The 60,948-nt window shown below is 42.7% G+C and overlaps 3 protein-coding genes across 6 annotated transcripts in view; all 3 read right to left on the bottom strand.

Moving 5' to 3' along the window:
* Nucleotides 1–713: 713 nt before the first annotated feature.
* On the bottom strand, nucleotides 714–17,952 carry LOC118770427 (cleavage and polyadenylation specificity factor subunit 6-like). Of its 4 annotated transcripts, none has more exons than XM_036518079.1 (11): nucleotides 17,859–17,952; nucleotides 13,990–14,196; nucleotides 13,526–13,629; nucleotides 13,017–13,162; nucleotides 12,236–12,397; nucleotides 11,555–11,668; nucleotides 9,594–10,080; nucleotides 8,577–8,692; nucleotides 7,875–8,028; nucleotides 7,040–7,234; nucleotides 714–888 (listed from the first exon to the last, which is right to left on the bottom strand). In XM_036518079.1, the coding sequence occupies exons 1-10, from the start codon at nucleotides 17,916–17,918 to the stop codon at nucleotides 7,045–7,047; spliced, it is 1,740 nt and encodes a 579-aa protein (XP_036373972.1). In that variant the 5' UTR covers nucleotides 17,919–17,952; the 3' UTR covers nucleotides 714–888; nucleotides 7,040–7,044. The 4 variants fall into 4 exon arrangements, with proteins under 4 accessions (XP_036373972.1, XP_036373973.1, XP_036373974.1 ...); XM_036518080.1 differs by having other exon boundaries at nucleotides 7,040–7,231; XM_036518081.1 differs by lacking the exon at nucleotides 11,555–11,668.
* Nucleotides 17,953–19,358: 1,406 nt separating this feature from the next.
* LOC118770679 (protein FAM111A-like) lies at nucleotides 19,359–22,200 on the bottom strand. Its single transcript, XM_036518438.1, has one exon. It carries the CDS (start codon nucleotides 22,198–22,200, stop codon nucleotides 20,422–20,424), a length of 1,779 nt encoding a protein of 592 aa, XP_036374331.1. The 3' UTR covers nucleotides 19,359–20,421.
* Nucleotides 22,201–29,941: 7,741 nt separating this feature from the next.
* The window catches only part of LOC118770405 (glutamate receptor-interacting protein 1-like), a 200,235-nt gene continuing 169,228 nt past the window's right edge, over nucleotides 29,942–60,948 (bottom strand). The window contains exons 7-24 of the mRNA XM_036518051.1: nucleotides 60,894–60,948; nucleotides 58,480–58,627; nucleotides 57,804–57,973; nucleotides 56,134–56,289; nucleotides 53,655–53,804; nucleotides 50,154–50,340; nucleotides 49,723–49,868; nucleotides 48,847–48,927; nucleotides 45,744–45,813; nucleotides 44,957–45,102; nucleotides 42,804–42,948; nucleotides 41,952–42,091; nucleotides 40,304–40,489; nucleotides 36,460–36,622; nucleotides 34,568–34,679; nucleotides 34,092–34,325; nucleotides 32,788–32,934; nucleotides 29,942–31,688 (exon numbers count right to left, since the gene is read on the bottom strand). The exon at nucleotides 60,894–60,948 is cut by the window's right edge and continues 91 nt beyond it. Of these exons, the coding sequence (XP_036373944.1) occupies nucleotides 31,452–31,688; nucleotides 32,788–32,934; nucleotides 34,092–34,325; nucleotides 34,568–34,679; nucleotides 36,460–36,622; nucleotides 40,304–40,489; nucleotides 41,952–42,091; nucleotides 42,804–42,948; nucleotides 44,957–45,102; nucleotides 45,744–45,813; nucleotides 48,847–48,927; nucleotides 49,723–49,868; nucleotides 50,154–50,340; nucleotides 53,655–53,804; nucleotides 56,134–56,289; nucleotides 57,804–57,973; nucleotides 58,480–58,627; nucleotides 60,894–60,948 (2,673 nt within the window). The 3' untranslated portion in view covers nucleotides 29,942–31,451. The remainder of the gene's footprint in view (nucleotides 31,689–32,787; nucleotides 32,935–34,091; nucleotides 34,326–34,567; nucleotides 34,680–36,459; nucleotides 36,623–40,303; nucleotides 40,490–41,951; nucleotides 42,092–42,803; nucleotides 42,949–44,956; nucleotides 45,103–45,743; nucleotides 45,814–48,846; nucleotides 48,928–49,722; nucleotides 49,869–50,153; nucleotides 50,341–53,654; nucleotides 53,805–56,133; nucleotides 56,290–57,803; nucleotides 57,974–58,479; nucleotides 58,628–60,893) is intronic.

Below are 60,948 nucleotides of genomic sequence, written 5' to 3'. Positions count from 1 at the left end.
CATGTCCACAACAGAAATTGCGTCCACACAAGGTAACATTTAGGTGACAGGACAGAACACATCCACCGTCCCCACTGCCCTGCATTATTTTCTTATTATATCCTTGTTATTTCCAGTGACCAATAGCTTACAACTGGTAAAAATGCACTTACTAGCTGAGTCAGTAAGTGTGCTGCTGTGCAAGCACTTTGTTCATAGGTACAACATCAATGTCACCCCTCAGAAGCAGTTCCTTGACCCCTACTACAAACTCAGCTCTGGACACAGACACCCCCCCTCCCCTCCCCCTACCACCAAGACTGGATCAGTTTGTAATTCAATATGAAAAAGCCTCATAAAACAGATACACATTTAATATAAATGAAAACAGGACAGGCAAGTGGAGGAATGCAAAGAAACATCGAATAGAGTACAACCGAGCCTCAGCCCGCGTAAACGTTTTATTACAACGTTGAAACTATTTTTTTAATAATCAAAGCTATGACATTTACAGACATCATCCAAATGAGAACACCACTACATTGAAGAAAAGAACCCCTATAAAAACAGCATTTCTAATGACAAATTACACATTATAGACATAAAAAGTTTGTTTTATGCAAGGTCAGAACTGACTTTTTTTTTATTATTTTGCAAAGCTGTAAATTTTAATCAGTTTTTTGAACAAATAAAACTTTGTGAGCAATGTAAAAAAATAAAAATAAAGAGGTGTGGGATTTTTACCATGAGTGTAGGACCTGATATAGTCTACTGTAGCTCAGCCTGAAACAGCCGTGCTGAGAGCTGAGAGCCGCTCCTTCCAGACGGACGTCGGATGAAGGCAGTCCATTCCCTGATTGGGCTCTTGACCGTGGAGGCCTCCTTGTCCCGATCCTCCTCTTCCCTCAGCTGTAACGTGTCAAAACGGAGGATGCAGTTGTTTGGGCAGCCCAGTAATGCACTCTACACACTTCTCTCTCGAACAGCAACAACAGAGGAAGGAGACACAAAACATGCAAGCAAGTCTGCTGAAGGACCGTGTCTGTTTCTTTTTCTTCTCCTCCCACCCTTCTCCCAGTGTGAAAAGACAGGACAAATGCAGTCAAAAATTTGGATGATGGTCAGCCGCAAATGGAAACTCAGACTCACAGAGCGCCAACCCCTTTGTCCAGCAACAGTGATGTACCTTGTACCTTGTCTGGCCAACTGACTTGGTCATGCTGCACTTCTAATGTTGTTGACTCCTTATGTGTTTTTTTTTTTGCTTGTGCTCTCCCTCACTTATAAGTCGCTTTGGATAAAAGCATCTGTCAAATGAATAAATGTAAATGTAATAATGTGGACTAGATGGCAAATGTTTTGCTGAATTAACAGAGAGAAGATTCAATGTCACATAGACTGGGTCTTAACACTGTTTACAGGGCGGCAGTGTAGCATAGTGGTTAAGGAGCAGGACTCGTAACTGAAAGGTTGCCGGTTCGATCCCCGCTGGGACACTGCTGCTGTACCCTTGGGCAAGGTACTTAACCCAGAATTGCCTCAGTAAATATCCAGCTGTATAAATGGATAACATTGTAAAGAACTGTAACCTATGTAAGTCGCTTTGGATAAAAGCGTCTGCTAAATGAATAAATGTAAATGTTTATTGATGGCATTTCAGTTCAATAAAAAGTGATCCTAAGTATTTCTCTCTCAATCCAACATTAAAAGTCGAGCTGCAGAACCTAAGTTTAAGTCAGGAATGTCTAAGAACCCCAAATTTGGAAATCTGCACAGAAATGTATTGATTTCTTCAAACACTTGTAACATTGATCTTGCTATCGATCAGAATCCTGACAGTTTCAAATTAGGGAGCAGTTCAGCCTGTAACAGAATGCCTTAAATGTAAACTTCAGAGTTGAAAGAGGAACTCAGATAAAGCAATTTTGGGTCCCATATGGGACCCTGTCATTACAGTTGGAGTGTAGGCAACACACCAATTTTAATGTCACAAAATCAACTTTGTGTGGACAAATGGAGATATATACCGCTCCTTGAAACACAATACTGAGATTTACTTACAAAAATGAAAATATTGGTTACCGAGCCTACAAACAAGAATGTGGAAACATGCAGTACAGCACAGAGCCTGCAGTCTGAGACACAAAGGCTACATGAGTCAGTCCTTCCTACTGAGCTCAGGTAATACTGGAGACTACAGACAATGTGAGTTCAACACAAGTGTTAGCACACTGAAAATACAAAGTTATCCTTATTCAGCAACATAATGGGGCTATTCAAAGACTATCTGGACAAAATGCCAAGGTCTGCAAATACAGAAGAAAGGTAATGATGCAACCAACTCAGAAATGGTTTTCAACAACCAAATATAGACCATTAGGCAAAATGTGCCTACATTTAACACTACATTTACCTTTAAACTATATGTAAAGGATATTAAAACATACATTTCAAATGCTGTAATTACTGCAACATGTATGCTTTATATACATACATATATAAAATTAAAATACAAAACATATTTTTACTCTAAATCCTTAGTTCTTGAAACTCAAGGTTCATATGTACTGTCATCTGTATCTAAAAGAACTTAATTCCCCAATAAATGACGAACTTGGGTAAAGAGGAGATCAGAATGCATCTACAGTATAGGGCCGGGTCTTAGACATAAGGGTGCAGTGGAGAAGAGAGATGACAGCAGGGATACAGAGGGGGGCAGCAGCGAGGAGAAGAGGGCCTGCCTTAAAGCAATGTATCATGGAGATATTTGCAATCAAAAACCGAGCAGACATTCAAGAAGAACTGCAGGCATGCACATTTAGTGAACAAAATCAAATAGCAAAGTCACATTGCAAAACTTCACATCAAGAACAGCACTGAGAAGAGAGGCAACGTGAATCAAACACAAGATTCTGTAATATATTTCAGTTGGTGAGAAATTTTAAAACGGCGGAATCTGACGTTACCATTCGCTGTAATTTCTGTAAACTCATGCACCAGGTAAAAGCCTCATATGAAATGCCATTCAAAATAAAATGCCATTTTACTTGGCTGATAGACTTAAGAGTAAAACTGACCAAAAAAATACATTAGCCAACAGTCAGGTTTGAATGCGCATTACATTAAAGTCAATTTGTCGCTTTGACATCAGTGTGCCACGCAGCTGACTTTAGTATGGAGTGACTGTACAGTGCATTCTTCAAGGCCAACTGACTAAACGCACACACTGTCCTAAACGTCCTACACTGTGTTTTACATGGTGCGAAGTTCAAAAAAAGAAAAAAATGTAGGAATTTCTATCTGCTAAAGGGAACAATATCAAGTCTTTTGTCACATTTCAATTGACAGAAATTACCCCCACCCTATTCTTCTGCCAACACAAAGGAAGGTCACTGCACCCGCTCATTCAGTGCTTCATTCAAGGTCACGTGATTACACCTGGCCATCTACTGAACAGCACCAATCCCCACTGAAATGGACTTCAATAACCTAGCGTGGGTCTCTGAAAATTACCAGTTTTTTTCCATCTCAGCTTTCTACTTTCATGTGACATGTACAAACTGGAGCTTGAATTCAAAATGTGCAGTCATTTCAAAATTCACCTGAGAATTGTTCAGTGGAACGTACATATTTTACAATACTGTGGTTTCATGGAAGCAAGCAATGGTAAGTGCTGTGGAGTTCATGGCCAGACTGCAGGCATAAGCCTGAGATGTGTAGATACAGCTAGCTAAACCAAGGGTGTTTGTCAGATAAAAGGAAAATCAAAAACAGGATGTCAGCACTGCTGTCTTGCTGCCTGCAAACATCGGTTACCAACAGACAGAAAAACAGAACAAGTTCTTCAACCTACACATATACTGGGACCCCTGAATGAACAGGAAAAAACGTTTAATGTTAGGATCTGTGAACATTTAAATGAAGTGGAAATACAGGCATACAGGTCAGGTTAAGAGACTGGGAAAAGCACATGTACAAGAGAAGAAACCACTCAAAGGTTTGTCTCCACCTCAAGAATGGTAATTAAACTCTGTGGATAGGTGTCGTCTTAAAGATTCAAACAAAATTAATTTTCCCCCTCACTAATCTCATACTGGCACCAGTTTGACTGTAAATTTCTCTACCTATGTTGGCTATGAGTGAAGTTCCTCCAACCACCAGGGGGTGCCAACACCAGCAGACACTACAATGAAGCTGTGTGCAGACACTTCTCTCTATGAGATGTGGCCATTGCAAGGTGACCATGCTAAGCGTATAGAAGCTCCACCCAGCTCCACTAACCCATCCAGTGAAAGGTGAGACTCCACTCATCCATTGAACTATGAGACCACTGCTACAGCGCTGCTGTACCACTGCTAACTTACACAGTAAAACGGTTAACATTACACTTTCATCCATTTAAGTGTTTTACAATGACTAGTTATCCACTCCATCTCCAACCCATTCAACAGACATGCTACCATTAAAATGTCCTGTATATTGTTAGAATGTTGATACTAAGACTCCTCTTGTACCCATGAAGTAGGAAAGTTGTAACAATTATACAGCAACAGACTGCTGCCATTCGCCAAATGAGTGAAAAGCTAGGGTAGAGCTTCTTTACTCTCTAGCATGGTCATCTAATGACAACCAGGAGACGCATGAGGGTGGCAAGGAAAACCTGAGTAGTTTCTTTAAAAACCTGTACATTCCAGAAAGGCTACAATGAAATCACAAAAAGAGGAAAAAAAAAATCAAGCATCACTAATGGGACACCTGATCTGCTTATGATATAATGTATAATGCATCACATTAGAAATAATTTAACACTTAATGGGTGAACACAAATCACTGGATTATTCTTATTCTGTGAAAAATGCCACTTTTACCCCAAACCAGTTTAAACACTTTAATACAGGAAACGGACACACCAAATTTACTTGCCATGGTTCACGATTTAAATGCAAAAAATTCAATAAATCTTCCATAACTTTTGGCCTTATCACTATAGTGAAATGCCAACTTTGACACTACAACATTTGGAGGCATGTAAAAAAAAACAAAAAAAAACTTTTAAGTTAAAAATCTATTGATTATCAATTAAAATCTCCCAGAAAGTATAATCTTTCTGTACTCACAAAATCAACTTTTAGATATGGCTCAAGCTTCTTACTATGGGGAGAAAAACAAAGCTTCAACATGCCAATTCTGAAATGCAAAAAACTACTAAAGTGTACAAAGTTGTCCTGAAGTACTGTATGATTCCACTACAATGACAAACATAGCTTTGTGTGTACAGCACATTTTCTGTAAAATCAAAGGCTGTTTTGTGGTGACCCAGTCCTTACGTGTTAGCCAACTGTAGATCTTTGATGGCAGGTTATTTGTAAAACAGCACTCATGGCCTTTGCATTAGGCAGTGGGACCACAGTAAATTCATTAACTTGGGGGTTACAAGCTCTGCTGAAATTAAGGTGGCAGGGTCATCACAAACCGACCCCAAGAAAACACCCCTAATAATTTGACAGATATTAAAGGCATGGAATTTCTATACAAATTTACCTTACTCCTCGTAAGATTTTGAACAATACAGGTACAGGAACAATTAAGGTTTATGCTTTCCTGCATCTGAAATCCCACTCTTTAGCAACAAATGCTAAACTCAAAGAATGTTAACAAATCACAACATACACAAATAAGGGGAAAAAAATGAGGGTGAAAGTACTCTTCTCTAAAAGCCATCCACTTTAAAGGTATTTAATGGATAAAAGGAGGGGAGACCATATGTGCAGCAGAGCAAAGCTGCACTGGACAGTTCTGTTAAAACATGAGCTACCTTCATGCCTTAAAAGGGAACCATTTGAGAACCCCAAGTTTCATTCAAAACACATGAATAAAAACTGAATCAACCACGAAAAGGGCAGGAAAGAAAACCTGACAGGCTAAAGCAGTATTAGAAAGATGAGGGAAATATTAGACCTGCTTGCTTAGAATGCCATTTTGGGTCCACATCACAATGGACCTTGTGCTTGTCACTTACACAAAAATTAACATTTCAGTCTTAAAAATTGCCATTCACAGAACAACTTTATTGTGGTGAAAAATGACAAAAGTTTATTAACGTGAATGAGATTCAAAAAAAATATATGGCTAAGCCATTTGGTTTTGCCAAATTTTGTGTGGTGTCTGGGGCACTGGGACTCCCTTGGAAATGTCCTTCTCCCATAACAAGAATGAAGAAATCAGTGTATTTTATAATACAATCAATGAAATTCCAAGGGTGTGTAATTCTAATTGAAAGTTTTGCATTGCATGTAGAAAGTCTAGGCCATGAGGTTGTAAATTCCTCCATCTCACCATACAACATGCTACAATTCAGTGAACCCTCACACAAATGAGGCCTTTTAATGCAGCCAATCGTACTGTATACCCCTCAAACTGATTAACCAATCCATTCAGTTTAAAAGCTGTCTACATGTTGTAGATACACAGCACAGTATAGAAGATGTTAACTAGTCATAATTCCCTACAATTATTTATTAGTTAGAACTGGTTAGCAGACCATACAGAGAAATGTACTTTACATTTTGGCACGAACAAGGACAAATGCGTCTGCATACACAGCACAACAGAACATATTAGATCATGAGTTTTAAAGTAATATTCCCTTCCAGAATAATTACATGTATATGGATATACATTACCTACGTGATTGGAAATTGTTTCCCAATGGCAAAAAGCCAGATGGAACATAAAAAAATTTGAAATAAATAAAAATGTTCCATGGTCAAGATACATTTACACATAAACCAAATAGGCAGTGCCATGTATTGTGCACACACGCGCAACAGACACACACCTAGAACACAATGTTAACCGCTGACAGTGAAATCATTAGTTAACCCACAGGGGCAAGATGCAAGAGAGCTAAAGAAATACAGGATAGGCCTACTCACCCTGCTGCTGCCACCTACCTGAGGACCCGGCCGGGCTGTCCGGCAGTGTGCCGGTGGGGGCCACGTGCCCTCCTGTGGGACCAAAAAAAGGGGGAAGGGGGGGCAGAGCGGCCGGGCTTACGCACCTTCTCTAGCGGTGGCGGTACTCCCTCTCGCGGTCGCGGTCCCTCTCGCGGTCGCGGTCTCTCTCGCGGTGTCGTTCGCGCTCCCGGCTGCGCTCGCGGTAGTAGTCCTCGTGGCGGTCGCGGCTGCGGGACTTGTGGCGGCGGCTCTTCTCTCGGGAGCGGCTGTGGTCCCTCTCCCTGGACCTCTCACGCCTTCTGAGGGGGAGGGCACATCCTCATCCACCGCACGCGCACCCACGTCAACACCTCATGCTACAGCAGCACTACATTACATTATTGCCACTTAGCAGACACTCTTATCCAGAGCGAATTACATAGGTTAAAGTTTTTTACATGTTACCCATTAATACACCTGTATATTTACTAAGCCAAGTCTGGGTTAAGTACCTTGCCCAAGGGTACAGCAGTAGTGCCCCAGTGGGGAATCAAACCGGCAACCTTGCGGTTACGAGTCCTGCTCCTTACCACTATGCTACACTGCCACCCAAAACACTACCACATTGCGGGCTCTGTCTGGTGACTGACTGCATCCGTTCATAAAGCTAGCCAAGATTTACTTGTGCAGTTACAAATATTTAAGAGGATGTAATATAGCCTGACAAGAATAAAGGAATTTCCCGATTAATCATAGGCTAGTAATAGTCAGCATTTGCAATGAGCATCATGGTTCCTGCAATCCCAGCCCTGAGCCTCCCCCTCTATTGAGTTATGAAGATGAGCGGTACAAATAGCTTCTGTGCATGGGACACAACGGCTGCCTTTAGAGATGCTAGCGAGCAACTAAGAAGCATGGGCGGAGCTTTGGAGCATAGAGAGGAGACTGGACGGGTTTTACCTGGAGGCGGAGCCGTAGGATTTGGACTCGATGCCATGCAAGCAGTCCTGCAGGGAGCTGATCAGCACTTTACATCGGTCGTCTGCCGACACCTTGGACTGTTTGATCAGCGAGATCGCCGTCACCAGCGTCTCAATCGCACTCCCGTAATCACCTACCGAGACAGGCAAGGCATTCACAACACATACTCACACGCAAAGTAATGGATTAGCCGGAGATATCAATACACATCTGCTAACACTTTTACAATCAGTGACAGAGATGTGTCTGAGAAGCTGACACAGCAATTACAACATCAGTTTATGAAACCTTCATACATGTCCAGGCCACTGTATTATTTTTGTATACTAGGTAGCCACAGAGTTAATGTTTGTGGGCAGCAGTGTAGCATTATGGTGAAGAAGCAGGACTTGTAACCGAAAGGTTGCTGGTACAATTCCCTGCTGGTGCACTACCGCTGTACCCTTGGGCAAGATACTTAACCCACAGTAAATGTCCAGCTGTATAATAATATAATCAATGCAAGTCGCTCTGGATAAAAGCATCTGCTAAATGCCAATAATACCAAAGTTAAGGTTAATGTAAATGTAGTAAACCTGGTCATGTAAATATATGCAGTACCAGTGTGAAGAGACTTAGGGACTCCATGCGTATGTGTGCGAGGTGCACTGTGGGCGTACAGATTGTGTTAGAGGGACCTACCGGCGCTGGCATCCGAAACCGCCCTGGAGATGGCGCTGCTGGAGATGGCCCGGTTACGGTTCATGATCTCCTCAAACTCCGCCTCGCTGAGAGGGGTTCGCGCCGCATCCATTTCCCTGAGAGGAAGAGCGAGATGGGCTGTCAAAGCTAATACTGACCCCTGGCTACAGGGAGCAGACACACTGGGAGAAGCAGAGAAAGGGAGAACGTAGAGGGTGTGAGAATGCACTACTGAGCAATCAACTGATCCAGGATCAGTAAACCCAGCACTAACCCCGACACCTTCCATTCTGTGAAAGCTTACCATCACCACGCCACACATAGAGCATATTCCACGTTTGCAGTAGAGTATTTTATAACTGCACCTTATTGCGAAGTTAACACTTTACAAAAAATACAATACATGAAAAATGCAATACATGGTAATTATGCATAAATACAACAATGACGTTTAGACTGGGATTGATAAATGTTAGTCAACATATGAAGGACAAAGCCAGGTTGCCCGCTCGAAGAAAGATATCCAGCGGTGGACACAGTGTTCAGTTGACAGTGCTGCTGTATTGCTGCTTTGAAGGCCACTTCAAGCGAAAGCTGAAATGGTCCACGAGTCTCTCTCTGCTGCTATCTGCCTCAGCCGCTTGCCAACAGCTGATCAAGAAGTGTGGGAGACTGCTCCAGACTCCGTCTGTTCAAAACCATCTGGTATGGCAGACCGGGCGGATTTTCTGCGCCAACCGTCTGGTTGCCAAACTGAAGTGACCTCACACCTCCACCCTGATCAGCCAACCATTCATCTGCCCAAACGAACAACCTGGAGCCTTTTACTGAACCATGGGTCAAAAACCGCTACGATACAGGTGTAGCATGCTCCTAATCATAGGCCTTACTGTAACTATTCCGAGAACTGATAACCTCATTTTGCACTGGGAGGGACATTAAGCACAATATCATTTGCTGCACCTGCCGCCCATGAAACCCGGGCATTCAATAGAAAGTGAGGAGCTAGAGGTTTACCTGCCGGCAGGACCGTAGTCCGATCTGTCATACGGAGGTGGCCGGCTGTAGGGATCGCTTGAAGGGGGTCCACGGCCGTCTGCGGAGGGCATGCTGTTGTTGCCAGGGGGTGGGAAGAAGGCAGGGTTGACATGGGGGGCTGGGGGTGGGCCACCAGGAGGGGGGCCGGGCATGTGCGGCGGGGGGGCCAAGGCTAGAGGGGGACCAATGGGGCCTGGCGGGCGGGGAGGGAAGGGTCCCGGAGGAGGGGGGCCTTGTTGTGGGGGAGGGGGGCCGTAGCCCGGCACAGGGGGTGGCGGGCCAGGGGGGATGGGGCCAATCGGGGGCTGGCCGAACTGCCCTGAAAACATGACCGGGGGTGGGGGGCGGTCACCCCGGTTGGGGGGCCCGGAAAGAGGTGGGGGGAGACCCTGCCCAGGGGGAGGACCAGGCGGACCCGGGGGACCAGGGGGCCCAGACGGGGGACGTGGTGGCCCTTGAAGACCCCCTGAAAAAGAACAAAAGCACAAACCATAGCCCAGTGATTACAAATCCACAACGAATCACACGTCAAAATCTTCCACCACATCTTCTCATTCACATCTGAAAAGGGCTGCAAACTGGACTTGTTAGCAGATGAGTACAAAGGTGTTTGTACACATTTAAAGGATTATATTCAAATACATAACACAGGAGAACATGGAAAAATGGAAGTTGTGCGTAGTTCACTAAAACGCATGTCAAAGGTCGTAATTATAACGTTGCAAAACCAACAAGCATGTATTTTACTTGGTGTATTGTAAATGCTCTGGTAATGAGTTCAAAATGGCAAAAATTACCAGCAGCCAACCTTCACCTCTGACCTGAAAGTAAACAAGCAATCTGAAGACAGCAAAGACAACATTTGCATTGAGCTTCATCAAAGTCCATGCACAACCAGTTGAGTAAGATGACAGAAAAAATGGAGGGATATTATGTATAATTGTATATTTTAGTGAAACTGAAAGAATGAACACTGAAGAAAAAAGGATACAAAATAATGGACACCAACCACATTTGATATTCCCTTCAGATTTTTTAAGACTCAAGCGTGAATCCCTTGGGAACACTAGTGTGCTTAATCCATTCTTTTATATACTTCATTTCTTGTTAGTAGATCATTGTAGTTTTTACTGTACAGTGAAAGTGGAAAAAAGGTAGTTTTGACTGTACATGCTCTTTAACAGCCAAGGACTCCACACAAGCGCAGTCAAGCGGAGAGGACCCAGACATACCCCCAGGGGTTGGGAAAGGACAGAACAGCAAGGCGAGGAACAGAACAGCAGCAGTTCGAAGGACACTCTATGGTCCCAGCCGTAGCAGCAAAGCAAGGAACTCTGGGTAGGACTCAGCCACCCGCAAAACACCTCTGTCACTCTGCTATTCTGATTCAGGGATGGGGCCGTTTCTATCTCGGGAGCGCCCAGTGCAACATTTGCAGGGCAGGGATCTGGCGCGTTTTCAGCTCCAATGTTCTGAGGCACATAGCTAGAAAGTCTGGCAAAGTTCTTTCCTTTTCTTGCGAGGGGAATTTGGCTGACCAGGGCCTGGAACCAAAAGCGACGCAGGCTTAATGTGAAATGATGCAATTCAGTGTAGACTCTCCCGAGCTGGGAGGGGTGGGGTGCATTTTAAAGGGCATCGAGATGTTCTCTGAAAAATTAAAACTCGTTCAACAAAACGGCAATTCAGCATGTATATGCAATACCTTACAATGAACGTTTTGCATAAGCAGTTTGCAAGTATTTGAAACTCAATCGACAGGGAAAGAATTTAGTTGGAGGTACTACAAACACGTGGCAAGTGGAAAACTCCTCCACTGCCCATAGCTAAATGCTTGGTGCGCCCAACCAACTCTCTTCCCCCAAGTTTTATGTTCTCACAGAACCACCCATGATGCCTTTTAACAAAAGTCCTCTCACTAGGAGACGAGGCTGTTTCACCTCTGGGTCGCCAACTGCCATCCTGCCCTGGCTGGAAGCAATTGAAATTCATTTCCATCAGATGGCTGTCCTGGTGCCTATGGGAAATGAGCTCGGGGGGCCTCATCCCAGACCCTGATGGAAGGAGAAACCACAATCACGACTGGCGCCTTCTGACACAGAGGCGCCAAGGCAGGGGGAAAAGAATTCTTCAAAAAGGAGGGGAAAAGGACTGGGTGAGGAACTCTCACAGCACATTTAAAAAACATGGAAGGGTCCCGAAGAAAGCAAGATGGCAATGCGGCAGTGTAGCATAGTGGTTAAGGAGCAGGACTTGTAACCGCAAGGTTGATGGTTTGATTCCCTGCTGGGGCACTGCTGCTGTACCTTTGGGCACGGTGCTTAACCCACAACTGCCTCAGTAAATATTCCAGCAGTATAAATGGATAACATTGTAACAGATGTAAGTCGCTCTGGGTAAGAGCGTCTGCTAAATGCCAACAATGTAATACAATGCAATGCAAGCCTGGAGTTCTGAGGGGTCATTTACAGCTAGTGAATGCAGAGGGGGAGGAAAGTGGGTGGGGCCGAGGAAAGGGCAGGGCGGGGCAGGTCACCTTCTCTCGCCACAGCACCTGGGCTCTTGAAGCAACAACCTGTCATCTGACACTGAAGCGGTGGGGGGTAGGAGGTAAGGCTTACCGGGGAAATGTGGAGGGGGTCCGCCAGGACCGACAGGCCCCGGGAAACGGTCGCTGCTGGGTCCAGGGAACCGGCCCCTCCCCCTGCCCAGAGGAAAGCCCCGGGGGCCGAGGCCAGGGGGCCCAGCCTTGCCCTCCCCAGACATCTGCCCTGATTGTGTGCCTGGACATACAGATGGGACAGACAGATTCTCTGCTAAATCTGAACACTCAACATTTCCAGACTGCAATATACAGCCAAACATTTCATACAGTCAAACATTACTCCTGGCTCTGAATTTCCCCTGTACACAAATGTCACACAGTTCACTTAAACAAGTGTGTACCGCCTCACTTTCACTGGCCACTTTCAAGTAGAGCTAGACCTTATTGTGCTGGCTCAAGACTGTTCAAAATGGTGGCTCGCATTTCCCTGTGAATTTCAGCAGGTATACCAGATGCTGAACCCAAAGGATCCAGCATTGTCAGCAGTACTGCTCTTACTGTACATGCCTGCTGTTAACACAGCAGAACTGTTTTTTTTTGGTACAAACTGGCTTGAGAACATACCACCCATCAATCTTAGTGGAGTACTGCAAAGAGAATTCAATGATAACTCCAGCCATGAACTGATTTGTGAAATAACGCTTGGCATACTCAGTATCAAAACCACTTGTGTCCACTGGTTCAAGAGCAGTAAAGGATGACACGATGGCAACAGTTCTACAGGTAAGTAGCAAATCTAGCTCAGCGTCACAGCATATCTCTGGCAGTACTTCAGTTACTGTTTAAAAACTGCCTACTTTTTCTGGACTGCATCTCGAACTGACTGAGGGACTGTTTGTTGCAGGGGGTCACGATGGGGTTCTGGCCATGAAGCTCCCGTTTGGACAGCAGTTCCAGCAGCTTCCTGGAGGAGGACTCGGACCCCACACAGACCAGGGCGAACCTGGCGGGGGGGGGACAGGGACAGACGCATTAAAGAAGCACCAAGTAACATCACTGCGCTTCTTCTGAGTGATGTTTTTACATCGGAGACACTTTTACGGCACATCATCAGCGTATACGGCAGTGCCCAGCTTGTCTGGGTTAAATGTTCACTTCCTCAAACACCGCACCATGATGGAGCCAGAGGTTACCTGCATTAATTGAACCAGGACCATCTAATTCTGACCTCATACTATTCCACGCCATTACGTGGAACACAATTCAGCTGACTCAGGGTAAAAATCTGGCGACACCGTCCCACTGGAGACACCTTCAGAATGACAGCGGCCCCCTTTTTGTGCGGAGAAGAGGCGGATGATCTCACCCTTTAGACTGTCCGTTGGCCCGGTTTTCGAAGAACTTGATCTCCAGCACGTCGTTGATGCCGACCGAGCGAATGGCGTCCGTCAAATCCTCATCTGTCGTCCACTGCAACAATCGGGCCAGAAGAATTTCAAATTATTTTAGCAGTTGCAAAATTAATTACTAAACTTGTGTAGGGGCGGCAGTGTAGCAGAGTGGTTAAGAAGCAGGACCTGTAACCAAATTGTTGCCAGTTTGATTTCCTGCTGGAGCACTACTGTACCCTTGGGCAAGGTGCTTAACCCACTATTGCCTCAGTAAACATCCAGCTGTATAAATGGGTAAGATAAAAAAAAAAAAAAACTGTAACCAATGCAAGTCGCTCTCGATAAGAGCGTCTGCTAAATGCCAATAACATAATGTAATGTGATGTGTGGCGACCTGCAGTTAGCGTGAAAAATGTGGCATCCCCACCAGGAGGCCTACCCATGTGAGATTGCCGATGTACAGAGCGATCCTCTTCCCGGGGAAGGGGTAGACGCTGGGCGGGGCCCCTTTGGGCCCCTCGCTGCCAACGGCGGCGGGGAGGTTGTCCAGGTAGTCCCGGTCCTCTGGGGCGTCCCCGTTGTTGGCGGAGGGTGAGACGACGTCATCATAGAGGTCTATCTGCTCATGCACGTTGTATTCGGCTTCCTGTGTGTATGTAAAATGACACCATTCTCACTGTGCTATCCCACTGGATTCCACCGCTTTAGAACATTTCACATACCAAAATTAACCATCTCCAACACTCAAGACTAATTCACAATAATGCATGGAAACAGAGGCAACAGGATCTAAGAATGAGAAAATCGGATGAAGATTTTAGGGCCCAATAGCACCAGCTCACACTTCAGCGGATACCAATAATTCAAATCCATAAATAAGAACTCCCAAGTTTTGATGTTTATTTTACAATCTATAGTACTGTGACATATTTTGGATTATGTGATCTAGTGACTGATCTATCGTAGTATACTTGGCTTCTGTTGCCTACTCATTTTGCACTAGTTAACTTGTGGTAGGGCTTGAATGGTGTTATACTCACACTCACTGGTCTGGGAGAGTTTTTAGCCTGGCCTGACACTGTTGCTCATTTAACTTGAATGGATACACTTATGTTCTATCATGCTGGAAGTTGCTCTGCATAACCGCATCTGTTACATGCATGTAATGTAATGTAACTATAGCGAAAATCTTAAGTCTGATGATCTGAGAGATTGGGAAAAAAAAATGTAGACGAAACCATTTTCTCCACCAGGATTTCGTCCTTCTCTGTTTCCTGTAAGGAAACGCTGTGTCTGGAAGCAACGCCAGCCTGTGTAATGCCTGGGAGGAGGGTCCGGTTCTAGTCGTGCATGACCGGATTAAGACGGTTCAGATGAAGGCTAAGCCCTTCATACCCTTCAAAACATATCCATTTTTCCCTCCACGCAAGTTCTCTTTTAAACCTGTGGTACATGGTACAAAAAAAAAAAAAAAAACCCTGTACCGAGTCAGGCTGTTAGCAGAATGGATATGTACTCCTTAGAGCCAAGTGAGCTGTGCATACCCTACAGACAAGACTCAGTACCCATAATGCAATACAAGATACATGGTAAGTGATTTGTGTTATGTACTAAAGAAAACAATACAAAAGATATATTAAATGACAATTTTGCGTTGGTGTAACACATAAATGACTGACTTTGCTGTTAAAGACAATACAAAGGAGCCAATGCTCACAACAAGTGACTTGGAGCACTGTCAGCACCTCATCAGCAGATTTCACTGCAGCACCTCAATATTGCTGAACAACAGTGTGACTATACAGCTACTCTCCTACAAACACTTTTGAACAGCATGAGTGAAAATTGCCTCAAGGAAACAAGGAGCTCACAGATTTGAACTGAGCTGAATGTCTTTCCAGGTACTGCAGACTTTCTGGTTCCATTTTTACTGGTTCCGTTGGTCTGCGATAGCTGTTCTGCAATGCCTCATGACGAACGCTCATTCAGTAACACCGATGTACTGCACATTGACAATTTTGCAGTCACTGAAAACAGGGTTGTTTGCAAACCACCTAGTTGAAACGATGCAAAACTGTGCTTCACAAGGTTCACGTTTGAGTTTCGGGAGCGACATTTCCTGGTTCGGCAAACACTGTGACCACAACTTGCTATAGGCCTAAGAAACGTTACGAAACGAAACACAAGCTCAGACACATACAGGATGCAGGATACAAACAGGGCTCAGGTTAATGAAACCAAAGGTATGTACCAGATGCAGATATGAAAGATTACAACTTATTTTGCAGCAGCAGTTAAGTCTTCTAAAGCTGTCAAGGAGCAAGTATCAAATAGGTAAATTAATACTACTACTACTGCTCTATCAGCATAAAAGTTTACTCTGCACTTCAATAACTAAATGACTGCCAAAAGAGTAGGGGGGTGGGGGTACTTCTGAAGAGAGGCCAACTATTAATGTATTTGAGAACCTGAAGTTTGTGCCTCCAAACTTGTACACCTGTCCCTAAATTTAAGCCTCAGCTTGTAAGGTAACACCTTTCAAACGTCACACAATGTACATTAAACACCGCAGAACCTGGTGCAAAACAATGGCCAGTTTGTAAGGTGGAATAAGGCATGTCAGTAATCTTCCACATGGGATTTTCACCTCTGCAAGCTCAGATTCATCTGTCTAGTTACACTGTAAAGGCATGGCAAGACCATTTAAGCTGACCCAGGATCAGTGATCAGTTGCTCACTGTTAACACACTCATCGTTTGATGGCATAGTAACAGTATTTAGCCAGCCAACACCTCTAGATGAAAATTTTCATGCAGGTCTGTGACAGTGCTCAGAAGCATGCACAATATGTATTACTCTTCATCACAGCAGACCCAATAAACTCATTACATTATGTTACATGTATTTAGCATGTATCCAGAGCAACTTCCAGCACAACAGAACATAAATGTATCCATCCAAGTTAAATGAGCAACAGTGTAAGACCAGGCTAACCAGCACTCCCAGACCAGTGAGTGTTAGCTTCACAGAGTCAAGGCCCATTCACCAGGACTGCAATAGGACTAGTCAGTGTTGCAGTGGGGCTCTTTAGGCTCCATACCCACGGTTCCACAACATGAACGTACTCAGTCAACTGCATTCCAAGTTACAGTATTTTTACACCCAAAACACGAGAAATAAGATTCGAATCGATTCCGGACGATAACACAAATAGACATGAAACAGAGTACGCGGACACAACGTCTGAACGGGAGCAGGGAATCTGGATTGGAACGGGTCCTCGAATTCTTAATACATACTTAACTATAGCTGATTAAGGACAAATGGCTGAATTGCAGCAGAAAGAATGCGTTTCTCAGTACAGTGATGGATATTTGAACGCCAGCACACTAATCTTACTGACACGTTATTTGAATAGTTCGAGCTACCAGACAATACGAAAATCAACACGTCTTGCTACCCAGTCCATTGAATCCGTTAGATACCTCCAAATACTGTGTTGAATCGCAGTAACTTATTTTTGCGTCTCCGAGACGGTGAAATCTGCGGCAGTTTTCCGGGTTGCTTCACTGAGTGCATTTTCCCATTGGCGCCAGAAATCACGACCTGCGTTAATTCCTTAGACGTATGGTCGAATTTTGTTCGGATTTTTGCCTCCACTTGTGTTTCTTTAGTGTTTCTGAGCCGGCCACCGGGTGGGCGCATCCAAACTCTTGGGTTACACAACCCTTTTACTGTGATCACAAAGTAACTCTAGCTCAAGGATTTGACCATCAGACGCTTGCTGGCGGATTAGGCAGCGAAACAATGCGCTGCAGCTAGATAGCTGAGCAGGCCGACTGCACTGAAGATCAGCTAGCTAAACTAGCTAACTAACTGAAGATGGGGGCGATATGAGAAAACCGAAGGACCCTCGTTTGAGCAAGGCCTTGGGTAACGACTTCACTTTGTAGCACCTGCCTGCGACAACACAAACAATGCACCAGCTAGCTACACCTTGGTTGGCCAGCTAGGTGTAGTATTTAGCTAGCTACGGCTACTTGAGTAGAAAAATACAACGGCCGTCATCGTAAAACCATGAGCTATACGTTTGTTGGGAAAAAAACTCCACTTCACTCGAATCACCCCTCAATACTTAAAGTAATGTGACCATAAACTCCCACGGAGTCTCTCCACCGATCCAGACCACGACCAGTCTTCTTTTAAGTTTGCAAATGTAAAACATTTGGTTTGAAACGTACAAAGTACAAGGCGAGCCAGTTAAGTACTTGATCTGTATCAGTTGCGAAAATACCCTAACACAAGTACCTGACTAAACTCCTCTTCGACATCCGCGTAAATGTCGATGTGATCCACACCGTCAGCCATGGTCGACACGGCCTCCTCCAGCTACTGAATTCGAAAAAAATCACAATCAGGGAAATGCAATGCGTCACTTCCCAAAGCTTTTTATCTTCTTCCTCTGAGTGTTTTCCAGCCAGGGTCGCCATAGCGTTACAGCGCCTAGCGCCGCCTACTGTGGATCAAAATACAGTGCCAAATACGGTGAGTTACAACTGTTTCCGTAAACGCAGAGTACAGGAATTTCAATGACACCCTCTACGTGTCTCAAAAAGTCAAATCCTTGTCAGAAACCTCAGTTCCAATGCCTTAAGTATTGATTTGCGCAAGGATTTCTCGCTCAGAAGTCAAACAACACAAGCCAAACAACCTACCGAGAGAAGGTTGTGGGTGCCATCTGAAGTTAATGTAACGGTAGCCTACTTTATATGTACCAATGATGATGATGATGATTTTTCTTCTTATTATTATTATTATTATCATTATCAATGTTGACAATTTACAACTGGATATTCAAATAAGTAACGATGGTCAAGGGTTAAGCAGCATTGACTTAACTGGGTATCGAACTAGCAATCTTCGAGCGAGGGGCATTGTTACCACTGCCAAACCAGTAACTGTCAACCAAAAATATTGGTTTTCTTTCACGTTTTCAGCTCTAAATTGCCCTGGAAATAGTAAACATGGCTAGTAACAGACTGTGCACAGGGAATATGCATGTGTAAGTATGTGTAAAAATTTAAATGATAAATTATTTTATTTTGTGTACCAACATGCAAGATTCATTTGTTTCAATGCATGCATATAACATAAATAAAAATCTATAATATAACTGTTGGCCTATGTTGTGTTCATATAGAGTTTAAACCTGCAAACAACATTTCCTTCAAAGTAGCACCCAGGCATTATTCTCACCTTGAGATAATTATTTTACAAAGCACAATCAAATCAAAGTTTATCTTGAATTTAATTGTGACCAGTGTTTGTGATGAATCTTCTTTATTTGTATGCCATTCATGCTGTGTAGATAGTCCATGACCTCCAAGTGGACCCAGAATCTTGAAGGTAAACAGGAAGAGCATGTCTGGAAGAGCTAGAACAACTGACCCTCTATTTGTTTAATGGGTGATATTGGGTTTATAGTGGTTGACATGCTTTCGCAGTAGGCCTATGCCATGCTGCATCCTAATAAAAATGCATTAAGTGCTGAGGGTGTCAACATTGTAAGTAATGTGTAAGAAGGTATACATACATAGCATGTTATCACAGAGGTAAAAGGCAACTTTTGATAAGCAGTTGTATTAAAACTTTATTTTTCCAGCAAGAAAACATATTGTGCTGTGATAGGTGCATAAAACACAACACACAGAAAGTACATGAGATGTAAAGTAATTTCCAGTGCAAACTTACAACAATATAAGGTGTGAAACAGTACAAAAACAGCTGAGAGTGAAGTTTGAGGGAGAATAAGAAATAGCATATGATAATTCATGTAAAATAAAAAATAGTAATCAATAAAACAGAGGTGCTGCAACCTTGCAGATCTTGTGATTAAAAAATACAATCAAAATCAAAATGAAATAAGTAAAATAAAATGCAATCATGTAAAATAAAATAGCAAATGATTATGAATAGATTACACTGAAACACTGCATTGAAAAGCTTTCTCTGGGACTTAAAAGAGACATTTTAGTCTATGTAAGTCCTTTACCCAAGGATCATAATCTGCCAGAGGCTGCCAACCATTTACTGAATTACTTGAATGGAGGGCAATTTACATTCCATATTCCAGGATGAGGCTTTATTAGAAACTTCTTTGTCAAAACAATGAAAGCAAAACAAAAAAAAAAAAAGAAGAAGAAGAAGGCCCAACATGGGGAAGTAGTCTGAGAAATATCTGTTGCAAACTAAGTGGCCAACTCCCACAAGAGTCCAAAAGGAAAATTACCACAATTTAATATATGAATTACAGTATGACTGATGTCAAGAGCCATGAAGGTGGCTGTTTTACTGAATAAACTTAAACGGTAAGTGGATTGCAGTTTCAGGCACATGGATTCATGATTATAAATCATTATTTTAACATCTTCCATCTTTCATTCAAATAAGTGTAGTAGGCCAACAGTATCAACTGAATCAATACACATATTAATAAATAACAATCATTATATCATTAAACATCATATTAATGTATATTACAAATTACCTCCCACATATACACATCTTGTTGTATGAAATAAAGAGTACACATTTGCTATTCTCTCTCATTTGGATATGACCTCGCTCTAACCCTGCCCACAGGTATTTATAGTTGTTGCACAAATACACACACACATGCACACACACTTAGCTTAACTAGATATGCAAAGTTATAGTATCATACCTACAACACTAAAAGAAATAAAAGGCTGAAAATCCTGTTGAGGTCAAAAAGGGGAGATTCTATTTTCTGGTTTGAGTGATACCCCTAATGAATTATCAATTATAGCAAGGGGGTAATTGTGTTTTGTGGAAAAAGGGTACAATACAATTAACCTGCCTTCCCCTTACTGATTGGTGAATACAACTCCTCTTTCTGTTTAGTTCTCACAGAGGAGTTACAGAGGAACTGATGGAGTGTGACCAGACTAGACCCTTCTGGTACATTCTGGTGTTGGTTAAAACATGTCTTCCAATCTCCACATGCAGACTGTGACTCCATGACTTTAATGATTTCCATACCGAGTTGCAGCTGCACATTTTCATCAGAACTATTCACCGCAAACAGGACTGTAGACAGGCATGTTTCAAATTCTGCTTTCCAACTCTGCACAATGTAGGTGATAAACCGTGCGATGAGGGAGCGTAGAGCATCACACATCATTGCTTTCACAGTGAATGCTGAGAGTATGGTGAGATTCTGTTTGTTCAGCATCTCCAAAAGAAAGTTCTCTAGTATGGACGACAGAGGAATGGCGTACTCAATTATGCTCCGAGACTTATCTGGCTTGTAAAAGTAGCCGCCTGTGTGCATGGCGATCAGCTGACAGTCCTCCCCAAAAACTGGAGACCCCGATGATCCATGGAAAAAGCAAGTGTCATAGGTCACCACCTTACTGTCCTGCCCCACAATGTCAGTGTTCCAATCCTGCTCTTTCCAAACAGTGTTTATCCACTGAAGGAAGTGGGTATTCTCATATAGATGTTTTTCAACAGCTGCATCTCTTTGTTCACTTTCAATTATGGAGCTGAGGTCTATTCTTTGCTCACTGTCCTCTGGGTATCCAATGATGCAGATCCCACCTCTTGGTGGTGGGTGTCTATATTTCTCAAGGAGCCCCAGAGGGAGGTTTGTTGTTTCTGACCTGATCTTCAGTAAAACATAATCCAGGTATACATTTGGATTTTTTTGAGCATCTAAATTATAACTACCACAAACTATTCCTTCTACACCATGCTTATGGCTTTGTGCTTGCTCACTTGCATCTACAGTAGTGAAAATGACAGTCACTGTGGCAGTCAGACTCCCATCTACAGCACATCTGTCCTTAAGCACATGTGCATTTGTCAGGATGAAACCATCAAAGAGTAGGAAGCCTGTGGCCACAGCTGTACCATTGATGCAAATCTGACAGACAGATTCACTCAGCTCCACCAGTTTCTTCATCTGGGACACCTTCCAAAAGACCTGTGTATTCTTCCCAAACTCTTCCCTCAGTAGGTCCAACACTTTGGGTAATGTCTTTACATTCTCTCTCTCCTTCATTAGCTTCACAAGACCATCAAACTGGGAGCGCAGGATCTTCAGGACCTCTTCTGAGTCTGCTATGGGTTTGTATGTGTTTTTTGGTGTAGGAGAGGGTTTTTCTGCAGCTGCCTTGTCAGGATTGGAGAGGGACTGAGGTGGATTTTGGGAGGACCCAGCTTGAACACTGACACCTGGACTTGATGCAGCATCTGTGGCACCCTCAACTGAATTCGTGAAATTATCTTGTAGCGAATTTCTGTCTTTATTGCTTAGTCTTATTTCAAAGTGATTTCCATTTAGCTCATCAACAGATGAACTCATCTCAACGTGTACTTTTCTAGTTGACTCAAATAGCTTGCACTGTTTGCGGAACACTATGTCAGCAAAACGCCCGTCCCGGTGCAGAGCATCCTCCACAGTCTCGCCTTTCCATGCGTATATGCAAAGTTCAGAGAATTTTTTAAAGTTACTCTTACTCAGCAGTTTTTTACTCTTACATTTCTCCCCACCTATTGCTTGGACACAGAACGTGATCAGACATTTCCTCTCCATGATACAGTTGGAATCTGTCTCACCTGTCATGGGATCACGGGTCACGTGTATGGTGAGCAACTCATCATCAATTAGGTAACAGGGGAAATGTGTGGCTATGATCACCTCACATGTTCTCTCAATGATTATGTCTTTTCCTTTTGCCTTTTCCATGAAGCGCTCACTTTGTTGGAGTGCCTGTAAAACAGTGCGTGGACTGGTGCAAGAAATTTTATACATTTTTTCTTTTTCAGAAATGAATCTGTAATTGAACGAGTGGGTGGCATGTTCTGCTTTTCCCATGACCTGTAGAAAAACATGAACAGGGATAACAGTTTTCAACATAATTCAAGAGCTTTAATACTTGTGTTAGTACATGTTATTATTGATTATTAATTCATTTAGCAGATCTTTGTATTTGGATCAACTTAAGAATAATGGCATCTTGCATTTAACACTTAAATGGTGCATTCCACAGCAAAGAAGATGAGTAAAGCATCTTTAAAAAATGATGGCATGCTAGTTGCTTGTGTTTATGTCTAAAACTTCTTTTCCCCCCATGATTGTACTGTAATAATGCACAAAAAGAAAAGGAAGAGAATTTTCTCAACACATTTCATAAGCTTTGAAGAATTTATTTGCATCTATTTTAATGAACACCTTATTTTGAGCATCTCCTCAAATGACTCTTTAACAGGCAAATAGCCTAGGCCCATAAAATCCATTTTATTTTTTCCCAAATTCCATTTTATTTTTTCACATTTTTGGATTTCAATTCATTTTTTTTGGATTTGATTTTTTTACATTACATATTTTAATTGTTTTTAACCTCATAAAGGTGTAAATTTAGTCAGATAAAAACATAAAAATGACAAAAAAGAGCTATTTTAATCACTGCTATAAAAGTGGTACTACATACTATATTCTACTTTCTTCACGGATGAAAATAACTATTAAATGCTCCCTCAACAGCTTTCCAGTACTCTACACACTGTAACAAAATCCCAAACAAACTCACATTTGGTGTTGTGCAGTTCATGAGTGAATTATTCTGTTCTGAAGGACTCTATTCAGTGTACTATGTATAGTGGTTCACCTTTCTAAAAGGTTCATTCGTTTCACTCTCCAGTCAGGCAACCTCCCCAATATACTTTAAGCGACAATGACATCATCCTATAGAAATCTAGAAAACCAAACTGACCGTGAGTGGAGGAGAAGTTATATTGGGTTGGGCTGCTGTCCAGACAGCGTATCAGAATTTATAGTCATTGAACACAGATTGCCCCCATCAGTAAACAAATCAGCAGACTGTACGGTGATTCTTGTTCATTTCCTGAAGTTTTTTTTTTTCTTTCACCCAGTTCTTTAAGATTGTGACTACTTCAGTCTGCTGCAGTTCACTTCTACTGATTGGTTCAGTTCTTCCAGTTCGTTAAAGTTTTCATTACATCTGATTCAGTCAGTCTGGTTCAGATTGTTCAGTGCAATTCCTTCTTTGGCCATAGGGTGGTGACAACAGTCTGTCATTTGATTTAAGATGCCTCAAATCCCCCTATTCTCCACAATCCCTCAATTTTGTTTTTAGGTCTGGATTCCACGTTTACCTTTGCGATGTTCGCATTGCAGAGATTACAGATTAAGACAGTTGACTAAGTCACCTTAAAAGACACTGGTATTTAGAACTGAGTGGATGTATTACTTTAAAAATTGAAAATGCACAGTCACTGACCTGAAGTTCAAGTGGTTCTGTCTTTATTGTGGGAGTCTGGCTGTATGAAATATCCATTGGTTCTGAAACACAATAAATATGAATATGAAGAAGAAGAAAATGTTGACAAGAATATACTAATGGAAAAAGTCAAGGGTCTTTCAATACCAAGCAAAACAATTGGCAAGTAAAACAAAATAAGGTATGTGCAAAAATATATTTCCTGGTATTACAAGTCTTACCTGGCACCAATTACTAACTCCCGCGTAACTGAAACGCTTACGAGACCGGACTTTTTCAAAATGTGTAGAAAACGACAAAAATGCAGCTGCTCTTCTTCTTTTGAGCTTTAGGCCTGTTGATTTTCTGTTTATAGCAAGTATAGATTTGTTTATACCAAGTTATGTAAAATGTAATGATTATTAATAATGTAAATGGACTAATTATTTTAATAATTCTGATGTAAGCAAGAAGGAAAAGTGGAAATGTGGTCCTTCACCGTCTTTTATATACTGTATAGGGTGTGAACTACACATGCGTGTTCAACGCCTGATTTGTTCTAGAAAGTTCGGTTAAGTTTATAGGCCTACGTCATTACATCAGGAAGTTATCTTTGGTTAATGATTATGTAATGGGACCACAGGAGTGGTGGTGGAATGGTCATATGTTCCCTCATGTTGGATCCATTCCCTAGCTGATTGGGGCCAGACCACAGCTTCCAGCCAGCTCAGACATGCTCACCTGAATGACACCATTTAGGATTTGTTTAAGCTCACCAAATCATGCAGGAACTGTGAAGTTTAGGAAAAAGCATGCAGAGCGAGACTGGAGAGGATTTGAGAGTCACAAGTGGAATCTGTTTTGGAATGTTTGTCTGTGTAATGAACATTTCTTTGTCCGAGCGAATGAATTGGTGTTTTGATCCCGGACTGTTGTTTGAGTATGTTTTTTCCTGCTGTTTCAGACTGGTTTTCTGCACTGGTAACCAGCTGAGCTGGCAAGTCATAGGAGGGACCATGCCTGCTCAGGTAGTCTTCTAAATGGACAGTCTCAGGTTTGCTTTTTTGGTTTTGTTTTTCCAGATGCTCTTAGCATCTCTCAAAATGAAATATTACTGTTTCTTCATAGTTCCTTGTGTCCTCATGCAGTCACCAAAGGTTGTTCAGTTGTGATTTTGCCAGTTGTAACTGAGCTCCATATCAATAAAATTATGGTCCAAAAATGAACAACCAAGACAGGAGTGTTACAGACTATGCCAGACCCACAATCTTAGGGTTGTTACAAGTGCATTGGCAATTGTGGAGTCTATTAAATCATATGTCAACATTTGCACTAATAAACTAATAAATACACTCTAACTAATAAATACACTCTCAAGATAACATGTACAGGTCAATGTTCAGCTTGCTCAGCCTTGTTGTTCAGCCTGTAACACTTTCACCCTTAGTGTAAGCATGCAGGGAACCGTTCTGGTGCAGCTTTTTTCTTGGGGACCCAAAAATGATCTCCATTTTTTCAATGATTTTTTCTGAATGAAACAAATTTCATGGCTATTTCTTCTTCTTCTTATTATTATTATTATTATAAATGATGTTACGACCCCATCTAGGGTGGGTTGAACATAAACTAGACTAGAGAATTTTTTGCAAATTTATTAAAAAACAAAAACTGAAATTTTCAATACCACAAGTATTCAGACCCTTTATTCAGTACTTGGCAGAAGCACCTTTGGCAGCAATCACAGCTTCGAGCCATCTTGAGGAAGTCTCTACAATCTTGGCGCACCTGGATTTGGGCAGTTCCTCCCATTCTTCCTGGCAGATCCTCTCAAGCTCAGTCAGACTGAGTAGGGAGCATCTGTGAGCTGCCATCTTCAGGTCTCTCCACAGATGTTCTATGGTGTTCAAGTCCAGACTTTGGCTGGACCACTCAAGTACTTTCAGAAACTGCTCCTCCAACACAGCAAAGTGTGCAAAAATTGAAGGTGTCTGAATTCTTTCTGAAGCCACTGTAGGTGAAAGGTTTACAATTATTTTGGCAACTCTAGGCAATTGTCTAGAGTGTCCCTCGAATTGGGGCAGCAGCCTGCCCACCCTTCACACCACTGCAGGCCTTGTGGCTGCACGAGCACATTGCGTCACTGCCTCCTCTCTCCAAAACCTATAATGGGGCTGCTGCACTTCCCAAACTCACCCAAAAACTCTGATGTCGTCCCCCATGTCGCGTTTTTAAACCAGTCTTGACATGTCAATAAACTGCATGAAGTGAATGAACCAAAGGAATCATTGAGGACTTCTGATTTTCTGCTAAGGGGTGAGTCGTTGTTACTGTTCTGCAGTAACACATGATAATATGACAACAGTGATATGTAATATTTGCACATCCAATGCAGTAGGAACATACCAATGCATGTTCTGGGAATGTAAGCCAGTCTCTACATTTTGGGACTATGTGACAGAGATGGTCTCAGAACTAATTGACAGGGACATTATCCAGTTACAGATCCAGGTCTTTATTTACTGACTGACGATTACTTCTTGGGTCTCTCTCATCAAAGAGGGGCTTTCTTTACTGAGCCACCTGCAGCTAACAAAGCAGTCCTTTTGGCTGAACCAGCAAATCCTATAATGACGGATTACATGTTTATCTGAATTTAGGAATGTTGTACTTCTACAGTACCTCCCTGCATGGGTAAATAAAACTGAACCACACATAATTAGCAAATGGATGAATATTGCACACTGTCTCGCTAAAAACGCTGGAATTAATGTAACACACTCATGATAATATATGCATTTTGGTTTATTTATTCTTTTGTATTTGTATATTTCATACAGTATTTGTTAATGCTAGCCATGACAGTATGTTCATAGCTCAGGGTAGATCATTACTTGTAATTGGTGCCTGTATGTATGTGTATGTGTAGTGATGTTTATTTTTGAAAGCATGTGTATGTTAATGTAATGATGTTTAGCTTTTCAAAATATTAAATTAATAAAATATTAATTGCAAATAATCTAAACTATTCAGTAATTTGTACATTTGGTGGTTACAGCAAACAAATTTAGGTAAATCAAATACTTCATCCAGCTGAAATTATCTGTATTTTAAACACAAAATGTCAACAAGGTGTTGAGTGACTGTGACAGGGGAGGAGCAATAACCTCTTAAATTATACAGTGAAATTAATTTTGTGGTTCATGAGTATGAACAGTATCAATATTGTTGAAATGACTCATGAGTACCATACCACTCTTCATATCTTTTATTGTGTCTTTTTTCTTATCCATACAAAGGTTTACAACTGTAGGAATTCCCAAAGTTTTACATAGACCATAAATATCATGCTACCAAAGTATTAAATTTGTACAAAAATACTTTACAGTTTATAGTACTCATTCATTATAAATAAAAAATAGTTTTAAGGGACTTGAATGTGAGACTGATTCTTAAATTTAACATACAATTTATATGGTTACCTAATGAGTTCATTGGCAGTGCTTAAATCCAGAAGAATGTCTCCTCAAAAGAAATGGACAAAAAAATTAAGGTGCAGTTCTCTGCACTGGTTCATTCATGCTATGGGTGCCATGTTGCCATCAGAAAACGATAAGCAACATCAATAAAATATTTGTAAAATGTGAAACAAAATTTGAGAAAAAAGGCAGAAACTGAACCGCTAATAGGAGTAACCACAGATCATTATCACTGGATGGGGAATTACATCTTTTCACAGCTACAGTTAGCGTAAACGGGAAAGGGGGAACAAGTTGTACAGTACACAACCCAGAGGGCAAAAACTGAAATGTTCCATCTCTCTCTAAATCTTATTAAAGAGCCATCAATCATGTGCTAATGAAAATTCTGACTGATGTTTCATTGATTGAGTGGGTTTTACTGTCAATTTAAAATGTGGGTGGATGTACAGGTATTATGAGGGCGAAGACGACAAGGATAACATCACTCATCAAAGCCACTATTTTATACACGCATACTGCAACTTTTGTTTTCAAAGGCAGCCTGTTTATTATTATTTTCCATGTATTTTTTCACTGCTGCTCTGTTAAAAAATAGTCAGAAACATAAATTATCCCAGATTGACATTTTAGTTTTTTATGGTTTGATTTTTTTTTTTTTTAAAAAACAAAGGTTCAGAAATGGCAAATTCCCTAACCCCAAATTCCAGTGAAACACACAAGTGCCATTTTACAAATATTCATATTTGTACAGCCATTGGGGGCTCAGAAACACAACAGAACGTACAGAAACATACTTTTTAACAACGCCATTTCCACATAGAGTAGCATATTTGTTCATACTGTATTTACTCAGAGCGGGGAAAAATACAAAGTAGAAAAGTTCAGGTTCTCAAGGAACAGTTGAGTACCTCATGCTTTTTCTGTTTTTTTTTTTTTCTTTTTTCTTTTTTCAAGTTTGTTGAGCGACTGAATCATTGAACGACTGTTGTTTTTCATAGCTTGGGTTTTACATCCGGAAAGGCTGTCTGGGGTTCACCACAAGCAGTTCAGAAGGAAATAACATAAGTTCTGTTTTCAAGTCTTCATAGAGACATAAGTGAATTCTGAATAATTTTGTGTTCTATTACATACCCTTCCCAGTCACTCCTGACTTCTGTTTTAAATAAAGACAAGCTTCACGTTTATTTTATTCTTAGCAGAGGCACCAGGCACATAGCCCATCTGTTTTTGAAATATAATCTGTAGTATTGAGAAGGGCTTGCATGCTGTTTTTTTTTACACCCTTTCACATACTTGTGGAGAGTTACCATGACAGCTCTGAACCCACGTGGCCTTTGCTGTGCCCCACATCTTGAGGGAAGACTGGCCCTCATCACGGCATCCAAAAGTTTATACACGTCACATGATCAACATACAGCCTTCTGCAGATCTCCCGAAAGGACCCTGAGATTTACAGCTAACTATAGATATCTAGTGCAGTGCATTCTGGAGTTCACATGAATGCAAGGGATGCCTTACTTTCAGTGTTTCCTCTATACATCCTTACTATACATGTACTGTATTTTTGGACACACAGGTCAGACACAGCTTGGAGGACCTACTTTCACTTTTAAGGTGAAGTCTTCCCGGCCAGAGATGACACTTTTTTTCAACATTTCATGAAAGCAAATCACACTGGCTATTCAGACTGTTTCCCACATTGCATAAATATTATGTAATACAAATCACCTGTCTATCCATCAAAAATAGATCTCTATCCAAATTTAGGATAAGGTGCAAGAGTATCACTGCCCTCCACTTGGTTAGACTGTGCAACCAGAGCAAATGGTGACCCAAAGGAATACAGGTTCATTCACAGGATCCAAGCATATATATTCTCTAACTGAAACGCAGAAACCTGTGAGAGAATTACACAGCCTCTGTAGAGCATAGGGATGCTTGTTTGCAATGTGCAATCATTTCAATTCCATATGTTTCACACTGTTATTGAAACACAAAAGCAGTTTCTCATTTCAAATGTAGCCAGAAAAAAATGCTGAAAAGTTTCATAATGCAAGACGCTGCTACCCTGTGATTAAACTCGCTTTGGGGTAGATTTATCCAAGGTTTGCAGGGAGCTAATGGCCATAAAACAAACCAAAAAACAAACAACTGCTGCGTACTACAGAGGATGGGGGCTATAAATGATTCTTGTTATAATGTTTTTTGCGGTCACTGGCCAAAGGTACTGACTGTGGATTAGCATTCATGCCTAATCACTTTAAAACAATACATATGCAGCCTGGGCCACTGTTTTTTGTTGCCAAAACATCTGGGAATGCTGTGGATGTGTATAAGTATATTTATCAAACCAGGATATTAATGTATGGAGTGTCACTGTAGGAATACGTTAAAAGGTTCGAAAAACGTGTTAACTTGTGTGGTGTAGAGCAGGAATCATCACTGTCAAATGGCTGCTGTTATTGCTGTAAATGACAGATCCAAACCTTATTCTGTGCCCTTTCTGCTATGATTTTACGTACAACTGATCCTTCAGTTGTGTCCCTTCGTGGGTTTAAGAGGAAACCCACTACATGCTTCAGATCTGAATGTCCAAAACAGGTTTTGTACAGCTTTACAGGTGTCAACATTGGTATATCCATCCACAGGCTGTCTTAGGATCACCTACTTGGGGACATCACAGATTTACTCATCACAAGGGATATTCTGTTACTCTGCAGTGGGATCTCAGAACAGGTGAACGGAGGTCCTGCCATCTTTTGGTTGGTGTGCAGCTACCCTTAACTCAGGTATGACTGGCTCTGCCCAGCTGGTCCTCATTATAATACCCCCAGGTAAAGCAACTTCCTCTTTAGTATGCCTTCTTACGGCTTCAAAGCTTTTCTTCATCTACTTTCCTTCATGTACTTGTAACAAAATCACCTTTCTTTGATTTCTTTCTCCATAGCTAATTTCAGGGCCTTGTGCCATTGTGAAGTTAACAGATTGTTGTCTCTGCAATTAAGACCACATGTTCCAGATGGAATTTATCTTTTCTATAATGTGCTTGCTCCTTACTTGTGGTTAACTATGAGCAATTGGCCGTTTTCATTCACCTGGCCTCAACAAGTGCATTTGGAAGTGACTACTTGAATTGGACAGAGGAATATCAGTTGGTTGCCTACAGCTGGCATCATTCCGTAACTATTTTGTAATTACTGATGAATAAGCTGCCGTCATGATGATTTTAGTTGTGTCACTTGTGCCACAATCTTCTGTCACTCTGAAAAATCTACCCCTTTGTGGCATACAGACAGGAAAAAACCAGGCCCCTCTCTTTTCTGGAAGCTTTGTTCCAAACCCTTTCCACAAACTGCAGTGGTCCTACATCTTCCTACACATCGTTTGAGGGAAAGATACAAGACACCTAACTCATCTCTGGGAAAATACTTGGGTGTTTAAAATCCTGTTTGCTTCAGTTTTTCTTGAATTTTCTTGGACAGAGTGATCACTTTCTATGTGGTACTCTGGCAGTCTCTGTGTAGGCTGGCAGGCAGCAGTCCTATTATTACTATTATACTAGCTATAATATAATAGCAATAATCATATACAGCAGTAGCTACATAACTCTTTCAATATGTGGTTAAGGACAGACTCCTCCCAGCTAAGATTTTCCTCGTCTTGTCACATCCATACCTTAATTGTGAAAATAAGACACACATACACACACACATACACATACACACAAAGCACAACGCATACCTAGTCCTTATTCATATGCAAATGAATTAACTCTTCCATTTGTGTTACTGTTCTGCTGTATTAAACAGGTAATGATGGCACTCTTTTGTTTTTTTCCTGCTTTCCCATTCACCGGGACGTCCTCAAGATCGCTCTGAGGGTTGGGAGGGGGGCGCACACCCAATACAGGCAAGCAGAGGAGAGATGGTCTCTTCAGCAGGTTTGTCACTGTGGCTCATGCTCTGGTATCCGCCGGGGGGGTGGGGTGGGGGTGGGAATTCGGTGTGCTTTCAAAAACGTTGGCCCTGCGTATCCACAGAGGAATACTGCTTGAGGGATTTTTAGCACCATGGGGAACAGGCCTGGGGGGGGCTTGCCAGCTCCAGTCTTCACTGCTATAATGTTTTGGTGGGGTCTCTGGCCTCCACCTCTGCTAGCCTGGAGTTGTGCTGCCTAGGATCGCTGGCCTCGGTCCAGTCCACCAGCGCCTCCACCGGGAACTGGTTCAGTTCTGCCATGGGCTGGGAGGCCAGCAGGTCCCTGCTGACGACCAGGTCCAGCTTGTTCCCCGACTCAGCGATCAGCGGGACCACCAGACAGCAGTCAAAGTCTCTGGTCCGGACATGGTTGATCTGAGGTGAAAACAAAAGGACAGAGATTGCTGGCAGTACTGGGGTGTTTTCCTCATGCCAGTTCCTTTCTCTGTTTTTTTCTGGTCATTTCCATTAGTGCACAAATCATACCCTAATCAGTTTCCCACCTTTTCTAGCACTGAAGCTAAGGGTCATGGTTACAAAGAGAAACGGTGCAAGTGATGATTTGTTGTGGTTTTCATCAGCATAAAGTTAAAAATTTACCAAGAAAAATTAAGTGAAACAGGTAGCCCTGCAAGCAATCAGAAGAAACCCCCTCTTGTTGCAGTAAGCTGAAAACTACATATATTTTAAATTACTTGCCTGTGCACTGCAAAACACAGTGGATTGAATGTTATCTGGCCCTAATAATAATAACAATAGTAACAATAATAGAACATCCTTTCCTAATGCTCAAGGTGCTAAAAGTTTTCATGGGTAAATAGCAACATATATCACAGTGAAGAAATATGAGAGCAGAATCTGAAATGCAATCATACACAGATCTGTACAATTTGTAGCTAAGAGAGCAGCTAAAGAAACTATGCAAAGACAAGTACATTTTTTATTACTGAACAGGCAAAAGATGGTGGTGGAGCTCCATCTAAAAATAGAAGAGAACAAGCAAGATGCATGCATTATTACTGAATTTATCAAAAAGATAATGCTCAACACAAAACATAATGGAACATCTGGAACATCAAGTCAGGGCAGTTTGTTGCTTTGCGTTATTTAGGGTGTAATTAACGCCTCATACACACATTATTATTTTATCTCCTGTCAAACTGCCCTTACAAATTTGTGATGAGTGAAATGTGGTGCATGCATTCTGAAATAGTACCTTGGCTTATGGCTTTAGAACATGTGGTATGGTAGGTCCTGCAAGCAATGATAACTGCTTGGTAAGAGCCTACAGTTTTGTCATTGAGCCAATGCAATATGCTTATCAGACAACAGAGGGAGCTCTTGTAGCTTTGGAGTTTAGCGAGCAGCGCACCCCTACATAGCCAGCACCATGATTCTGACTGAATTGTCTGCAGTGATCTGATGCACAACATCCTGTTTCTGACTGGTGGTGAGGGCTCTGCTTGGGCAGTACCTGCAGCAGCCTGTCGTAGGGCTTGAGCCCGCCCATATCGGCTGGTCCGCTGGGGCGGATGTTGTTAACGTAGACACCCTTCTCCAGGAGCCCGTCTGACACGCTGAACCCAAAGTCCTCCATGTCCGACTCCTTGAACAGTGTCACCTGAGGAGAGTAGGAGAGGGGACGGATTTCATGGCTAGTTCCTCCTACCCACTGACCTCACAACATGCAAAGCCAACAGCTTTGGAAGACCTCAAGATCAAAGGTCAGCCTTTTTGGTGTACTGTAGGCCATACTGGAAATGAAAACAAGGCTTAGAATGCTAGCCATTGTAACGGGACAGAAACAGTTCTGCACTCATATATAGCTTTCGTCATAAAGTAATGCACACCGCTCATGAACTGAGCATGAAGAATTTTGTGCAATAATTGCACAACTTGTGATTTTGGTAGTTTCCCCTTAATGGTCAAGTGGAAGAATAATAATTCCTTCATGATCTTGTCATTTCACAATTTGTCATGATATGTGTCACAAGCATTCATAAACAGTTGTAAGGACAGTTGCCATTACTCTATAATGGCACATACATTTATCTGAGTTATGTAATACACTGTGGCATCATTCTAACACATCTAGCACAGTACAGGAGCACCCTGTGTTATCACAAGATTACACACTCAAATCAGAATGATGGCCTATTAGCCTGAATGTCATACTCCAGTTTTATGTTTGAAAGTGTGTCTCCTGTGTATGAATGACACGCCCTTTAGAATTATTGTATGTTGGCTGTGTAAAACTATGTTGAAATGCTTGTGCACATTATTGATGGGTTGCCTGCAATCATCACAGGTGCACCCACAGACCTGGGTGCCTGTGTCAATTGATGATCAATGACACTCTTGTGGTCACTCTGGATATATGTTCTGATGAAGGAGCTTGTCTCTGAAATGTGGCAACTGTTTTATCTGTGTCAAATATAAAATGACCAGAAGAGTATCTTATTGGCTAATAGTCTGTCATTCCAACTACAGTGTGTAATCTGGTGATCATTTTGGCTGCACATATTTGCATGCACAAATAGTTCAACACAATTTTAACAGCAGGATTAGATAATAAAAATGTGATTTTTATGTCAAGTGCCATTAATGTGACAACTGTCAACATGTCTGTTTGTTTATGCCTGTTTTTAACTATTTTTGACGCATGTCACGACAACTCATAAATTACTCATGATCATGGTCGTGGTCATGAAGGCAGTAGGAACGTTACATTAATGGTGAGGTTACTGACCCATCTTACTGTGAATTTCTCTGACCCACCTTGTGCAGCTCCACCGGCATGGGCGACAGGATGTCCTTCATCTCCTGCTTCATCTTCCTCATGGCGAAGGCCTTGCGGCCGGCGTCGGTGGGCAGGGTGTTGCTGCGGCTGGCCTGGGTGTACTGGGGCCTGCTGGTGCTGCGCTCCTGGAAGCTGGCCTGCCTCCCCAGGTGGCTCCGTTGGGGCACTGGCTCATGGTTCAGACTCAGGGAACTACCCGACATGATGGTGGCCTGAACAGTGGGAGTGGGGAGAAACATTTTCCATGACATTTTTTTTTTTTGCTCTGTGTGTTTTTGGGAAGGCATGTGAGCGTTACTGTGTGAGGGACCTCTCCTTTTAAGGTCTGTTGAATGATATCTGGAAAAAGAGGCGGTGATGCACATGAAGAAGTGAAAACATATCAAATCTGTGCTCTTTGACAGGGAGTGTAAGGAAAAAGTTTCTGGTTCTGAGCCAGATTCTGAACCGCTACCTCTAACTCCCGCAAGATCCCGGACTGGCCGCACGTCTCCAGGTCCTCCAGCGCCTGGGACCAGAAGTTCTCCTCCTGGTCGGGTTCCGTCCCATCATGCCCCACGGCAAACCTGGGGGGGGGAGGTGCCGAAGACGATAGGGTTTAAAACTCACAGATGGCAAATTGCAAACACCACACCGATAAGGGCAACGGGGTCGAATGGTCAGCGCAGGCATTGGCAGAGGGCGGAGGGGGGGCTCAGAAACGAACACGAGAGACACCCTGAGGTTTGGACACACTGAGATGGTTACGCCATGCTTGGGCGATGGGCATCCAGGTGGGGCGGGCGGGTGGTGGGTCGGCTCTGTAACACTGACGGCTTTGCCATTAGCGTGTTAGCAGTGCAGGGCCAGCGTGCCTCTGAACCTCACCTGCTATCTGTGATAAAGCCAGTGGGCAGCGGTGCGGCTCTGCAGACGCCAAGGAGAGAGACTTCAATCAACAACATCAGAGAATTCAAACCGGGAGAACCTCAGAGATACAAACACCAGTTATGACCCTGATGGAGTGACCAAACAGTTTAGGAATAACTGGCACTCCGGCTTTTTAAAAATATTCCAACAGAGGAAATTTTTCAATTCTGTGTGTGGGAAAACATTTTTTTTTTATATTTGACCTCGTTGTTTTTTTTGTTTTGTTTTGTTTTTTACAGTACCAGTCCATTGTGGAGGTTCTTGAGGTTTTTGGTATCTATGTTCGATCGGAGCATAATGAATAAAGCACACATCTTATGTGCACATCATCTGGCTTTTATATGTCTCTGTTCCATTAGTGTTACACTTTTAGAGCTCACTCAGAAAGAGGAAAAAACAACCACACAAATGTCGAATAATCAAGCCTCTCAAAAATTTTGCATTTGATACGTATTTTGACCAGATGGATCTTCCTCAGGTCAAGCTAATGTCTGTGTTATTTTGTTTTTCTCCACTCTTATTTTGCAACAAACCTGGGCCTTTTTTAACTTTCTGCTTTTTTTAAGGAAAATGATAGTATTCCATTTAATGCCAAAAAGGAGCAATACTGCAACATTGTTTTGGACCTACATTTCCAAGTTTTGAAGGACCAACACGTCCACTGCCATGAAGCATTGCGATTGGCGTTTCTTTAACTGTATGTGCGTGCATGCCTATGCAAGTGCATGTTTGTGTACGTGGCTTTGAACCTGAGGCAACAGGAACCAATGGTGTGTAAATATGGCTCCTATGAACTGGGTGCCTGGCCAGAGAGGAGGTGACAGACGCTCCAAGATGGAGAGTGCTTTCACCCGTGCTCATCCATTAGCCCCTTTCTCTTTCAACATACACGTCTTGACAAATGGGTTTTAATTATCCAGACAACCGGGTATGCATTATTTCTTGCCTCCAAGCACCCTGTACCAATCAAGCTCTTTGTCTAAAGGAACCAGTCTGCTGTGGATGCAGCACAGAGCTATTAAAGCAGTCCTATCGCCAGGTGTCTCCTTCTGTGGGGAGCTGTTTTATCCCCAGCTCAGTATCCAAAAGGCTGGGCATAAACATGCTAAAATCATAAAGAACTAATTACTGTTCCAGGGCCGATAACAGCAGGACGGATGCAACATCAGTCATAATGTTTCATATGCAAATGCATAGTACTACAGATGTGATGCTGTGATTGAGCAACACATTGTCATAAGGATAGTGTACAAGCCACATAATGACGCTCATCAGGATATGCCCATCGTTTTGGTGTTACGGCCTTCTTCAGATTTTACTGAATTTGGCAAAGGGTCTCAAAGGGTCACTCTACTCCCATGCTGTGAGTCATATGCCTGGAGTGGCCCTGTCTGCCAGACTGTGTGGGGGGTGGGAGTGTGGTGTGCTGGAACGCACCCGCAGGCGATGGGCCGGTCCCACTCCTCGTCACTTAGGCCCAGGTCCTGCAGGACACTGTTGCTCCTCTGGTGGGCGCTGATGGGCGATGGGCTGCTCCGGGGCTTGGCGCTCCTCCACTCGTGGCTGTGGAAACTGTACCCCGCTGCCTGGTACCCTGTTCCTGTCCGCCACAGGGACAAGGCTCAAAGTTAGACCTTCAGCAGAGAGTCCCTGCATCCCAGCTCAAAACAGTTAGCAACTCTGGGGATCACTGGGATGCCTAAACTCTCCAGAACAGTTCTTCCACAAGGGTCCAATTCAAGTGAATCAGCAGGTACCTGTGGGAGTGCGCACCAAGTACAGTCTATGCACTGCCAAATGTAGAATTCATACTCAACATACATACATACATACATACATAGATTGCGAAATTTGCTCTAAACCTTTGTACAGCAAGGGTGTGTTTTGTAGTCTAGGACTAGCATCATGTGAAGCCATGCTGATTAGCACCACATGTTTTGCTGATGAGATCTTACTGTATGTGTTATCCAGACAAGACTCTCACAGTCTGCCCACTCCCCCAGACACAGTGATCCAAATGCTAAGTTCAACCGGGTGCGTTCCATCGCCTTGCATTTCTCTCCTCAACTTGACTGGGGGAGAGAGAAACACTGGCCTTTTGGGGATTTTCAATCCTTTTATCAGTGAATTTAGTTTGGATGATGTATGTGCACTAGGTCTGTGGCAGCAGTGTGGCACACAAGCAAGGAAACTGTGGTGGTTCCTAGAGGATTGCTGCTTTCAAATACTCTGTGTGGCGACTGTTGTTGTACCATTGCCATACTACTTAACATTAACATTAACTTAACATAACATAATTAGGAGAGTGGTATCACTGGCCATCTTCTGATGCAGACTGAAGACCCACCTCTTCAGACTGCATCTCAGTTCCAGCTCAATCCCTGCCCCCTAACACCTGCTACCTCTAGGATTTGATGATTATTTTACGTGTAGTATTGTGATATATTTTGGATTCTGCGTTCTATGGCGGACGTATTATAGTATACTTGGCTTCTGTTGCCTAGTCAGATTGCACAAGTTAACTTGTGGTAGGGCTTGAATAGTGGTATGCTCACACTCACTGGTCTGGGAGTGTTAGTTAGCCTGGTCTGACACTGTTGTTTATTTAACTTGAATGGATACACTTCTATTGTGCTGGAAGTTGTTCTGGATAAAAGTGTCTGCTAAATGCATGTAATGTAATGTTAACACACAAATGTTCCAGCAGACATCCAGCTATGCTGGGTCAAAGGGTGGAGACAACACAAGCCACACCACCATTAGCACAGTTTAGCTGGGGCAGGGGGGGCCCAATCCTCCAGTTAACTCACTATTCAGATGCACAGTTTCATCTGTTCCATTTCCTCTCCGTAGCTCTCCTAATCTTACAGATGCATGCATGAGAATTGCAAATGAGTTCAAATCAGATGTGATTCAATACGTTCGGCGCATTTGCTTTGTTAAAACCTGCTGGCTATTGTGAGTGTGAATTATTCATGCATATTTGCTGGCATTAAATTATCTGTAAATATTTTGTGTCTCACATTTGCTAATTTAATTACTGCAAATTTTCTTTGTGGGCGTGAGAAACTGTCTCCACAAAAGGTGCAGTTCCTCACATGTGTTAATGCTATATAGTCAACACCGGCCTACCTTAAGGCTGCAATGTGGTAAGAGAGGAGCTCATAACCCAATGTTGCCGCTTCCATTCCCAGATTGTACCCTTGAGCAAAATGCTTAGCCTGAATTGCATCAGTAAATATCCAGCTGCACAAATGGATAAAATGAAAAAATGTAGCTTATGGAAGTTGTCCTGGATAAGAACGTTCACCAAAAATTTGAACAATATATCATTATATATCTCACTGTGTATATATCATTATGCATCATTTGCCTGAGTTGTTAAATGGTTGACTTCCATAATGTTCCAGAAGGCTGGATTCTCTATGTGATGAATAACACTAAGTAGATGTAAGGAGTAAGGGAATGAGGGAGGAAAGCACTGAAGGTGTGGTTTGGCTTGTAGCGTGAACTGAACTGAATTGTGAACATTCCATTTTAAAATTGTGGGTATGATGTGCTGTGCATGTGACTAATAGTGGGTGGGGCTAAGGCTGTTGTAGGCATTCTGGATTTGACACTGGATGTGGTGGGAACTGTGCTGCTCATGTGGGTAAGAACGTACACTATGATAAGGTAATGCAACATTTTGAACAGTACATGTGACATGAACAGTGACAGATAAATGATGGTGCTACATGATTCTATTTGACATCAGCCAGCAGGTTGTTACTTTGAAAAGAAATATTACCATCAGAGTAGCAACGCAGAAACAAAGATGAAGCCGCAGGAATACAGAAATACATATAAATATACAATATTTTAATCTATGAGATTTCAGTGCATGTAGACATTGAGCTTGCCTCCCTATTTGGTAGTCTCTGATGCAGGTCCTATCCTATCCAGTTTTAAACTGCAGGGCTCAGCTTGTGAAAGAGGAAAATTGCCATTTCAAACAATAATGGTGTCAGCCATTATAATAGTTACGTTTATCCCCGAGCACATTATGACATTATTTTCCTCTTTACAGAAATGTTATTCTACTAAATCCCTGTACATCCTGACACTCTGGCAAAAAATGAAAGCGTCATACCGTGATTTTATGTAAATTATTGTAAATATTAAACACGTTATTGCCGTATCACAAACAATAGACTGTATACTTAGCCCACGCAAAAGGAAGAAATAACAAATTAATAAGGGAGAGCTGTTTCTCCAAATTAGGCACATTGGTAATGGCAGTTCATAGACAACTGCTTGTTAGTGGATGGGGGACTGTGGATATGCTGGGTGATAGGCAGGGTGTTTGTCCTCTGCAAAGGCTTCAGTGCCTAATCAAACTGAAGGCCAACAGCCTAATGCCACCAAAGTGTGCTCATCACACAGATAATAAATACTACATTTAGGTGCATTACTATACTCTCTGACTTCCTAGTCATTGAATTTAACGAGTGTTGTTGCCATACAGGGTCAGACATAAGCAGGGGCAAGACAGCAAAATACCAATCAACACCAAGTACACCAAAAAAACACCTTCTGATGGTTTTACTGATCAGGTACTGTGAGTGGTGACTCACTGGCTTTATTCTCAGCAAACCATAGACTTCACTGTGATGAGACAATGTTTTCTCCTTGTGGGTGTAATGCAGGTCTGCTGAACTTCCAGGCCAACAGCTCAGTACATTTTCTCGCTCTTTTAAGCTACTCTTAGAAATGGAGCAGAAGTCTAAACTGTTGAGAAGTCTGAACTATTCAGTTAGATCACTGAATGACAGACTGGAACAAAACCCTTCAGGAACCCAAGTTCCAGGGTGAGTATGGTAAATTATGGCCAAAGCAGAGTGTAAGTGTGGTCAACTGTGACCATGACAGGTTGTGGATGGAATGTTGGGGCATGGTTTACCCTAGAGGCTTCATTAAGATTATTAAGTTACCAATTGGCTGAGTTGTTAAGTGGTCACCCTCTAGAATGTTCCAGAGGGCTGGATTCTTTATCTGATGAGTAGCACTAAGTAGATGTAAGGAGTAAGAGAATGAGAGAAGAAAGCACTGCAGGTGTGGTTAGGCCTGCAGCCTAGGCTTTATGCAGCGTGGGCTGGGTGCCTTTTACACTTAGTGTGGTGCAAGCGAACGTTCACGAATGTGAACGTTCGATTTTAAAGTTGTGGGCATGATGTGCTGATGGGCTGATGCTGTTGCTGTTGGATTTGACACTGGGTGTGATGGGGACTGTGCCGCTCACCTGGGTTACTGACAATGGTGTCCACGGCAGACCCGTCCCAGGACTCCACAGCACTGTCCACACTGGGGATGGTGGTGGAGTAGAGGTCTGACAGCTTGGTCGGCTTCTGTGCCATATGCGGCTCATCCTCTAGGTCATTCAGCTCACTCAAGCGACCTGACACGGACGACTGCTTGGGGCTTGTAACTGCAACAAACGGGACAAAGAGTGTTGGGCATCTGTTTGTTCATTTACATAAAGATCTTTTTTATCTGTCACCATACCCCGTACTAGCCAATGTCTAACTTTGGTTAATTGCATAGTGTGGCATGTCACAAATATATTTTAACAAGCAGAGGTGGAAAACCCCGGCTTCAGAAAGTAAAAGTCCTGCCACGTATTTGTTCCACCCAAGCACTACACCAGCTGAATTTAATTAGCACAACTCTTAAGGCAAGTAGATGAGCTAATTAGTGAATGGCTAGAACAAATACATGGTACGACTTTTACTTTCTGAAGCCGGGGGTTTCCACCTCTGTGGAAGTAACAATAAGGAAACATTTTCTCTCTGGATCCTTTATCTGGGTACAAATTAGATGTCCACAGTTACAGTAAACATCTAATCTGTACCCAATTACAGTTGAAACTAAGAAACGAGAAAAATCTTGAAATTGTTACGTCCCAGGACGTATGGAGTTCGAGCGTTTGCTCTCTCACGCTGTTCCACCCTCCGTTTTCTTTTTTTTCTCTGCAGATTGGTGCCCCGCTGTGATTGGGTGAGGAACGAGCGGGAAGATTTAAAAGGAGGATGGAGCGGCGCATCCCCTCTTGTTAATGCCCGTCCTGTGTACTGCTAGAAGTGCTAGCTGATGATGCGTGTCTGTGTGTGTGTGCGCTCTCTGTTGAATTTGTAAATAGCTGTAAATACTTTCTTCGTGTTATCGTTTTGTTATTTAGCTAGGTGCCGTTTTCTGTTGTTGGCTTTTTTTATTGTTTTCGGAAAGTTAGGCAATCAGGGAAGAGACTGTGTATTTTATTTTATTATTTTTGGTTAGGTAATTTAGTCCCTTCCTCCTTAGTAAGTTTTGTTCTGTTTGTTATTTTTGGCCTTGCTCACCCCTGAAGTTTTGTGTTTAATAAAAGAACCCTGGCTTTATTTACGGTGTGTGTGTTCTGGACTGGAGACAAGAAACGGGGGCGTGTCCACTCATTTTTTTATGTTACACCTCACCCTAGACAGGGTCATAACATAAAATTTAATGTAATAGTAGCAACTGACAGCATTTTCAATTCTGCCTGTATCCACCTGCTTAGCCATGACCCTTCAGATAATGTCTATTCCTTCAACACAAGAAGCTAATACTAATAATATAACAAACAAGAAAATATGCACCACTGAATCTATCCGGTAGCTGATACATAAAAAGTTGAAATGGCATAATAAAAATGTTGTTGCCAAAAAGTTGCCAGACATTAAAATATTCATTGCATTTCATTAAAAGAGATCCATTACACGGAAGCCTAATCTGCATTTCTTTCACTGCTCTACATGAAGTAACAAATACAGCCAGAAAAGTACTTGGTGTCTGTCTGGTTGTCTCTAATTGGGTGTTTACGGATTCATATGCGTGTGCTTCGGCCTGACAAACACCCCACCCAGCGGACTCACGCTCGCCCTGTTTCTTGATCTTCAGGGTGACGGACTCGCCCGCCATCTGCAGCAGGTGGATGGCCTCGCTCAGGGGCTTCCCCTTCAGACTGCTGCTGTTGATGGCCAGGATCCGGTCACCGATGTGGATGGCACCGGTCCTGCCCAACCAACAGCCAGGGTTAACGGTGGAGGAAGAAACACACAAAATTCCAACATCTTCATTACTGGTGTAACACTGGCCAACCAAAACTTTGAAGTATATATTTTATGTTTCTGTTTCAGACAGCTTGAATCAACCACCAGTTTCAGCTATGAGGCTACAAAACATCAAAATCCTGAAATGGTGAATATCATTAAAACAAGGAGAGCAATTAAAATGTAATATGTATTTTGGGCTTACTTTGTCAGGCTACTAGTGGGTACTTTATTCTAGCTGTGTAATCACACAGTGCAGTTATTCAGTCATGAGGATGCTTGGCTCTGCCTGCCTAACCTTGACACTTGATTTAATTAACATAAAAAAGTGGGATAAATTAAAGATCATCTGTGGAATCTTTTCACACCTGCCATGCCCAAAAAACCCATTCAATGCAAATGAGTGTCACAATTAAAAAACACCAGACTTTGACTAGTGCTTTATAGCACCCACCTTTTAGTATTTCAAGTAAAAGGAAGAGAAAAGCCTTCTCTGAGAAAAGTGTATGTTGATTGCATTTTTACTTTTACTACTCTCATTTCAATCGCTTTTTTTCCAATAAGAAAAAAAACTGGGCCCACATTTTTTTGCAGAACAAATTCCTGATTTCATAGGTGTACAAGGACTTGTGTGAATTAACACCTCCAGTCCACCAGGGGCCCTCGCTGAGTTACCTCTCGGCCAGGCCACCCTTGGTCAGGCTGGAGATGATAATGGGGTCGAAGGGCTCCTCGGTCCCCGAGATGGTGATGCCTAGTGGGCCTCCGTAGCGCTTCAGCTCCACTGTGTAGATGATGGCGCCAGAGCTGTCCTGCTCATCTGCAATGCAGTTCAACAGGACATGGACCTCCCTTACTAGCAAATACAGGTCATAGCAAAAACAGGTCAAGTGGAAAGGGTAGAGGGAGTGATAGAGTGTCGGTACAGCAGGAGCGCAAAAGAAAAGCAGGCCCCCAGCAAAAAGGAGTACAGAAGAAGACGAAATCCCTCACAGCAGAAACTACACAAATATGAAACCAAGAACAACAACTAAGTGGAGAGCTCTTACACTGAACACAGGAATAAGCACAGAGTTCTGAGCAGGTTAGACACCTGTTAAATCAGAGCAGAAATCACTGGGAAACAGATCATTCAGCCGGCACAACACACAGCTGTCTCAAAGGGTGGAGAGCAGCACTGCTAAAACTTTACCGTAAGGATGGCAAAGGCAAAATGCCTCTGATGACAGGGTTTAGACTTTTCAAAGTAAAAATCAAATTGCAGCAGCTTCACATTACATGGAATGACATAAACAACACGGGAGTATTCACAAAACATCAACCTAAAAATGTCAACTTAAAGAGAAGGTAGGAAATGTAACTGAAAAATATTACATTCAACATTACATGGAAAACTTCCGTCTACCAGGTAAATACCACATAGAACACTAGAGACAGGTAGGTAGTAATATGTGTGGAGTGGGATTCTTTCACTGTGCCTATGGTCCCTGCATGTTTTTGTAGTTCACAGAGGTTGATTACCCACCAGTGGATCTCACTGTTCTGGGCAGAGTATGTAGAATGAGTGTAGAATATACTACAGTGGGCAAACATTGACTATTTACACAGCAGCTACGGTTGTTCTCTGACGAAAACAAAATCTGGTAAACATGAATTGTAAATGAAACCCAGGAAAAGGTTTTAGTTGGTTGCACTGAGTACAGGCTAAATGGATGGCCCTAACAAAGCTGACAAACAGATGTTTGAGAACACTTTACTCAGCATTACACTGCATTAATCCTGGAAGGGCTAATCTTTTTAACCCTCCCTGTGGCAGGGTTAATGTGGGGTAAAAAGAGGGTTCAAGTTGTATAAATGGATAATACGGAAACTAATCTACAGTACTTCCCCCTCGACAAGGGCATCTGGTAAACAAATACACAATAAATATTAATACACTGGGTTGAGGCATTTAGAATGTTAATAATAAAATGGCTGTTATATTAGGCATGCTTAATTATGCATAATTAATGTTGACATGAGATAAGTATAAACAGACACAATTTTTACCGAGCTGCTCTGAAATACTGAACAAATAATTAAATGAGCAAAAAACCACACATAAATACATAAATTAATAAACTGAAATAAGTAATGCAGGACTACACCCCATGGTGGGCAAATCTGTACCAGTCCCTGAGGGTAGGCATTGGTCTGAAGATTTTAATTACCTAATTAAACAAGCTGAGAAATTAATTGTACTGACTGAACTAATTTCTCTTGCTTACAGCTGGGAAGGACTTGCTGACAACCGTCTAGCTGGCTGGACTGTTGGGGATTAGACAGATCTCGGATCAGATCACATCTTTAAAATGCAATAGTTGCTGTTGATTATGAATGGGTAGGCTTACTCTAGATCAGTTTTTGAACGCAAAAAACAGTCAGAGGTACAGCAGCAGTGAGGGACACTGCCACTGTAGGAGGAGAGAGGAGGCTGTGACACCCGAGTGATTATGAGAGGGGAGTGTTGTACCTCTGGAGCACAGCATGTACAACTGCATGTTATTGCAAAAGTTATCGACCATGATGTTACTCTCCCTCAACCTTCCCTCATCAGCCAGTATTAAATAAATGGGAAAAATCTATGTGCGAACATCTGTAGAGGTCTGATCAGGATGAGGTGGTATTTTTGCTCATTCTTTCCTTCCACATATCTTTCTTATTTAGAACAAAAGTCAAACATCCAGGTCATGACTCACGGCCACTCAAAAACCTTATGACTCATGGCCACTCAAAAACCTTATGGTTCATGCAGAATGGTGTAAGCCCAGAGCTCCGGGGAGGGGTACCTGAGTTGTCCTCATCCTTTCGGATCTTGAGCTTGACCAGGTCCTCACACTGGTTCAGGATCTGCACAGCGTCCTCCATGGAGCAGTTGTCCAGGCGGATGTTGTCGATGGCCAGCAGCTTGTCCCCCAGCTCGAGGGTGCCCGTCCTATCAGAAGTTAACACAGAACCGTGGGAGGGGCTTAAGAGCGTGCTATTTCACACTGTGGTCAGTCCACACACAAATGTGAAAATCCCACACATATTAACATGTACACATGCAAACAAAACAACATACAGCATCGCAATACACAGGCATGTATATATACCACACCCATTCGTGCATGTACTTACGCACAAATTTACAACACATGAATTCACACACACACTCTCTCTTTCTGTAACTTAATGCTGTTAAAACAGGCTAACAGCAGTCCAGGGAATACAGGGCAGAATAGGTCAGCATTTCCCTAAGACTGCTCTATGAACTGGTATGCCCTCATTTGAACTACATAGCATTGGCATTACTAATCTTGATTATAGCCATTATTCTAATCATATGTCTCAACAAAAATTGGCTATTCAAAGTGTGACAGACCAAAATATTCATTATATTTGAAAGGACTCGTTACACTGAACAGATTGTTATCATTAATTCCTATTAGTTTAACCTATTTCTGTTGTTCTATTATTACGAAAGACAAATGCAGGCATGTGCCAGACAAATGAGTGACTACTTTCGACGAGTAGAGTACAGAGAATGCATGCAATAGTGAGAGATGCGTTACGCTCAATGCTCATGTGTGCTACCTGTGAGCCACACTGCCTTTCTTTATGTCCGAGATGATCAGAGGATCCCCTGGTTTCCTGTTGGATGGAGCTGAGGGAGAGAGGGAGGAAGGGAGGACAAGGAACAAGTTTAAAAAAATACAATTAAAAAAAGCCATAAAAGACAATGTCAGGTGCGCTCTATGAAAGCCGCAATCTCCGGGCGCTAATTTTAACAGCACTTGCATAAATGCGCTTTGCTGCTAATTTTTATCCGTTATTTGAATTTAATTTCTCCTGGGTTAGCTCTCCCGGGCGAGCTTTCACTGTAAAGAAGTTCTGCAGCCCTCTTATGTTTTCCTTGACAGAACTGTTAGCTTGCGCATGATCGCAAAGCAGTCTGCTGAAAGCCAACAGCTTGCAGAAATTAGAGGTGGTTATGTCTTGCATATGGGAAATTTGCTTAATGTCCTTAGCTCGCCTGTTTTTGCAGACAACAGCTCTTCATCATGACAGCCCCTGGCTGTTTCTCTGTCTTAGTTATGGACACAGCCAGAGATCTGCTGATGGACTTTTCCCAGTTCGACTCCTGCGCACAAATTAACATGCTCTAGATGTGCTGAGCTCTGTTGAGGCAGTGAGGCAGTTGAATCGGCCCTGTTTTAAAGGGTGGTGTTCGGGGGAATTGCCATGAAGATTGGAGTCAGTCTGTTGAGGTGGTGCACTTCCATATATCCAGAGAAAGTACTGTATACTGCTAGGGAAAGTACGAGCTGGTATGGCACCACCATTTACCAACATGCTGTGCTGCTCACATAGAAACACCTGCGATAAAAGATTTACTGCAACTCTGCAAGCTGAGGATGGCTGGACCATGTTCCAGCAACAAATCCAAATACTTTTCTTGGACCAAAAAGCACAGACAAGGAAGAATTCTTGTGGGATCAGCAATGAGGACTTAAGTGAATATGTTGGATGATTTATGCCAGATGAGGAGCCAGGGCACATTAAAGCAACCAAAAGAGTGGGAGAGTAAGTTCCCTGTGGGTGCTGTCAATCACTGCTAGATTTGTTCCAACCCGCTCTCCCTCAGCAAACCAAGCTGTGGGAGCTGAGCTTACTGACTGCTCTACCTGACAATCTCAAAATGTAAGGAAGGCTGGATTTTGGTCAGAGATGTGCACATGTGCTATGACCAAAGAAATGTTCTTTGGAAGATATAATGGTATTTTTGTTGCCTTATCACGGAGCAGAGTAAATCCTTTCGGTGTGAACCCTGAAAGCCAATAACCTACACAAGACAAATACAAATTCAAAACTTCTTACACAACTTCCTTAGAAAGGACTATCATCAGTGGGAGACAGACAATAAATCAGATTCTACAAATGGTATTAGTATGAAGTATTGTGAATTTATATATGCAAATTACATATATACATATTACATACTATTACATATTACATATTACATAAGAACAACATGGATGACACATAAGATTCTGACTTCTCTGATACATTATGAATTCGATTTTAAATGTCTAGTTGAATTTTTTTATGCGTTTACATTCTTCATTTAGTTTAACTAAAAGTTTAATGAAAACTACTTAACATGAACTTTGGCTCATGGTTCAGAGATTTTTTGTATAGCATGCAAAGACACTGAATAAGTAGGTCTCATTTTATGAAGGTGTAATTGTCTCAGCTTGATGGCGCTGCCTGAGTACCAGGCAGGACCGGTGTAAGTGAGGTAATTTATTTCACTTTCTCTGATGTCTGCCTCTGCACTGAGGGTCCACTGCTGCCGCTGATTCAGTCTCCCTACTTTATCAAGTTCAGCTAAATCCCTCAGCAGGTAAACACAGGTTCTGTATAATGTGATGCAGAGAAAAAGTGACAAGCCCATTCTGGCACTGGCATTATCTGTTCCAACTGTGCAAAAAGCCTTGTGGAGCTCATGACCCCACTGATAACACCACAGTCCTCCCAAAAGCCATTCTGCATAATTCTTGCTTCACTAGCTTATCTGTGGAATAGCTGATACATACTTTATAATGATGCAGTATCACTCAAAGATTGACTAACTACTATAACTTCATTAAAGGGCTTTTCCTGAGGACATCGATAACGGACATTTTGGTCAATGGCGCAAAAGCATTTTCGTTTCTTGTGCCTGGACTCTAGGTACTGGGAAAGGTTTAGCTTTTCTAGGTACAATATCAAGCACATGATGTCCAAGGAGCATATTCTTTCCTTTGAACACTGAGTGTTATATGAAATATGAGTGGCAATAAAGAGTAAAACAGAATCTGTAGACCATATGACTAAAGGTGCACTTGGAAGGTTCCTGTAAGATAAATGGCACATAAATAAGGGGACATGCTCAGAGATTTGAGGGCACAGCTACCAAGAGGGCCCTGATGTGTTGTTATATAATAACACATTTAAGGCAGAGAAGCGATTAGTATCTAGTAGTAGCAGTTTCTTTTCATTGTCCCCAAGGAGTCATAAAGAGTTTAAATCTCACACAGCCAGTTTAGCAGTGCATCTGCTGTGGTCAGAAAAATAATCTCCCTCGGCATATGACACATTAGCTTCTGGGATATTAGTCTTCCACTGAAATGGATGCATTGTTATTCATGCATTCATGGTTCCATCTTTCGAGATCACAGATTGTGCTGAGAGGTTACTGTAATTTTATTGTGGCATGAAATTATTCTAGATTCCTAAGGTCACAGTCAGTACAATGAAGCGAAATCTACAGAACACCTGTGCCTGACACATAAAAGGCAGTCAGTACAACAACAGACCATTTCAAAGACCCACTTCCCATTCACTTACAACCGGTCCAAACAGTCCATTTGGGTGAGCTGATGACCCCCATGCTGGAAGGTGATGAGAGGAAGGACTGGGCCTGAAGAAGAGATGGGGGTGGCAGTGTGGGGTTGCCCATTCCCTGTATACTCCTATTGCACCCCCTTTCATATTACATACAGTTTATGACATACAGATTTCGGTCACAGTCATTGACATGCAACACAGAGACACTTTCAGTTTTATTCTGTCAAACTCAGCAGGGCAGGTCTGTCCTGGCAGGACACATAAATGGCCCTTAGTGGCCTGAATGCCATATATCAGTGATGCTCACCGCTAATGGTGATGCCCAGCTCCACCCCAGGCTTCTTTGGTAGCTTAACATGGAAAGTACCGCTGCTGGGAATCACCGACTCTGTGAAAGAAAGAGAAGGTTCAGGTTCAGCTTCAGGTTACTTTATTTATACCCAGAGGTAGATTTGGTTTGCAGTAAAGAGTCCTAATTCATGTACACGTATGTAGTAACAGACAGACACTTGTCATACATCATTCATCTTCACACTTGCTCTACAGGCAACAAAGACCAGAACACATAAACATAAAACATAAAACATAACATAAAAGTTTTCAGGGGTCCAGTCTTTTCTAAGACATTTAAGAGTGTACTAAGAGAAAGAGAGTTGAATAGAGAAGCACAAGAATGTATTCATTTGTTCTGGCACGGATTTGTGACACAGTGGCAGAGGTTATCAGTGTGCTGTTTGGATAAGAAATGGCGGAGTGATAAGCCACTGTGGAGAGGCAGAGATAAAGGGGGAGGTGGGGTTCTGAAGCGAAAACGGGGGGGGGGGGAGTTCAGGAGTGAGGGGGATAGAGACAGAGTGAGAAAGAGTGGGCTCAAAGAGAACTCTCAAAGAATCTGTGAGACAAAGCCAGCATCACGTTAAATTGGCATGGCGATTGTGGCAGGTTTTCATTAAAATAATGTGGCAGACTCACATTTCCAAAACTAATGCTAAAGATGCGAGGACGTTTATAGTATTGGAAAAAATTACAAGTCCAGACACAAGTTTTAATTAATGAACTTGGACGTTGTCCTTAATTTGGGTGTTAGGGATTAAGTGACACCTGAGAGGGAAAGAGGACTGGAACCCTGTGGATACTGACTGGACAGCACTGACTTTGCCTTTCAAGTTGGGGTGAGGTGTACCTGCCACATCAAACTCGATCTCCAGGGTGACCTTGCTGGTGATGCTAGAGTCCCGCAGCAGCTGGTTGGTCTCCTCCAGTGTGCTGTCCTCTGTGGGGATGCCGTTGATCGTCAGGATGCGATCCCCGATCTGCAGGATCCCGCATCTGAGGAAACGCAACATCGCACAGTCACCAGAACAGGCTGCCAAATTAGCGCACACTGGTTGCCCAACTGTTGGCAGCTAGGTTGCCCAATGCTAATTTAATCCTGCGACTTCCTTTTCACAGTTTCAGTTCCCTCACCACCACTTCACAACTTCCTTACCTCTACCTCTATCCTTACATAAACTCCAGTTTCCTCACAACTACTCTGCTTTAGCTTCGGCACTAGTCCACAGTTACTTAACCATGACTACATGTCGCTTCTCCTCCACTCCATGGCTCCCTCACCTCTCCGCTGGGCTGTCGGGGTCTATGTAGGCGATGAGCGGGGGGGAGGTCAGCGTTTCCGTGGCGAACACGCCCCCCTGCAGCTGAATGCCAAAGCCCATGATGGAGTCGCTGACGAGGGTGACCTCGGTGGTCTCCGTGTGGACCACCTGACCGGACAGGCCCAGTGTGCTGGAGGCCAGGGACACTGTGGAGACAGAGTTAGCAAGGCTGGGGGATTAAAATGCACTGAAGGGATGTACCTGCTCCTGGGGCTGAGAGGGCCAGACGCTGGCCACTGAGTCATTCATGCTGTGCACATATGCACATCCTCCAAGTTCCCCAGCATTAGGCTGACGAGGTGATCAAGGACCACTGCTTTCATTAGTTATATACTCTGTTTGCAGTAGTGGATTGTGGAGCTTGCTTAGCCATTAAAAAGCATTTCAGCACTTTCACAAACAGCTCATTGACGTCTTATGTCAGGATGACAGAAGGGGGCAGTAGAGGCCTAATGAATGTGTGAACGTCTGAATAAGCTGCAATTCAACTCAATATGGCAGGTAGTTCCTGCCAACTGAGAATAATTCAGTATCATATGAATTGATGCAGTGTGAGTTCATACGGTTTACGACAATTGATTCAGCACAAAAACTGTATCAACCAGTCACCAGTATGCCACTATCAAGCAACTTCGGTCCGGTGCCTCAATACACGCAAAATAATGTACTGCAGGCTTGTTACTGCTTCTCTCTCTCCTCAACACACACTGTACAGCATTCTCCAAAGAACCAGGCACCAGGAAAACAAGTGCTTCAGTCTTCATCAGGGATCACTGTTTTACAGTGCAGAGCAAATCACCATGAAACATGTTTCCTGTGGGCTGACAAGGCATCCACGATTTCTGCTGCAGAAGAAAGTCATGTTCATGTTCGCTGCAACTGCAACGGACTGCACACGTGTAGGTGGGAGATTTTAAATCCAACAGCACCGAGGGTGAAATTTCCCCTTTTTATCAAAGCGAGGAAAACGAACCTAAAACAGGATTACACCGACAAAAAAGTCAATACTTTGAAGTTTTGAGTTCACCCGCGGCACCGTATTGGTTAGTGGCAGGTGGAGGCGTGCCACAAACCTTCTGAGATAATCGGGTCCTTTGATGTATGTACAGTTTATTGGATTCCTCTATGGCGGAACACATTACGGCTCGAGATGACACCTTATGGAAGTCACATCATATTAGTGACATTAACTGAAACACAGTTGTCCTTGTGACAATTAATTTATGAGCATTGCTACCACCCCTCTGGAGATGGTCTGTGGATTATTCAACTGTTGAAGAGGCCAATGAATGGATAGAATGGGGACAGTAAATGGTGACCTGGCAACCCTGGGGGGGAGCGCTTGGGTCAATATGGCAGACATTACTGACTACAGTAGAATATGCCTGTATTTCAGTAAAGACAAAGGGGCAAAGTAAGGTAAACTGAGCATGGCACTGTACTTGTCTTGAAAAAACTTTACTTCACATTATAGGTGTATATATATACAATATGCTGAAAGAAAAAAAAAGCTTCAGCAGTCATACTTGATAATGAATAATGAAACTACATTTATTCATGAGGAAGCCTTTCTTACATGACTTGTGACAATGGCAGAGGTGGCTCAGGAGAAGACAATGTTACTCCCTCCTTTCACTGGCTGCTGTTAGACATTTCTACTGTCTGCCACAGCCTGGGAGAACTTCAGGACGTGGGACAGCGTTAGCAAGGAGAACAAGTGCAGCTGGGCCAGTTACATTACATTACATGCGTTTAGCAGACGCCCTTACCCAGAGAAACCTTCAGCATAATAAGACATAAGTGTATTCATCCAAGTTAAAGTGTATCTAGAACAATAATACATAAGTGCATCCATCCAGTTGCGCTGTGCCTCCAGATTACAGTGCTACAGAGCTCATCAACTGCTCAGCAGTGGTCTCAGACTTTTCACTATGAGATTTAATGATGTAACTACATTGCAACCACCATTATAAATGTGTAACTTCTACGCTTCTACAACTGGTTTAACAGAAATTACTGTGAAACACAGTTAAAAGTTTAGGCTATTACACAAGTTATATACCTCTGCCCTTCCCCTAACCACTTAACTAACCGCAACTCTATGCCATGCATTTTTATGTAACTTTATCTTCACTGTAATCACACAGCGACACCAAATATAATTAATTTACAAATCATGAAAATGTTAACTGGGAGCTTTTCTGTGGACAATTGCCACATTGACTAAAATGGTTCTCTTCCTGCTTTGCAATGTCAGAGTGATGCATAAAAGGACATTGCCAAACGCTGCCATGAAATTACCATTAAAACCTAGAAGCTGGCCTCATGTAGCCTCATGAAAGAGGAGACAGATGGGCAAGAAGTGAGTTGCTGTTTATACAGTGCATGTAAACATAAGTGTGTGGCTGATTGTACGTTGCCAAGATGACTGATTTAACAAGACATGTTGATATTTCTGTAAATTGTCAGGTCAAAGGCAAGCATAAAAGGTCTCCCTTCTATTTGTGGCAAGGATCTGTCTTTATAAACAGCCCATTCATATGGTGATGGAAAATTACAATTTTGGTTGCTGAATACCAGCACCTTTAACCCCATACCAGAATCCAAAATTAAGCCTGCCCAAACCCGAGCCCAACCTTTGATGGAATTATTCAACCTATGCAAAATAGAGAAGATACACAACATTTACATAACGCTTACCTGAAGCCACTAAGCTTATATATTGACAGCTTATCGGAGGACAATTTATGTCAATGCATTTCAGAATTTCAGACACTTCCACATAAAGATAAACTGCACATACAGCTCACACATATTTACACTAACTCACAACACTCTCAGGCTCATGAGAGGCTGAGCATGGAAGGGCTATATTTTTCCATAAATATGCACCCTCTCCAGAGTAAAACTCTGATGTTTTTCAGATAAGTGATGTTATGGGTGGGTGAACATTGCTATAGACCCAGAATATTTTTTTGCAGCAGAAGAGGGAGTGGAGACAGCCACACAGTGTTAGCATGGTGGGCAGATGTGGCAGTCACTGCCAGAAAGGAGTAATTAAAGGGCAGAGCAGAGATAGCATTCCCATAATTCTGAGCATTTCCCCTGTATCTGCGCGTCTTTAGTGCACAAGGCACTGTCACTGAGATGTGCAATCTGCCACATCACTTCACAAAGCAAGATCCACTTACTCCAGACTGCCCTGCTATTTCTATGGAAGGCAAAGGATATTCAAGGACACACTGCCAACCATACACAAAATGCATATACCTGCCAAACGTTATTCTAATCCCTGACAACACCATGCAATATGTGTAGAGAGCAGTAGTACCAAAACACTAGGAAACTCAGTCTTCAGGTAGGGAACCAATTATCAGAGTTAGCTGCAGTGTAAGCCACACCCACCCTGTCCAATTAGTCCATTTGGAAACCTGGAGAAATAAAGAGGAAAAGGACGTACGGCAGCTCTTGTGGTCTTTCCTCTTCAGCTTCCTCCTCATCATGGTGCCGCGGGGGCTGGTGGGGTACAGGTTGCGGGGCAGGGTGCTCATGTTGAGTGAGCTCAGGCTGTAGGCGCTCATAGAGGATGGAGAGAAGGAGGATCCCAGAGCTAATGAGAGAGGGAGAGAGAGAGAGAGAGAGAGAGAGAGATGCCCACAGAGGCAGTGTGAGTGAGAGGGGCAAGGCGGGGTGGGCGTGGGGTTATGGGGCAGCATGGGGGGCCCAGGAGAGAATATCTGCTGGCCGCTCTAGAAAACGGCCACGTCTATCGCATAGTCCTCATATCAGCACATTCATGAACTACACCCTTAATCAATATGCTGGTGCAGTACACAAAAGGTCTAAATAAGCTACTAATCAGACACAGTTACAGGAGTAGAGCCAGGCCCCCACACCGAACACAATGAGGCTGGTTACGTATTGTGTATGACAAATGATTTGGTGCTTTAAACTAATCCTTTGCTGGCTTAACAGCACTTGGCCTTAAATGTGTTATTCTTGGCCTAAAATGACTGTAGTACACACAAATGAAGCTCAATCTGGTCCAACAAACAGCATACAGTACACTTCCCTCTCTCCGTTCAATAATAAACTAACAGAGACAATGGAAATGCTTCACTACTGATTATGGAATTTCACACTTCACCTACTGCTTGCAGTTGGTAAACTGGCTCATCTCACTTCAATTAATTGAATTTATGAGACTCTTTAATCCCAGTTCAATGAATGAATCACATAAACCCACTGGCTCATATTCTCCATGCATTCATGTCTGCCTGCAGTTAAGCTACAGAACACTGAAAGTACAGAACCTTAGAGAGCTACATAATTACGAATCATGAGCCAATAACTGTCCAGCTTAATTATTTCTGGACATCCCGCAATCTCTTTTAAAATGTTTATGTCCGTTGGCACTAGAGGAAATGGCATTAGACATGATAATCAGAGATGCATGTGATGGAGAGTTGCTGATGGTTTATGAATGATGGGTAATTAGTGGCAGGTTACAGAATGTGGTGGCCAGGAAATGTATTTGCTACTGTGAGAAGATGCATGCACTTCGGTAGCTGTACATTGTCCTTGAAAGGCAGTAGACAAGATCAAAGGAAATCAATGAATGCAGAGGCTACAATTTACATGTAGATATCGCCACATTGGTAGCGTCAGGTAAGGGCACACACTACATTTACAAAACTTTGCAAATAGATTTTCTCATATGACGGTTAATTAATAATGAGAAAATCCCCAATACATTTAGCTCTAATGCTGCAATGTGCTCAGCATAGAGTGAATTTAGAACCAAGTCTGCATGCGCAGAAGTTAAATCCAAACTAAATCAAAACAGCAAACATAAAATTTTAACTCTTAAACTGAAATTACATTTTGACCAAGAGTATGTCTAATTTATCTGAAAAGTCCTGTTCAGATTGCTTAGACAGTTGTACGGAGCAGGGTTTCAACCCCGGAGGTTTACATTTACATTTACATTTATTCATTTAGCAGACGCTTTTATCCAAAGCGACTTACATAGGTTACAGTTCTTTACAATGTTATCCATTTATACAGCTGGATATTTACTGAGGCAATTGTGGGTTAAGTACCTTGCCCAAGGGTACAGCAGCAGTGTCCCAGCGGGGATCGAACCGGCAACCTTTCGGTTACGAGTCCTGCTCCTTAACCACTAAGCTACACTGCCGCCAGGTTGCCAGTTCAATTCCCGGGCGAGGCACTGCTGGCAAGGTTCTGAACCTGAACCGTAATTTTAACATTTTTCACATCAGAAACTTTGCACATGTCAGGCATCAGTCACCATTACAACAGCTTCATTCACCCTCATACAGTATACCCATGCTTGAACTGTTTGCGACTCCGTTCACTAGGCCTCTTCTAACCCGGCCTGTGTGTTCAAATTCTGACTGGCTTGGCAGGAACTCCTTGGATTTATTAATGATCACAATGAAAACAGTATGAGGGTCTTTATTCCATCTGCAACAAACTTTTTTTTAAAATTATTTCATCTGCAGCAAACTTTTACGATACTTTTCTGCAGCAGCCAGAAAAAAATGCTGAGAAATGAAAGAGATGAAAAGTAAAGCTAAGTGCAGCGAGCTTTGATGAAATAGAGGCCTTGCGAAGAACACTTCCTATCTATCACCACTGTGCAGATTGGCTTAATGCACTCCCTTCAGCAAACACTTTCGCTTTTCTTACTGACAGCAAATGAAACATGATGCATAAAACCATATGCATGCATAGAAATGGCTCTTCTATAACAGAAAAAAAAACATTTTTCAAAAAGTCAAACTCATAAAAAAACTATCAGAGGAAAATTAAAAAAGGAAAAGGACGAAGTGGAAGGTGAGTGAGAGGAAGTGTACGGAGGAGGAGGAGGAGGAGGAGGGCGGAGAAAGAAGGGGGAAGACGAAGAGGAACATTACGGAAGTTGTTTGAAGAAGATTTCTGGTGTTTAGAGGCCTGGCTCCTGGAGTGGTCGGGGTGGTAGGTGTTATAATGCTGGTAGGGGAGGAAGTTGCTGTTGCTGTTGCTGGCGCAGGTCTCCCAGGGAAGCGGCCTGTTGCTCGGCTGCACCTTGACTGGCCGTGTGCAGGCGCAACAGCAAGCGGAACAAACGCAAAACCCACAGGACGAAAAAAAATGCACAGACACCAGAGAGCCAACAGAACAAACAGACAAACAGGCATAAAAAAGCAGGAACAGAGAAACAGGGAGAGGTAACTAGGTGACCATAATACAAGGGGTAAACACCAAGGTGAGAAAACTGGTAGGAAATAGTTTTCTGTGGGACAGGAGGGTAAACCGCCAGGTTTAATAGCTCATCATTGCCAGTATACTGAGATGCATGTGTGTTAGTATATTAGTATATTAAGTATATGCATTACATATAAATTATATTGACTTAATCTAACCACAATGGACTTTGTCCTTGACTCTAAATGATAAAATTAAGCATTACCTACATCATTAATCACACAAAATCAGAGTTCAATGACATGTATGAAAAACATTGCTTAAGTAACGAAGAAATGGCTTAAAACTGAAAGGATAAAGTGTGTAACAATAATGTATCTATGTCAGCCTTACGGTATATTAAATTGTTGTTTGGAACATGGCTAGGTTGTGGATGTAGATGTCAGGAATGTGGACAGTTCAGAAAACCTGAAGCATCTTTATATCTGATGCACAAGCATCTTCATATTTATTTATTATGTCTGCAGACCAGAGCTGATTTGCATCTGAAATGAACCTTGCTGAATCAGCCACCTAATTGTACAATGCTGGCCCTGACAGCAGAGGTTTCACCGGAAGACGTCTGCCTGTCGTCTAAGCCAGTGTGGCTCGAGGGAATACCTCTCATGGAGAGCAGCACAGAAAGGACAAACACGGAAACTTATTTCCATTGTTTAGTCTATTTCAGGTTGGGTAAATTTTAGAAACAGTTTGCGCAGTGGCTCTTCAGTGAAGACAGGGTGTATTATATGGTCACCCGAGGGTCTGATCTGTCGCCCACACTGACTCGCGGAGATTACGGAAGACATGGTTGTGCTCAGGAAGGATGAGAGATCCATCACACTGAAACCATATCCTGTGGCTGAGAGACAGAATGTGGAAGCCCTGTGGCAATAAAGCCTTTATAAATGAGACCCCCCTCCCTTGCTGGCACTGTCGGCCCTTGGCCTGTGCTGTTTTATTTTGTTGTAAACTGTCTGGGTTTGTAGCTGGCTAGGTTACAGTGACCGAAACAGTGCTGTTATTTTTACATGAATCTCTTAAGCTGAGTGTGCATGTCCCTGTAAATATGTGTGTGTGTGTGTGTGTGTGTGTGTGTAGGTGCATTCATGTGTGAGTGCGTGTGTGTGTGCGTGTGTGTATGTGCGTGTGTGTACCCCTGCTAAAACTGTCCATCTACTTCACACTTCTGAACTAATGATGCTTTGCAAAAAAAACACCACAGAAACATACTGTCTCCATTTCTGAAAATGTCCATTGACCTCTACATTGTCAAAAAAATGGGTGGAGAGTCACACCCAAAAATTGGAGAAGTGTCGTCTGTGACTTCTGACCCAAGGGTCCCTGGCTGCAGGCATACCGTGCTCGGAGCCCTTGAGGGCCAGTCTGGTCTGGGGGTGGGGCAGGATCTCCATCTTGATGTGATCGCAGGCACTGGCCAGCAGCTGGGTGGCCTCGGCCAGGGTGCAGTACTCCATGCTGGTGCCGTCCACGGACAGGATGTGGTCACCGGCGTGCAGAGCCCCGCACCTGCAGAGCCAGTGACATCACCTTCTGCCATACACAGTTACAGTGTATATCATTGATGTCTACTCAAGAGCTTTGGTATTGCTTTGGTTGTTTTTCTGCTTGTATGGACTGCTTTGCTGAAGGCACCTTTGAGTCAATTACTGGACATCTGAAAGTGAACCTTATGTGCAAGCAAAGAACAAAAAATACAGATTCATTCACAGATATCTACATATAGAAGATTTAAAATACAGAAAATTCCAGATTCTTGATTAGCACACAATGCCTGTTCATTGGCATCTCTTGCAGGTGAAGTATTGAATTTCTATAATAACCTTGCATCATACATTTCTAACTTTCACATTATTTGAAACATAATAATTCCAGCCAAATACTTTTTATCTATATGGATTTCTGTGGAGGGACTATTTCCATAATGGCTAATCGACTGTGGCCCCACAGAATCACTTGGGAGTGGAGTGTCTGCTGCATCTGATCGCAGTCAAGCACACCCAGGCTTTTATTACCTGTCGGCGATGCTGGCGGGCTTGACCTTCTCGATGATGATGACTTGCTTGTTGCAGTACATAGAGGTAGATAGCGCTAAGCCCAAGCTGGACCCCGGGGTCTTCACCACTTCCACTAGGAGCGGCCCTGAGGCCGTGGCCACCGAATCTGTGTGATGAATGACAACGGCGAGCGTAGCGGTGAGATGTCTTTATTGCCACGTGACCGAGACACGTCATCATCCCTATCTTTCTGTTGCTGACTCCAGTGTCTGTCTAATACCAACAGCCTGCACAGTCTAAATGGAAGTCACAACGCTGCACTCCTCAGTAACGTGGTAACATAATGCGTTAAATGTAACATGGGACCTCAAGGTTTATCTCCATTGTGTAGTATGTGTTAGGATTATTGTTTTAGGAGCGGTAGTGTAGCATAGTGGTTAAGGAGCAGGACTCGTAACTGAAGTCTGCAGCTGTGCCATCGGGCAAGGTACTTAACCCAGAATTGGCTCACTTAATATCCAGCTGTATAAATAACAGCTGGATATTTAGTGATAACAAAAAAACTGTTCTGGATAAGAGCGTCTGCTAAGTGCCAATAATGTAATGTAAAAGGGGTAGATGGGGTCATAACCCGACTCAGCTAGAATGGAAACACAGACATGGAGAAAATGAGCAGGATCCACTAAGTTCCAGCAGAATATTAAACCAGTTACAAAGAAGGCTGTAATCACCTGGTCGCTTTATGAGAAATGAGCAGCTGGCCTTTGTGGTGAGTTGGCGATACGATAGCTATACTTGGAAACTCACAGCGGCTGGTGTCACCTTGCACAGGCAGCTGGGTTTGGATGTGAGAAGCTATGGGTGCAGAAAATAGCCTTTTTGAACGTCTCAGTTTAAAAAAAAACTGAAATCCTGTAAATTTATATCTATTTTGACGTGCCGTGAAAAATGGTGCAAACGGTGATAATGATTTGTGATCATACTTCCGCTCCGTTGTACAGTCAAATAAGTTAAATGGTTGTTACTAAGCACTTGAAGCATATGTCACTATCCCCATAACAAAGTATTTTGACATGAGGTATGTCTAATGATGGTTCACAGCCCTCTTTTGCGATATACTCTGGTGTGACTGAGCAGTGCTTCACCACGTGGTGCAGCCACATAAAAACAGATCCACTGAAGAAGACTGTTGGTCAAGGCACCCAAGCACAATAGTTAAAACTAGAGAGGAATCTCTTTAAGTTATAGGTGGGTTATTATTGAGTTTTAGGTGGCAGATGGTGCAGACCTGACTCCTCTTGTTTTCAAAATCCTCTTTCCCCCCATTATGAAGGATATTCACTTTGAACTGTGACCTTCACAGCAGGGGGAAAGAGCTTCAGAAACCAAGCGGGCAGAGCACTGAGGACCCAGTGTAGCAAGGGGATTAAGGAACTGGACTTGTTGCAGGTTTGAGTTTTGAATTGCTACTCTTGTTATACCCTTAAGCGAAGTGCTCAGCCTTAAATATTCTTAAATGTGGACTATACTAATAATCAACTACAAACTATGTAAGCCAGTCTGCATATGTGCATCTGATATGTAAAAAAAATATTAATACCAATACCCCTTTGGCATGGCAAAGAATCAGCGATGACATGCCCCATCTATAGCAGTGTCACGTCTGAAATGAATGATTAATTGTTCAGGCTGTTTCAATCATATTTACATTTTTTTTACATTTACATTTACATTTTTCAATGATATGGACACCACAGGCATTTCTGACCTTCTATCATTTACACGCTGAGGGGCCTATGAGAGGATCATGCCCGTCTCCCATTTTCATCTCCTGTTTGTGTGCGTTTTTACCTCATTTGAACTGCAATGAGAGACTAGCCAAAGTCCCAGGGAGGTCAGATTGAGATGGTACATGGCGGTTTGAGGGGTGAGGACGGTCCAGGGGGTGTAATGGGAGAGGTGCTCTCCATCTCGCTTTTTAAGGATGCAGTCACAGTCTGCCTCTCAAGAAGCCCATATTAAATGTATGCACAGCAGAAATATATTGCAATATAAATCCAAAAAGAAACAATTACATATATTCAATCTATTGATTCAGCTAAAATATGTTCTCTTACATATTTTCAATACATTATTTTTTGGATGGGTGGAATGCTCTTCATCCTCTTGGTTGCATATTCTACTTGGTTCCACATTCAGCTGACAGTGAATCGCAATGGCAAAGAGGCAGGGTGTTTGAGTCAGTAGGGGCTAGAATGGGACAGAAGGTGGAATATTGGGGCCGAGTTTAGCTACACATGAACTGAGGGGCTGTGGGTAAGGGTGAGGATCTAATTTGTGCAACAGCGCAGACCTAGGAAACAGAACGGATCTAGGCTTGTTTTATGAGGGTAGGGTAGTCTGCGAGGGGTGTGGCCGGGCAGTGGACATACCCATGACGGACACATCGTACTCGACCAGCAGAGTGGCCTCCTGTCCACACTGCTT

This window comes from Megalops cyprinoides, chromosome 23 (genome assembly GCF_013368585.1).
Source record: "Megalops cyprinoides isolate fMegCyp1 chromosome 23, fMegCyp1.pri, whole genome shotgun sequence".
Taxonomy (NCBI): domain Eukaryota; kingdom Metazoa; phylum Chordata; class Actinopteri; order Elopiformes; family Megalopidae; genus Megalops; species Megalops cyprinoides.
The sequence above is the reverse complement of the archived record's forward strand: the minus strand, read 5'-3'. Positions and strand labels throughout refer to the sequence as shown.

What these genes read in the sequence shown, in the direction of transcription:
- LOC118770427 (XM_036518079.1), bottom strand. Translation starts at nt 17,918, where the DNA reads ATGGCTGACGGTGTGGATCACATCGACATTTACGCGGATGTCGAAGAG. An exon ending in GCCAACGGACAGTCTAAAGG is followed by an intron (nt 13,163 to 13,525) that starts GTGAGATCATCC and finishes CCCCCCCGCCAG; the next exon opens with GTTCGCCCTGGTCTGTGTGG. An exon ending in ACCCCCTCCACATTTCCCCG is followed by an intron (nt 11,669 to 12,235) that starts GTAAGCCTTACC and finishes TCCTTCCATCAG; the next exon opens with GGTCTGGGATGAGGCCCCCC.
- LOC118770679 (XM_036518438.1), bottom strand. Translation starts at nt 22,200, where the DNA reads ATGACAGGTGAGACAGATTCCAACTGTATCATGGAGAGGAAATGTCTG.